The following is a 72,089-nucleotide window of genomic DNA, read 5'->3' on the forward strand; positions in this document are numbered from 1 at the left end:
TCACTTGAAGGGAACTATCTGGTTTCCATGAGATAATTTCTCTGGTTTTAGGGTGCACTTAGAGTGTCACAGTAATTATCCCCATTTAGGGGTCATCTGTCTTACCAGGTTCTGCTGTTCCTGTTTAGTCCTTTGTCATAAAGATGTTATCCATCAGTCCTGCTTCCCTGTAATCCAAGGTGACTGCTGAGAATGGTGTCGAGATGCCAGGCTTTTTCTCCTGCTTTTAGTTTAATTAGAGGCAGCAAAACAGTTTACCTGTTATGGACACACTTTCAATACTGAAAGTAGGTTGTCTCTATGGTGAATACAGCATTAGACACTGGGGTTTAAGAACTTATTAAGAGTGCCTATGAAAAAGTTCCCATTCCTCTGTTCATGGCACAGGGCTGAGATTTCCTGTGAGTCATGAAGCTTCATTACAATACTTTCCCTGAGACCTTGTGATCTCTTCTCCATTTTAGGTGCCCTTTTGCATTTCCTTATCACTCATGGCTAGCTGTTCAGATGTTGTAAAAATATAAGGCTCCCTGTTAGTTAAGTGTAAAAGAATAGGCTACATTTGTCTATTTGACATTCCCCTATTAAGCCTACTGTATTAGTCAGGAATTTCCAAATGGGAAGAACCAATAGGGTTGCTCCTTCATTTGTATGCTGCTAATCTACTCACTAGCCATCCTGACTGGTATAATTCTGAGTCCGTCACGTCCCAAGATCTTCAGAGTGGCTTGGCATGCTGGAGACACAGGTGAGTTGATTGTGTGGTTCCAGTTTGCAGCTGGAAAAGAACCATGTTTCACTCCTGTGTCTGATGGCAGGAACACAGATGTGTTCTAGTTCAAAGGCAGCCAGGAAGGAGAAATTCTCTGTTACTCCTTGGGACAATCAGTCTCTACTATTTCTAGGCCTTCCATCGAAGGGATGAGGGTTACCCACTATGAGGGACTGTTTACTCAGTTTACCTTTTCTAATGCTTATAGCACCTCAAAATTCCACCACAGAAAAACTTAGAATAACATTTAATAAAAAAAAAAGTCTGAGAACGCTGTATCCTGTCAGGCTGACTCATAAATTTTATATAACATGTAACAGATGTATGGAGAGTGAGGAGAATTCAACACAGGGGATGGGTATAGACAAAGACCATGTGGTGCATTTCTGAATGGCCTGAGGTAGATGTGTAGCAGCAGTGGTAAACTGCAAATCATAGCTTTACGTCATGCAAAAGGTTGGAGTAACCTGGGCACTGGTAGCTAATACCTAGAATCCTGACTGATACTAAGAGATATTGAGTTCTTTTCTTCCACCAAATTTCTTCAGCAAAAGAATTTTGAGGTAGGAAAAATGGTAGCAGAAACTAAATGTATTTGAAAATAAGAGTAAAATGTCAGGGAAATTGTCTACTGGCAGGTTAATATAGGACTCTTATCTAGTAGGTCCATCTATGTCATATGAGGTCTTAGCCACCCGTTTCCTTGGTAAGGTGGAGGAAGAGGAAGAGAGTATATATTTCTTAGTGAAAGAGAGTGAGCGTGAGTCCCCCAAATCAGTAAACTTATATAGCACTTATAGGATCTCCCATTTATCTCCCTTTCTGGCAAATCTCAGATGTTTTGGAATCTCGTTAGGTCACTGCCCACCTTACCCCAAGAGGAGAAGCACCTGCCCCCTGCATGGGTCTGTGCTAAGGTCATCAAGGGCCTTATCTGTTCAAGAAAAGGAAGGGGTGTCATCTCCACTATGCTGTCTCTCCCTATCTAACCGTCCTTCCGCTGTTTGCCTCTCCCTTGTAGCCACTCAGGAGGCTGAGATCTAAGGACTTAGGTTTGAAGTCAGCCACATCTGAGACTCTTACCTTCCATTAATGAGCAAATTGCTGGAAAGGAGCCCAAATGGTAGGCCCTAACCTTGAGTAGAAAATGCCAAGTGAGAGCATGGAGGCCCTGAATTTAAGACCCAGTGCTGTGGCATGAAAGCAATGTCGTCATGAAAACGTGTAATGGTCAACCCTAGGTCCACTGGACAGAACAGAGGGAAACATGTATGTGAGATATAAACCTATTGGCTTTTACTTACTCAACTCTAGGAAAAGTCAAGAGTTTTGGAGCTCAGGCATTGGCAAGACAAGAAGAAACATTTTCTGACATCTCATACATTTTTGGGGGGGGGCAGTGGCTTACACTTTCACTTGGCTTTTTTGCTCAAGGATACAACTTGATCCATCCCCCTACTTCTGGCTTTTTGTTGGTTAATTGGAGATGAGTCTCAGAGTTTTCTGCCTAGGCTGGCTTCGGACCTTGATCCTCAGGTCTCAGCATCCTGAATAGCTAGGAGTATAGAAGTGAGCCACCAGTGTCTGGCTGAACTTTGGGTTCTAACTTTGGAAAAACAAGACTGCAAAAGGCTCCATTATTTATGCAAGTTTCCATATTCATAGGCCCAGTGCTGCACAACAGGTCTCTGGACATTATTCATCCTGTATAGCAGTTTCATTAGAGATTAGCACCTGCAGAATCCCATTTTTTGATCACCTACCTGCTCAGGCTTGGGGCAGTAATGGAAGTGCCCTCTAGGGACCATAGGTGATGTCAGGTAACCCAAACTGCTGGGACTGAAGGGGAAAGCGTGAATTTTGTACTTGTTCTCCCTTTTTGTTCTTTGGTTTTCCCCCTTGATTATTTTCCCCAGACTTTTAATTTTTTAATAGAGAAGTAAGCATTGGCTTATGTATTCACCTTGAAACATGAGCACAACAGTCAAGAGAGTGAAGCATGACTGTACATGCCAATAATCACAGTTACTAAGAGATTAGGAGGATCACAGTCCATAGCCATACAAGAAGAAGAGTTAGAGAGAGAGCATTCTAAAAATCTCAGAGGCCAGCTCCAACCAAAAGTACGGCCTTATCTGAAAAGTAACAAAAGCATAAAGATCTGTAGATTTAGTTTAAGTAGTAGAGTACCCACCTGGAAAACATGAGATCCCAGTATCTTCTCCCTCAAAAATGTTAATACCATGTAATGTATATACGTATTTGTTATACTGTATACTGTGTTTTGGGAGTAGTGACAAGAAAAAAAATATTGGGATGCTACATAGGGATGTAATTTCTTTTCAAGTATTTCTAATCTCTGTTGGTTGAATCTGTGAATGGATACAAAAGGTTGACTGTATTCTGTATTTTGCCCTATCTATGGTTTGTCTTTAGAAATGTTTTATTATCTTAAAGCACAAAGAGGTTACCACTCAACATGTCAGTTTATGAATATAATGCATCTTGATCAATGTCATCCCTCTCATTATGTCCCCTCATCCTAACCCCATCAATACCTTTAAATTTCCTAGTTTTATAGGCTATGCATTTAATATTACCACTGCATTTATTTTCTTTCTTTTAAAGAAGACCCAGATCAGTGTCTTGATAGGCTTCTGTTTAATGGGGAGAAGGAAGATGAGTGAGCAGTGGTTTCCTCCCACTGCTTTATATGTGACACTTCTCTGCAAGGTGATCCATCACCTCTGACTGGTGCTGGAAAAGCAGAGAACTGGAAATCTTGGCAATGCACTGTGTTGGAGGATGGCAAATTCCACCAAATCTCCATCCTGTTTCTCCAGCACTGTGTTTTCCTCTAGTCAAAAATCTCTCCCTTTCTTAGGATGTCTTCAACCATATTTCTTATGTTCAACTATTATAAAGACAAGTAAGTTCATTTCAGAAAAAAAAAACAAACATAGGGTCATCTTCAAATGTCAAATGCCCAAATATTTACATCAAAACAGATTTGAATGTAGAAATCATCTGATATTTTAGAGGGAAATTATCCCCACCCAAGAGAATAATAAACAACGGAAGCACTTCTTTTAGAGCTCTCAGAATCTGTCCTTGTGGAGATTTCTGGTAAACATTAATTGGTCTCTTTGGTGCTCTTTGTGTTTTAAGAAAAGGGGTCAGCAGTCTATTCCCCTGTGTAATACACTCTAATCCACTCCACAGCACCTGGTGTGTGTGCTGCTAGCACCCTCTAGGACTCCAGCCTTCAGAAGCTGGTTTGTAGATAGGGCATGAATCATGTAAAATGTGTGTGCTCAGCCTAAAATAGAAGCAAATTTGTGCCCAGATGTATTAAGTCTCATAGAAAATTCTAGAAGAATATGGGCTGAACGAATGCTTTTCTGAAGGAGGTGTGCATAAAGGGGACATTCTTTTTCTTTTTTTGTGCCTCATACTTCAAAAAGAGGAAGGTTTAGCTGGGTGCTGGTGGATTTCACGGTATATAGCTACTCAGGATGCTAAGGTGGAGCATTGTAGTTCAAGGCCAGCTAGGCAGAAAGTCTGAGTATCTTATCTCCAATTAATAGACAAAAAGCTAGGAGTGGAGCTGTGGCTCAAATGGTAGAGTGCTGCCATAAAAGAAAAAGCTAACGAATAGCATCCAGATGGTAAGTTTAAGCCCCAGTGTTGACAAAGAAAAGGAAAAATTTCAAAATGTAAAGGCTGAGATTTTTGACATTGTTTTTAAATTGAAAACATTTTAGGAAATAAATTGTGTAACTTGACTGGCAATTCTAAAAAAATAAAAGGATAATACATGTATGGCGCTTTGGTGGGATAAAACAGCGTTGTTTTACGCATACTCTGTCTCCCTAATTCTTTCCCCCAACTCATGTGCTCTTGTTCCTCCATCCTAGTCCGCCTCTCTTTCTCTCATCCTGGGGCTTGAACTCAGTTTCTGAGTGCTGTCTCTGAGCTTTCTTTCTTTCTTCATCCCCCCCTTTTTTTTTCTCAAGACTAAAGATCTACTTCCAGCCTTTTGGTAGTTAATTGGAAATAAGAGTCTCACAGGCTTCGGCTTAGGCTGGTTTTAAATCACAATCCTCAGATATCAGCTTCCTGAGTAGCTAGGATTACAAGAGTGAGCCATTGGTGCCCTGGTTACACTGACATATTTCTTGTTTTTCCTGAAGTAGATCGTTGTAAGCTCCCCCAAGGGAAGTTAGAAAATAATTGTTATTGGACAATTTTACTGTTTACATTTGTGAGCTAACATTATCTGGATGAGCACAGTTCTGGTCCTGATTATGAGCTGAGGAGTTCTGTTTCTTGGATTATTTATGTATTTATCTATCTGTGTGTGTGTGTGTGTGTGTGTGTGTGTGTGTGTGTGTGTGTGTGTGTGTGTGTGTGTGTGTGTGTTTACTGGTATGGTACCGTGGCTTGACTCAGGGCCTCTCACTCACATTTGGCTTTTTTGTTCAAGGCTAGTACTGTACCACTTAAGCCACAACTCTACTTCCAATATTTTTTTTTCTGGTTAATTGGAAATGAGAATCTCTAGGATTTATCTGCCCTAGTTGGCTTTGATCTGGGATCCTCAGATCTCACCTAAGTGTGTAATGTTATAAGTGTGAGCCACTGGTGCTCAGCGTTTCTTGGATGTTTACGAAAGCCCTTCCAGATGCTAACATTCCATTCCTCTGAGAACTCCTCTTCCCCTTTCTTTTTCATTCTCTTCATCCTCTCCCTCTTCTTCCTTCTGTCTTGTTTTCTTACCTCTCCTTCTCTGAATTCCTGTGTTCCCTCATTCCTTCTTCCTTTCCCCTTCCTCCTGTCCATGTATCAGATACTTTGAGATCTACTGTGCGAGGATCTGTGCTGGCTGTTTGCATTCCAGTCATCATTTCTTTAGGATTTTCCCACTCAAGCATACCTCCTGATGTGCCTGGATACAGTGGGGGCATTTCTAGAATGTAAAGCCTTGGCTACCTATGGGAGAAGACCATGTGCACCACTGGTTCCTGTGTGCTCATTGTCTAAGGAAGCAGGTGCTGTCAGGGAAGTCCAAGTGGAGGAATCTAGTTGGGAAATTGATCAACAGAGTCAAGTTCATTCCTGTTTTTATATTCCTCAAAGGAGAGTAAAAGTTTTTGTTGGCATGGGGCCCCTTTGCAAAACTCTCTTCAAAATACTGACAGAGAGAGAGAGAGAGAGAGAGAGAGAGAGAGAGAGAGAGAGAGAGAGAGAGAGAGAGAGAGAGAGAGAGAGAGAGAGAGAGCATAAGAGCACCATTCACTGGTGACCCATGCCTATAAGCCTAGCTACTCAGGAGGCTGAGATCTGAGGATGGCAATTTAAAGTCAGCCTGAGTAGGAAAAGCCATGAGACTCTAATCTCCAATTAACTATAAAAAAAAAATATCTGGAGATGCAACTGTAGCTCAAATGGTAGAGCATTAGTCTTGAGCTGAAAAATTTAAGGGACAGTGCAGAGGTCGTCAATTTAAAACCACTATACACATACACATTCAGTATAAGCGAGGTGCTGGTGGTTTATGCCTGTAATTCTAGCTACATAGGAGGCTGAGATCTGAAGATCCCAGTTCAATGGCAGCCCAGGCAGAAAAACCTATGAGACTCTTATCTCCAATTAACTAACAAAAAGCTGGAAATGGAGCTGTGGGTCAAGTGGTTGAGCACTAGCCTTGAGCACATGGCACATGAGCTCAGAGACAGTACTCAGGCCTGGAGTTCAAACCAGGACTGGCTCACACACACACACACACACACACACACACACACACACACACACACATCAGTGCAAGAAACTCCTCTTTCCTTCTCTGGAGACCTCAATTGTTGTACATTAGACTTCATCCTTGTGTTTTTCTGGGACCATCTAAGTCCCAATCCTATAAAACAAAAAGAAGTTAATGTGCCTTAGCGAATGAAAAGCCTAATAAATATTTGAGGAAGGTGCTAAATTCTAGTGGGAAACTCTAAGTTTGGAAATTTGATGAGCCAGAGTTGGATTTATGGGTCTGACATTATTAACTATGCATGTGGGACAAGTTATAGACCTCCTATATTCAATCTCTCACCTGTAAACTGAATCTTATTCTCTTTCTGGTGTAACAACATCCACACACTTGAAGAACTCATGAACTCAAGAGTCAAGGGCTAGCGTGGGCAGACCCTGGGCCAAGAAGAAGCAGGGATGGGGATGGGCATGTGACGTGGCCTGAACAATGAGAACATGGAACCACTTTAGGCAGATGAATACATAGATCAATCACAGCCAAGGGCACTCTAGGAGCCAGCTCTATGGAGCACTGGTAGAGAAGGCTGCTGAGTGTTGAAGGTCTGTATGGTCATCATGGGTAGCTGCAGCCTCCTCTACCAGAGGGTGTGGCTAGAAGCAAAGTCAAGAATGAGAAAGACAAGGAGGTGGTGTAGAAAGGAAAGAGAGATTGAAACAAAACCCCCAAGAATGTGTGTTTTTCCTCCTTTTTAAAACTAGACCGCCCCAGAATTTTACATCATGAGAGCTCAGAACACTCTTCGTATTGAACTTAGAGATGCATCACTTGTGAGCAACAACAGCAAAGTGGTTCATGTCTGTAATCCTAACTACATAGGAAGCTGAGATCTAAGAATCATGGGTCAAGACCAGCCTGGATATAAAGTTTGTGAAACTCTATCTCCAAGTAACTAGCAAAAAGCCTGAAGTGGTGGTGTGGTTCAACTGTAGAGCACTAGCCTTAAACAAAAAAGCTAAAGGATAGTGCCCAGGCCTTTAAGACCCAGTACTGGCACACACATAAATACACACACACATACACACATACACATACACACACACACACACACATGCACGCACACATGCTGATGTAACTGCTTCTGAGGGCCCACCTGACCTTACACCTAATTTTCCAGGTGTACCTGACGAGCTAAAGTAACTCCATTTTGAGATTAACCCCCACCATCTTGTGCTGGGATGCCCTCAGAGTAACCCCAAGAGAGAGAAGACAACAATTCTCAGTTGCCATCAAACCTGTCCACGCTTAAGAAACAGAACAATTGCCAAAGTGTTCCAGGAACAGAACATAACGAACCGTCAAACGTGGACCAATAGTTCAGAAAAAGGCAGTGTGGCTAGGGTGGACTCAAACCTCGGTACATGGGCCAATGAAAAATGACTATGCAAGCTTTATAAATGTTAACCAATCATGTAACTGCTTGTGTGGAAATCCCCTAAACTTGTTTGTTAAATGCTATAAAAAGCTGTGCTGATTTTGTGCTCGGGGCCTCTTAGCATCACCAGTTACCAAGTGCGCAGAGGACCAAGCTCAAGCTTGCAAATAAGCGGCTCTTTTGCTGTTTGCATTGGTCTCTGGTGTCTTTCGGGGGTTCTGAGTCCATACAACATACCTAATTGCCAATTAAACTTTCAGAGGTGGTAGTAGAGGTGTCATTTGTTTTTGCTTTGGGTTTTTCTTTGTGCATTTGTTATTGTTGTTGCTTTTTATCATTTGAGGGGGTGAGAGAGTGTAGAAATGGAGGGAGGAACGGTGAACAAACACAGTCATGGTAGTCAGTAGACACTATGTGGTAAATAAACACTCGTGAACCTGGATGGGTGGGGAACAGGGGTAAAGTGAAGGGAGGGGCGGCATTGTGCAAAAAGAAATTAATTCATTACCAGAATTATAAAACAGTATCACCTCTGTACAATACCTTAATGATAAAATAGAATTGCACTAAAATTATTTAAGTTGAGTTGTACACAATGACTTAGATCTATAACCCTTGCTCCTTGGTAGGTAGAGATGGGCTTCAAGGCCAGCCTGGGCAAATAGAAGGTTGGGCAAGTCCATCTCAACCAACAACTGGGCACAGTGTCATGCTGCTCTCATGCAAAGAGGGGCTGATAGCTCACAACTGTAATTCCAGGTATTCAGGAGGCTGATATCTGAGGATTGAGACTTGAAGCCTGCCTGGGAGGGAATAAAAATGTCTATGAGACTGGGGATGTGACTCAATGTTAAAACACCAGCCAAGAACAAATAAGCAAGCCAAGCTAGAGGCACAAGGCTGTGATCGTCAATGAGTTCAAGTGCCCGTGGAGCCAAAAGAAAAAGAAAAAAATCTACCATCGGAGTCCTGTTGTTCCCTTTTCCTGTAACCACGATCATGGTCTAATCTACTTTATGCCTTCTCAGCTTGTTGTCTATAATGCTTCATTCACAAGAATGTAAGCTCTTATTTTCTGTTATTCCAAAAGTTTAGGCAAGTGTGCAAGCCAAAGCCTGCTCCATAGGCAGTGAATATTAAATATAACTTTCTTTGAGTTTTACTTTCCCTATCATTTTTTTCCAGGTGTAGCCAGTGGCTTTAATAGTCAGTTGGATATGCTGATATGTTTTCCTGATTTGTTTGTTTTGCAAATGAGGCGAACTTGCTGTAAGCAGTCTAAAAATTTGCCATGTTGGGTAAAGATGATCCTCAGCACACAAATGAGCTCTCAACTTTATACATGCATGGAAACAGAACAACAGAACCTATTAATGTTGTTTCAGGATATGCAGAGAGAATGGAGGGGTGAGTCTGAACTGAGTACATCGTATTTATATGTGGATAGATCATAATTGAACCCCTTTATATAACTGCTATGTGCTAATAAAAGATAAGAAAAAGTGTCCTCAATCCCCCAGAGCCTTCCAACTACCATATTATTTTTCTAATCCTGTTTATAATAGAATGATCAAAATATTGATGTATCTTCACTCTCTTGTCTGTATTCACTAATCAGGTCACTGAAACTTTCTTGCCATTTCTATTGGTCATGTCTAACCAGTGAGGACTCCTCTTTCTGTGCTTTTCCCTGGCCCCAGCACTGCCTCCTGACAAGGCTCTCCAATCTTGGTTCCCATGTGTCATGATCCTGGGAACTTCCTTGCCTATTCACAGACTGCTTCTCCTGTATCCACAGTTTCCTCTCCCTGACTTCTTAATATGGGGGCCTCTGACAAATGTGATTTGGGATCCTCTAATGCTTTCTCTATACTCGATTCCCTTGGTAATTTCCATGGATATGAATAGCAACCTTGATTGCTGACTTTAAAGTAGTTACCAAGAGCTCTGAGTTCTCCAATAGAAACCATATGTCAGCATGCTTTGCAATGCCAATGGGTTTTGATGTATTGCTCAGTTTTAAAATATCAAGTGAAAAAAAAAGTGAAAAAAATAAAATAAATAAAATAAAATATCAAGTGCTCATGTATTCCCCTGTTTTCACTGTATTTGATGTTGGTGCCCTGCATCTTGTATATATACTTCTCTAGCTTAGGGAGAGGAAGGGAAAAAAACAAAATGCTTAAATAGGGATACAGGTTGACCCATTGTAACAATGAGATGTACAAGATACTATATTGAAAAACGAACTTTAGAATTTAAGCTAGGTGGGGAGTGTAGTTGTGGAGGTGGGAGGGAAGGGATGGTAGGGGAAAAACAAAGGAGGAGGTAGCAATGCTTGATAGGAAATGTACTCATTACTTTGTTCAGGTCACTGTAGTCCCTCTGTACAGTATTTTTACAATAAAAAAGAGATTAAAAAAATAAAATATCAAGTAGAGAGCCATTTAGCTCTGCTCCTGATATTATTGTCCATTCTTCTTTATATCAATTAAGAAATTACCGGTTCTTGAGACAACAGCGGGGCATTCACGCCACTTCTTAATGCATGTTTAATGAGCCAGGACCATATTTCAGTGGGTGTTTGAATCTGCAAAGATTCCGGGCCCCACAACTTCTGCCTATTGCAGCTATGACATCATCAGCCTTCCTCATTGGTGCCTTTCCGAAGCAGGCTTCATCCAGCCACAAAAGAGACGCTTTTACGTTAAGATTCCACTACTTATTCATTTGCTTAAAAAAAAACTTATGAACGCTTCCCAGGAAACCTGGAATAAAGTTTACTCTTTATGGTATGATCTGCCTTGATGCTCCTATGCTCCTGACTCATCACTATCCAATACTTCTGTTTGGTTCCTTCACCAGTCCAAGTCCATTGCTTGACTTGAGATTCCGCACCTGCTCCCGCATTTTGTTGGGTGTCTTCCCATTTTCTTTGCATGTCCAGCTTCTTTCATTGCTTTAGGCAAATGTTGATGCCCCTCTGCCCTCATTTGGGCTCGCCTGGTTGTGTCGGCACCAAATATACTGTGCGATCTTCTTTCTATATCAGCCTGCCTTGTTGCTTCCATTTACTACACCTTTGATCACCTACAATTAACACATGAGTTTACTGTTGTTTCATTGCTGGTCTTTGCCTCTGTAGCACTTGTGAACTTTGAAAGCCAGGTCAACATGCCTGCCCCTTTCTCTGTCCCAGCATCTCAGAACTGTTCCAGATAAGGCATTTGCTTATTATTTGTGACATGAATAGCATCCCCAAACAAAGTCACTCAGAGGAAACATAACCAAAGCTTCCCATTGAAGTTCACATTTTAGAAACTGTCAGGAATAATTTCAATTGATTTACATCTTTTAGGAGACAGCTGCAGCAGAGCACCAGCAATTATAATGTTCTTTATATGCAGAGGTTACTGACGTTTGAGATGCGGAGGAACACTGAGTAGAACTTGAGGTTAGAAAGGAAGAAAACAGGGAGGCAACCCAGCAAAACAAGTTGTGAATTGCATTCAATTATTTGTGAGTGGAGATGAGGTAATTCTATTTGAAACTATGGGTATTGATAGCATGTTTCCTAATTAGTAAAATTTATGTAAACATGGATATTGAAGTATGTAAAGCAAAAGAGATATGAATACAAATGCAAAACAGATGGGAATTAAATCTCCAGCACATTCCTATGAAGTAATAGGTTCCTGGCACATACTCTAATATGAATGAACCTTAAATACTGTGCCTAGTAAAATAAACTAGTTACAAAAGGATAGATGATATGGGTTCTTGAGTGAGATTTCTAGAACACTCACAGGCACAAGGGAGAAGATTGTTGCTAAGGACTAGAGGATGAGGGAATTGGGAGTTGGTATTTAATGGGTAGAGAATTCAGCTTTGTAAGAAGAGAGGAGAGCTGGAGATGGAGGGGGTATTGACTGCTATAAAGGGAAAGGCTCTTTATGCCATTAAATTGAACTAAAACTAGTTCAGCAAATTAGTGTTATGCAAATTTTACAATAATTAAAAAAATAATTAAGCCAGGAAGGCATCAGTGGATCACCTCTGTAATTCTGGCTACACAGAAGGCTGAAATATAGAGGGTCAAGGTTTGAGGCAAGCCTAGACAAAAAAGTTTGCTCAATTCAATCTCTCAAAATAACCAAAAAAAAAAAAAAAAACCAGGGCTGGAGGTACAGCAAAAATGGTAGAATGCCAACATACTAAGTACAAGGCCCTGAGTTGAAACAGTGTTGCCAAAAAGAAAAGAAAAAATTTCCCTATTCCCCAAAAGATTCTAGCCTCATGAAAGTTTCACTCTTCATTCTATTTTTGTTGTCTAATTGCATTGCATATTCGGCGTAATTCAGATCAAGCCTTTTCTGCATATTATTATTTTAATTTTTGAATTATTATTTGTTTGTTTATTCATTCATTCATTCATTTTGCCGGTCCTGGGGCTTGAATTCTAGGCCTGGGCACTGTCCCTGAGCTCAAGGGATAGCACTCTACCACTTGAGCCATAGCACCACTTCTGGCCTTTTGTGATTATTTTATTGGCCATAAGACTATCACAGACTTTGCTGCCGGGTCTGGCTTCAAACTGCATTCCTCAGATCTTAGCCTCCTGAGCAGTTAGGATTACAGGTGTGAGCTACCAGCACCCAGCATATTATTATTTTTTTAATTGTAAGGAGCAAATCTCAGATCTGGTATCGGAGAGATGGCAAATACTCACTTGTGGGTAAAACTTAGCTACTGACTCCACAAAGAGAAGCATTTACATATAGAACCCTTGTTTCTGTGATGCAGGAATATTTCACAGAAGTTCTCTATTCCTTTTACAAAATGATAAGCCAACACTGTACATGAAGCAGAAGCTCCTGTGGCTGAGGATTGGAACCGAGGCCAGGCTTGAAACTTGTAGTCCAGTAAAGCTGATTGCCTTCATGCCCACCCCTGGCACTAAGAACACTGTCTCCCACTTTTCTTTCTCTCACCTTCAGAGCATATCATTCTTATTTGCTCAGAGTAGATTTCAATAAAAGCTGGCCAACTGATCAATAGATAGGGGTATCTCAGAGGCGTGGGTGCTGATTTGCAGCAGTGGCTTATTAGAATTGCAGGTAATCAACTAAAACAGTTGATATCAATTGGAATTATCACCCACCTGCTATTGTTTGAATCTAGAATGTCTTCAAAGGGTCCATTCATTAAAGGCTTGGTCTCCACAGGGTGCTATCCGGAGATGGTGGAGCCTTTAAGAGGGGGAGTCTCGTAAGAGGCCTTAGGTCAAGGAGGGAAAGGGCCCTGATAAGAGACTGTAGGACCCAGCTGCTCCACCTTTCTCTCTGTTGTTCCTGGTCATGACTGAATGGCTTTACCTCATTATCTGCTCCCATCACGATGTGCTGTCTTACCACAGGACCCAAAGCAACAGGGCCAGGGGACCATTCAACTATCAGCCCAACCAAATCTTCTTGATTTATGAACTGGTCATTTTGGGGGTTTGATAACAGTAATGAAAGACTAAGACACCATTCTTGGCAAGTATATTCAGATGGGATTTAGGTACAAGGGGATGTGGCTTCCATGAGGAAGGAAGCTTTCAGTTGTGATAATAATGATGCCCAGGGAACCACAGACTCCCTGCTCCACCAGGATGCCCTGCTGAGCCTCCTTCTCAGCCCCAGCCCCAGCAGAAAACCCACCGACCACTGCCAAGGTCCATCTGGCTCCAATCTTGTGCTGCAGGACTCTTAGAACTCAGCATCCTCACACTAGTGTATGCAGGTGAGACTAAGCATGGTGACTTAATCTCCCCCGTTTCCTCTGAAAATATCTTGAAAATACCTGAAAATACTTTTGTCCTGTTGATTGAACAACTTTTACTTGGTGAGAACAAGATTTATGCATGGGATCATCCTCTGTTTTTTTAAAAACCAATTCAAAGCAATGAATCTTCTCTTTGCATTACTTACATCAAAGTGCAGTTATTAACTGGGCACTGGCCTTGCACTGGGCCTATAACTTTTGTAGCCTGAGAGGCAACAGTAAAGCTAGCACACATTTATTTTTCCTTAAAAGTCCATGGAGGGAAGGCTAGTTCTTACCATAGATCTTAGCAATCTCAGCCTATGCTTTGTTTTCATTCCTTTCTATGGAAAGAACTTCCAGTAAGTCAGGAACTTTCACCTTTTCAACTGAAGTGGTTTCAACAAGCCACCGAAGGAAGCACTTTGTGGTTTGTCTTGGGCATCACTACCCTTCAGCTTTGGGGGTTATTAGTAAGTAAAGTGGGGATGTCTTGGACATTTATATTGTGACCTTGCAACAGCCAATCTGCTGACCAGGGCAGCTGCCCAGTGTCTAAGGAGCAGGCAGTGCGCAAAATCCTGATTCCATCAGCAGAGCAACAGTTCAAGCCCTGAAGCAAAATGGAGATGGAAGGTTGGAAGTCTCATGATGCACATAAAAATAACAGCACACAACCCAAACTTACCAATGGTTTATTTCTAGATTTTTTTAAATTCTTTGTTATTGTTATTGTAAAGGTGATATACAGAGGGGTTACAGTTCTATGTCAGGTAAAGAGTACATTTCTTTTTGGACAATGTCACCCTTTCCCTTGTTCTCTTCCAGATTTTCCCTTCTGTCCATACTCACAAGTTATATAGTTCATTTTCAGCATATGTAGTGTCTAGTGAATATCACTGCTACATGCATTCACCCTTTATCCCTCCATTTTGTGCCCCCTTGCCCTCCCAAAGACAGATAAACAAACAAGACACAAAGAAAAGAAAATCAACAAGGAAAAAAAATCCTGTGTTTCCATTTATTTCTAGATTTTTTTCCAATGAATATTTCTAGGCTGAGGTCTACTAGAGGTAAGTCAAATCTCAAAAAGCAAAATTCCCTATAAAGATAAACACCACATTCCTATTTTGTGGTTGCAACTGAAAGAATCAAATACTTTGTCTGGATCTAGTTCGGGAACAGTGGGGTTGAACTCTGCCCTGACCAATCATTGACCACTCTGGGTCACCTGCTATCAACCTAATAGAAAGAAGATGCCTCTCTTATGAGCACCTTGGTCTTCCCAGGATATCTCCTGGTGGATGGTAACAGGCTCTGGTCCATGTGCTTTCATTGCTTCTCAGGCAGATTGGCAAAGACTTCGGTGCAACAAAAACCAGACACAATGCTTCAGGAAGGCAGCCAGAAGAGGCATCTAGCCTTGTCTCTTGAATCTGCCGGGTCAGTCATGGGGTTTGAACTCAGGGCCTAGGCACTGCCCCTGAGCTCTTTTGCTCAAGGCTAGCACTCTACCACTTTAAGATATAGCTCTACTTCTGGCTTTCTGGTGGTTAATTGGAGATGAGAGTCTCATGGACTTTCCTGCCTAGGCTACCTTTGAACCTCGAGCCTCAGATCTCAGCCTCCTGGGTATAGCTAGAATTATAGGTGTGAGCCACTGGTGCCCGGCTCTGGGAGAACTTTTAAACAGTGAGATGTCAATTACTCCTGAAAATTTGAAAGACCTCCTGGTTCATTTGAGTAAGCAGGGAAGCTGACTGAGCAGGAAAGGGCTGCCTTCCTACTACCCTGGCAACTCTTCTTAGAAGGGGCCTTCTGGAATAATCACACAGCACACTGGAGATTTGCCAGACAGTTGCTGCCTCTTTCTAAAGGGCTAGAGAGACTGAGCCTGTCTCCTTTGCCAAGGCCCTTTTATATCACAATAGCAGAGTAGAGAGAGAAGAGTGACCAGGGCGCCAGCCCCAGGGGGCTAAAGTTTCTTCCTGCAGATGGGGCTGGAGGCTTCCAAGAACTGCATCTCTCCTTTACCAGCCAGCAACTCGGCCCTGACCCCCAGCATACCCACATGGCCCTGTGACTGGAGAGTATGTGGAGGAACCATCTTTGCTGCTGGCCCTCTGTCTTCCTGTCTTGGGAATACTGCATCCTGTAAGAGGAAGCCAGCCATCATTGAGAGGGAGTCAGCGTCTCTCCATCTGCTCACTTCCACAAGCCTAGAAGGGGCTTTCCAAGGACCAGTAGGAGAGGTTAGGTACTGGGCAGCTACTCATTCTCTCTGCTGATTCAGTGTATAGTCAACTGGGCCTCCTCTTCTATAAGCTGTGAGTAATCCACTACCCAAGCAGGGGGAGGGTAAGGCAGATGGTAGAGACCACTTTGCTTGAGAGAGGCAGTCCTCAGTGGGTTATGGTGACAGACCTAGCTGTTCTTGGATTAGCTGTGGCCAGAGTAGGTCCCATCATTAGTCAAAAGGTCGTGAGGCTGGGTGCTGGTGGCTTACCTGTAATCCTAGCTACTCTGGAGGCTGTAAAATGAGGATTGAGATTTTAAGCCAGCCAAAGTAGACAAATTCCAAAGACTCTTATCTCCAATTAACTTGCAAAAAGCCAGAAGTAGAGGTGTGGCTCGAATGGTAGATCAGCAGCCTTGAGTGAATAACCCAAAGCTCAAGGCCCTGAGTTCAAGCCTCTGTACTGGTATTAAAAAAAAGGAACAAACATATTGTATAATTTTAAAATATATCATTTCAACTGTCAATCATACAGCCATAATCAGGAACTGACTGCTTTTTATTTTTTGAAGATCTTCATTTGCCTATGAGGAGAATCCAGTTATAGAAATGATCTAATTTTCACTTTCATCAGATTATCTTGGTTAGTACAAAAATGGTCCATTTTAGTGGGAGTTTGGGGACTGATAAAAACAACAGCCCCGGTTTGGTTTATGACAGAAACTCAGGTTTTCTTAATATTCCAGACTTACCTTTTTTTTTTTTTTTTTTTTTTGACTTAGAACATAAAAAGGAGAACTTTGGCAGGCTACAGACTGAAACAGTTCTATGGTCTGCTTTCCCTGCAGTGGTAGTTTTAAACCTGAGATTGGGTCTCTTAATTCCTACCTAGACTCATTATGCATAACATATGAATAATTCTACCTACTGCATTCTTTTTTTTCTCATGGTACTAGGGGTTCGAACTCTGGGCCCTCATGCCTGCTAGGCTGGTGTGATTCCACCAAGCCATGCCTCCAACCCTGTTTTTTTTTTATTGGTCATTTAAAAAATATGTTCTCTCTTCCTGCCCCAGTGTGAACCTGAGCTGAGATACGTCTACTTTTAGGCTTTGAATCATCACTGGGGTCACAGACATGATACCAATGCATCCAACTTCTGTTCCTTGGAGACAAGAGTCTCATGGACTTTTCTTCCTGGGCTGGCTAGATACTGCTTTTCTCCCCAACTCAGCCTCCCATGTACCTCAGGAAAACAAGCTCATGCCACCATGCTTAATTAAAAGGTTATAAACGGTGTCTCTCAGATATTTCTATCTGAATTGGCCTCGAACAGAGATCCTCCCATTCTTTGCCTCCCAAATAGTTAGAATTACAGTGTCACTGGTGCCTGGCTCATAGAGAAGCTTGAGGGTGCTCTGTACTCCTCAGTAGAACAGGATTGTTTCTGTTCCTGTCCAGAAGACCAGCTAGCTACACAGAAGTGCTGGTGATATAGCCATAAGAAAGAGTTGTTGTCTCCACCCTGGACTTTAACAGCACCCATTTGTTAAACTGTGACCTTTCACATCAAGTGACATTTCATTTCCTAAAGTAAACATGGTTCTATTTCCTAGCTGCCCAATCTGCTTTGCATAGGTAAGGGACCCAAATCTTTAAATGTTAGAAACATTCAAATATAACTTATGGTTTGTGTAGGAGACTTGTTCTCTTAAAGTAAAAAAAAAAGAAACCAGCTAATGTACAGAAATAGCTTATGTTTCACACAGGTGAATGTGCATTTCTTTTGAAACCTGTGTATGGGGGAAGTAGTTCTAACAAGAGCCATGGAAATGAAGAGGATTGCTACAATTTCCTAGATACTTCTAGAGCCTCTTCTTAATCTCACAAAGTTCCCTTATGACCCTCAATTCTGCCCTTAGATTTTTTTAGCTGCACACATTCCCCCACTTCTGTTTGCCAGCCAGGAAGCTCAGTTGGAGTTGGGGGGTGCAGGATTAGAGAAACATGCTTTGAATTCCAATGGTGCCAAAGCCAGATCAAATGGATGCTCTGCTAAAAATTATTGTTTTAATTTAAAAAGGAGTCAGAGGAGTTATTATCCAGCATGTCAGTTTATAAGGACAATGCATCTTGATCACCCCTTTTTATCCCTTTCCCTTTTCCCTCCCAAACCCATCCTTCCCAGATCAAACATGTGTTTAGCACAGTGATTCACCTCGACAGCTTTTGAGCTGTGTGGCTTTGGGCAAAATTTCTTAACCTGTCTGTGCATGGTTTCTTCCTCAGAAAATGAGATGCTCTCCTCTCAGAGTGGTGAGATTCAATCAAGCTCAAACAAACTCTCAGAACAATGCTCATGCCAGCAGGAGTTGCTAAGATGAGGGTTTTCTGAGACAGGCACAATTATTGGGAGCCTAGCTCTCCGTCTGGGTCCTCATTAATTTCCCACATTTCCTGAATGGATGTCCAAAGCTTCTATAGGAATCAAAAGCTCCTCAAATCTCTGTTGCCTGAATTCTGGTCAGAGACATCATCAAGACCAATAGACTTTTTATGTATTTATTTTATTTTGCCAGTCCTGGGACTGGAACTCAGGGCCTGAGCACTGCCCTTGATCTTCTTGATCTTCTTTTTCTTCAAGGTTAGTGCTCTACCACTTGAGCCACAGCTCCACTTCTGGTTGTTGTTTTTTTCTTGGTAATTTATTGGAGTTCAGAGTTTCATGGACTTTCCTGCCCAGGTTGGCTTCAAACTTAGATCCTCAGATCTCAGTCTCGAGGGTAGCTAGGATTGCAGGCATGAGCCACCAGCATCCAGCTAGGGCCTGCAGACTTTTACAGACAACTTCCTGCCTCCAGGCCTCTCAGGGTCACCTAGAAAAAGGAAAAGCACCCAAACAAATGTGCTCATATTTGTAAGTATATCAGGTAGCATGTAAATTTGAAAGAATGTTGGCTTTGGGCCATCTGTGTAGGGCCTACAACTACTCGCAGCAGGGTGAGTTTGGGGCTGTGGGGTGGTGTTAAACACCCAGGGACAGGCTTCCTGCTAAGCCAGCCACACCCCCACCTGTCACCACCACACACCTCTGTCATGGGCAAAGCACACAGATGTCTATTGGATTCTGTGATTCAAATCATTTCCCTTGATATGGATTTTGAAGGCTAATCAGCTTTAAACAAAAATTCTGTTTCAAATCAGAGTTTTTAAAAAGATGTGTTGGGTGTGGGCTACTATTAAGATGGCCACAGATAACACTTTCAAGGAGAAGAAAAGAGAGGACAAGCATAACTGGGTGAGGCCAGAGGGCAGCTACGTTTATGGGTTTATGAGTGGTAAGGGTCCGTTTAAGACAGCCTCAAGGAGTCAGCAGCTCAAATAATCAGTGGTGCCAGGAAGATCTGCCCCTGCAAGCCAAGGAGCTGTGAGGTGAGCAGCTTTCTTTGTTTTCGGCAACAGGCTATTTATTTATTGATTTATATTTCCGTCATTAAGGTTTGATCTTAGGACCTTGTATTCTCATTTGTCTGGTTGGTGCTCTACCCCTTGAGCCATGCCTCCAGTTTGGCATTTTCCGGAGATGGAATCTTGAAGACTTCTGCTGAGGCTGACTTCAACTCATGATCCTCCAAATCTCAGACTCCTCCATAGTTTAGGATTATAGATATAAGCTACAGACACCCAGCAAGGCTTCAGATCTTGGATCTTACCCCAGTAGCAGATTTCTATAATTGCTATCATCGAGAAGCATTTTCTTATGACTATGGTGCACAAGATAATACTTAAATTTATTTCAGCTGTTCTGTGGAAATTGCTGTATAATTGCAAGGTGGCTTGATTGGCCCGTGAAGCATCAAAATGGCTGTGTATTCTCTTGAAAGAAACCGAAGAAAATGGGTCTGGGTGTCAGACTATTAATAACGAAATGAAGCAAAAGCAGTCTCCCGAGCACATTATAGCAACCGCAAGAGTGGAGTGTGTGTGTGTGTGTGTGTGTGTGTGTGTGTGTGTGTGTGTGTGTGTCCCTGCCTTTGTGCTCTTACACAAGCGAGTTCTGCCTGTCATTCCTTGTAGACATGGGTTCCAGCAGCTGCTCCAATATAATAATGCAGGAGGGACTTGGGAGAGGTGGTTTCCTCTTCCCGGATGTCACTTTTGTCATTTGTGTTGCAAATGACAGGACTCCTCCTGGTGTCTCTGGGGGTGAGTGTCACAGAGCTGGCCTTCTTTCCCACCATCACTGAGAGCAGCAATCTCTATGTCAGATCCAGTCATGAGGGACTTCCTGGTCACAGTCTTAGCTTTGATTCATCTCCTCTTAGCTAATGCATCCTACTCCATATGGAAACTGCACTAAGCAAATTATTCCATAAGCAAAGCTTCCCTTCCCCCCCCCCCCCCCCGCCCCGTACTGGGACTTGAACTTAGAGCCTCACATTCTCACTTGTTTTTTTCCCAATGAAGGATGATGTTCTATCACTTGAGTTACAGCTCCACTTCTGGCTTTTTGATGGTTAATCGGAGATGAAGATCTTGTAGACTGTTCTACCTGGCTGGCTTTAAACTGTGATCCTCAGATCTCAGCCTCCTCTATAGCTAAGATTATAGACATGAGCCATTAATGCCTAACCCATAGCATATTCTTTTTAAAGTTGTTATTATAAAGGTGATATACAAGGGGGTTACAATTATAGAGTCAGGTAATGAGTACATTTCCTTTTGGACAATGTCACCCCTTCCTCATTCTTCCTAGTTTTCCCCTCCCATCTCCACAAGTTGTATAGTTCATTTTCCTTCCTTCCTTTTTCTTCCTTCCTTCCTTTCTTTCTTCCTTTCTTTTTTTAATTAATAAGATTTTTATTGTGAAAATACTGTACAGAGGGGTTGCAATTACATGAGCATTATCAAGCATTGTTGCTTACTCCTTTGTTTCCCCTTACCATCCCTGCCCTCCCATCTCCCCCATTTCTTTCTTTTTTCTTTTTCCTTCCTTCCTTCCTTCCTTCCCTCCTTCCTTCGTTCCCCCTTCTTCCCTTTCTTTCTTTCTTCCTTTCTTTCTCTCTTTCTCTCTCTCTTTCTTTCTTTCTTTCTTTCTTTCTTTCTTTCTTTCTTTCTTTCTTTCTTTCTTTCTTTCTTTCTTTCTTTCTTTCTTTCTTTCCTTCTGTCAATTGTATGGCTTAAACTTGGGGTCTGGGCACTGCCCCTGAGTTCTTTTGCTCAAGGCTAACACTAGCACTTGGAACTACAGTGCCACTTCTGGTTTTTTGGTGGTTAGTCAAAGATAAGAGTCTCACAGACTTTCCTGCCCCAGCTGACTTTGAACTACAATCCTCAGATCTCAGCCTCCTGAGTAGCTAGGATTACAGGCATGAGCCACCAGTGCCTGGCATAAGTTCATTTTCAACATGGTATCTAGTGAGTATCACTGCTGCATTAGTTCACCTTTTATTCCTCTGTTTCTGTGCTCCTCCTTACCCTTCCAAAGACATATAAATGAACACACAAAACAAAAAGAAAAGGAAATCAAATACCTCTTGTTTCCATTTCCTGAAGTTTATTTCCATAAATATTGTTTTATATGATCAAATGCACATAGGCATTGTACCTTTGTGCTCCTCCCTTGGTGTATCCCCCTTTGGTCTCACTGGGTGTGGCTGTCAAGAGTCCTGTATCATTTACCATGTTCCAGTGGATAGTAGATCTAGCTTCTGCATATGAGAGGAAACATGCACCATTTTTTTCTCTTTGAACAAAGTTTTAATATGGAGCTCCGATAATGAAATGTTTAATATGGCAAATACATAACATAAATGGCAGATTTGGGGTCAGAGGCTGGCCTTGCCTGCCCTTGACTACATCCATTTCCTGCAGCATGGGAAGCTGTGCAAAGCACCTGTTTTCACCACCTGATCTGTGAAGATGGAAGGGGAAAACTGGGAAGAATGAGGGAAGGGGTGACATTGTCCGAAAGGAAATGTACTCATTACCTGACTTCTATAACAGTAACTCCCTTGAATATCACCTTTATAATAACAACTGACAAACATAGGCATCAGAGAAAACCGCTGGTTAAGGCTGTCTTAATGAACATATGTCAATGATGTGGGATTCAACTGGACCTGACTACAGCCCCTTGGAGTCATTATGCTTGTGACTACCTCTGAACCACCTTGATCCATTCTTCCTGTATATTTTTCTCAGCATACTACAAGTAAACAAGGTCTGTGATTGGATTCAGGTAGCATCAGCACCAGGAAAGGCTTCTGAGGGCATTCAGCCAGGATGTTTGGAGGAAGTCATTTTAACTTTGACTTCTCTATAAGCCCCTCCCCCTGACCCAAATAATAGAAAGCTTCCAGTCTTACTGCCACCCAGAACCACAGTTCACCAAAAGTTCTCTATAAATGATTTCAGAGCCATGTACTTCTTTGTTGATCTTTTGGCTTCTTGGGTCCAGTTTTCATATCCAGGAACCAGGTTGCACAAACTATTATCTCAATGAATGGTTGGCTTTGCCAGCTACATGTCTGGCAAGGGTCTAATAACAAGAATATAGAAAGAGGTAAAAAAAATGAAACCAAGCCCCCAATATGTAATAACCTAATTAACAAATGGTCAAAGGAGCTAAATAGATGCTTATCAGAAAAAAGTAAAGAGAGCCAATAGATACACGAAGAACACTCATCCCTGGGTATAAAGGAAATGCAAATCAAAACAACGTTTTGTGTAGGTGGTTCTTGCCTGTAATCCTGTCTGCTCAGGAGGTTCAGATCTAAAGATTGTGGTTTGAAGCCAGACTGGGCAGTAATGATTCTTATTTCCAATGAACTCCCAAAAAGCTGGAAGTGGAACTGTGGCTGCAGTGGTAGAGCACTAGCCTTGAGCAAAAAAGCAAAACGACAAAGCCGAGGCTCTGACTAGCACAATGACAACAACAAAACCACTGAGATTTCATCTCACTCCATCATCAAGAATATGAAGAAAAAAGTTAACAGCAATTCATGGGAAAAGAATCATAAAGAAGAGGGGCCAGGTAGGAAACTTGGTTTTACCTGGTGCTACTTCCCATCTTTTTCATTCTTCAGAGCAGGCAACTGTGTGAGAGGCCGAGGAAACTTCCCCTTATAAGTAATGCAGCTAGAGAAGATCTAAGGAGGGGGACACGCCAGGATGTGGAAGAAAGAGATGCTTCCAAAGAAGAGGAGAAACTGACCTAGCACTGAGGGACATAGTTGTGTGACAAAGGCAGGACAAAAGGAGGGAGAGCAGATGGCTGTTGGGAAGTAGCAATAAAGGGTAGTGAAAAGCCCCCCCCCCCCGGGGGAATGGAGATCCTGGACAGAAGAGGACAAATGTGGGGGCAATTCAGCTGACACTGAATCCAGGTTGTGAGAAAGACCACAGGATGCAAGATAGGTAGACAATGTCCCACTGGAAGAGGAGGGTGATGCAGTCCAAAAGGAAGCAGGCTTTCACTGTCTGGAATGGAAAAGATGGCCCAGATGATGTCCTTCAGATGGGAGAGATCTCAGATGGAGATGCCTCAGGACAGGTAGAGACTGAGAGAAAAGGCAGCTTCTGATGATGGTACAAGTGAGGAAAACCTTTCAGTAAAGGGCTGAAACTCAAAAAGGGATTTGGATGTAGAGAAAGACCGGGGAGGGGCCCCGAGGAGGTGGCATGGGTTGGATGCAGGCGCCCACAAATCACTGAGCGTGGAGTCCCATGGATAGAATCATGGTTATGTATTTGCTGATAATTTGAGTGGACCTGGAAAACTAGGTCAACCTTACATAAGGCAGGGTTGAGAAAGTCTGAGATTACAGAGAACAGATGTCAGTTTTAGCATCTGTGCAGCTGGGGTAAGCAGAAAAGATTAAGAATGGACAGGCAGCATGATGCCTCCTCCTTAATGGGCTACACATGGTATCAAAGACAAAGAGGCAGAAGAGAGCCAAAACCCTCATTAGACATAAAAGCATGCAGTACAGTTGGCTAGAGCCTGGAAGGCTGATTAAAAATACAGAATGAGGATTAAAGCCAGTGGAAGAACACATCCCCTTTTATTCTCTGCACAGAGACCTAGCTCTGAGATTTTTTTTTCATTTGCAATAAATGAATGCTGTATTCTACAAATCATTCTTGAATTTTGGAGTGGATGCCCACCATTCAGGCTGAGGTGTGTGTGTGTGTGTGTGTGTGTGTGTGTGTGTATGGGTGTGTGTGTGTGTGTGTGTGTGTGTGTGTGTACTGGGTCTTTTGGGGGGGGGGTCCGGTCGTGGGGCCTGAACTCTGGGCCTGAGCACTGTCCCTCAGCTCTTCAGCTCAAGGCTAGCGCTCTACCACTTGAGCCACAGCGCCACTTCCGGCTTTTTTCTTTTTTGCTTATGTGGTGCTGAGGAATGGAACCCAGGGCCTCATGCATGCAAGGCAAGCGCTCTACCACTGAGCTACCTTCCCAGCCCTGTACTGGGTCTTGAACTCAAGGCCTGGGTATTGTCCCTGAGGTTTTTTTGCTCAAGGCTAGTACTCTACCACATGAGCCACATATCCACTTCTAGCTTTTTGGTAGACATTTCTGGATTTTTGGAGGTAAGAGAATAACAGACTTTCCTGCGTAGGCTGGTTTTGAACCTCATATACAAACCTCAGCCTCCTGAAGTAGCTAGGATTACAGGAATGTGCCACTGGTGCCAGGCTGAGGTTGGGCTCTTTATTGCCTGATGGTGGGAGTATCTCTGTAGAAAGCTCCCAGCTAACTCCTTTGGCAATTGCCCTCTGCCAAGGAAAACCACGTTGCCACTTCACACATACGCATATACAACAGCCAGCTCAGGGGGACTATGTTCCTCAATGGGGGTTATCTCTGAAGGCCAACCCAACTTTGGAGCTCTTGTTTTGGGAGCCAGTGAGCTCATGATGGAACTTGGAAGAAAAGGTTTTATCTGGCATGGGTAGGAGAGGGGAGGGGAGCCTTCGTGTTTTGTGGGTTGGGCTTCCTTTCTCCAAGATCTGAAGAGATTTTTGCTATTCAGGGTTGAGCTATTAGCTTGAAGGATGTGGCTCCTCTTGGGATTAGGCTGGAATGAGCTCCTGGAAAGGAACCTGGGAACCTGGGAACTTGAACCCAAGGAAGATTAGTGCCAGCCCTCGAAAGGACTGTTCAGACTCTGACAGGATTGCTGGGCAGTGGGAAACCTACAACCCATTGGTGGAAAGGCTGCAGTTACAGGTGCCAGTTATTACGATTGGGTTGGGTGGGGGAAGGTCCTGTGGAGGCACCAGGGATGGTACTTACTCCCGTGTGTGCATCGCTTTTTCTCAAAATAGCATCTATTCCGCAATGCTCATATGCATTTGTTAAAAACAACTCAAAAGAGGCAAATTTTTGTGCAGATTTTTACTAGGCTTCAGAATGGTCAGATTGTTTTCTAAAACAATAGATCCAGGCTAAAGCTGCTGTGAACAATTCCAATACCTTCCCTAAGATTCTGATGCTACTGTCCGTGCCCCTCCCCCGCCGCCCAACAGACACTATCTTAGAGAAAATCTCACACACACACACACACACACACACACACACAGAGTCTTCAAAGAACACAGTCCAGTGGAGTTTGTTCTTTTCAGTTACTATGTGTTTGCTTGCTCAGCAGCCAACAAATGAGTGGAGTTCTCACCTCCATCTGCAATGAATATATAGCTCTGATGCTAGAATGTCATCCTGCCTCCTCTCTGGTAATGACTGGCGCTCTGTGGACCCAGATCATCAATGGAGCTGTCTTGTCTGTCCTCAGTGGCAGGAAAGTGGGGTTGATTTCGGTAGTTTTGAGTTGCAGTCTGTGCAGTGCACAAACATGACCAGAAGAGGGCGAGAGTGGGCCTGGGATTAGGCTAAAGTGCACATACTCAAGTGGAGTACACCTAAGAAGATTATTGCATAAAGCTTCCTCTGTTCCTAGAGCCATCCACTGTCTGGGTGTGGGGATGAGTTATGTCCTTCCAAAGAGAGGTCTTCAAATGTGTGAAAGGCTGAGAGTAAGCTTGCACGATACTAAATGATTGATGTGGCAATCTGGCTGAGGAGATTTTTTTTTTTTTAATGCTTATTTCTCAAAGACCACCCAAAGGCTCTATGAGGAAGGAGAGACTTCTGAGTGCCACTGGATTGGATGGCTGAATCCAGGTCCATTTACCTTAGAATATGGAGAAGTTGTATTTCTTCTACCTGAGTCCATAACAACATGTCACTCACCTGGGGTAGAGGGTAGGCTAGCAGCTCATCTAGACACCATTCTAAGCAACACCAGCATTACCAGAGACCCTACCCCAGACCTACCAAGTCAGATAATCTGGTCCTACCACCCAGTTGGCCACATTTTAACAAGCTCTCTCCAGCTCAGGTGATGCTGACATATGACAACATTCGCAAGACTCAGGAACCTCTCACAGACCTAGAAGCTTTCTAGGGTCTTTATTAAAGTCAGACGCTGAAATCGAAATTTAAGGTTGGGGGGGGGTTGGAGAGTCTTAACTCAATGAGTTTCTAGGGAATGTAGATACTGCAGAAACATTGATTCTCTCTCTGAGTAGTAGTGAGGGTCCAGATTAGAGTACATGTGCACAGATTCTGCCCCTTGATTTCCATCTTACTCCAGTCTACCCATAGATGGAGTAGCAGGAGTTCTTGCTTGAAGTTCTGGGGACTGGGAAATTGAAGACACAGAAGGTACCAGAGATCCAGTATCTGGTGAAAGGCCATTTGCTGGCTAATAGATGCTGAGGAAAAGAGAGAAAAGATACTCTCTGGTCTCTGTTATTCTATTCTATTTATTTAGTGCTACTATTGTGGCTTGATCTCAGGGCCTGGACACTACACCTTAGTTTTTTTTTGTCACTCAAAGCTCGCATTCTATCTTGAGCTACAGCTCCACTTCCAGCTTTCAGTGGTTAACTGGAGATGAGTCTCACTGACTTTCCCACTTGAACTAGCTTCAAACTGCAATTCTCAGATCTCAGGTTCCTTAGTAGCTAGGATTATAAGCTTGAACCACTGGCACCCAACTACTATATACATATACACCCACATATATATACATACACATGCATATGTATGTACACACATGTATATATGTATATACCCTCCACTGTTTAGTTCTCTAATTTTTGTTTCACAATTTCACTGGTGAACCTACATTTTGGTTGTCATGGCAAAGCACATTCTGACTTATTAACTCGGATGCAATTTCAGACTAAAGGATCACCAGCAGAGGTACCCAGAACCAGTCAGTAATCCAGACACTCCTCTGGGTGCTCCTCCTATGCCTTACAGCTCTTCTAACCAGGGGCTACACTTCTGCAGCCATCTGGCTGCAGGTGAAATAGGAGGAGACTTAATGGCAGCTTTCATGACTTTGCTTAAACACAGTACATTAAAAATTAGTTTCTAATAGTAGCAGGACTAGAATTAGAAAATAGAAGTGTACAAAATGTATCTGCTTGATAGGAAGTTAAGAGCATAGATATTGTATATATTATACAGTGAAATAAGACTACTGGGTCTAGCTGGCAGCATTATGGCCACATGGTGGATAACAGGAAATTGGGTTTAACTGGTGCCATCTTCTCTTCCTGTTGGAGGAAGGTGAAGTCCTACCTCCTAGCTAATGGGCATGCCTGAATTCCTAGAGGCAGGGGTGGGGACTTGGACAATAGGTTACTGGACCTGCCGGTCTTGGGTCATGTACTTTCAAACTCCCTGTGACCCAGCCCCCTGACCAAGACCTTATTAGGCCTGGACGGGCTCAGGTGCCTCTAAGCCATGCCTCATGTCTCCAGGCTCTCCTCTGGTCACCATGGCCTCCCACTTCAGCTCTCATTGGAGTTGATTTGGTTTGTTGGTATTGTTCTCCTGCTCTTTCTTTGCTTTACAACTGTCATGGCTCAGTTTTCTAACAAGTGTTAAGTGTATTTGAGGGGCTGCAGGTGTCTGGGATAGAAGTCCAAGTGCAGTATCCAGCTTCTAATAAAGACTCCCAATTCGACCTCTCAAATGTGGCTTCTCTGTTTCTTGTGACTGAGTTTCCTTACGCACATAGGCTATGTGTGTGCTGGCCCTAGAGCTTCAATTCTGGAACTAGGTGCTTTCCCTTGAGTTTTTTTACTCAAGGCTGGTACGCTACCATTTCATCAACAGTTCCACAGCTCCACTTCTGGCTTTTTGGTGGTTAATTAGAGATGAGAGTCTCATGGATTCTTTTTTTTCTCCTCTGGCTAGGTTGGAGCTGTGATTTCAGATCCCAGCCTCCTTAGTAGCTAGGTGTGAGCCTCAATTGCTGGGTCAAAAGCATAATGTTAAAAAGCTTACTGTCTGTGAGTGACAGGGCAGAGACTTATGTGGGAAATAAACTTCAGAGTTTTTGGAAGTCATACAGAAAGTGAAAACAGTATCAGAAGAGGTAAGGGAGTTTCTCTGAGCCAGGGCACGCTGAGAGCAAGAGCAAACGCTGTTGTACTTAGTTCTTAGCACATTGGAAACAAGCAAAGGCTGAGCAGTATAATCAGGAGAGGAAATCTGCCTCATCATTGTAGCTAATTTAATGTGGATCGATGGTATTGTGAAACATACTGCAAATGTCTGTACAAAACCGTTTGCTTTCTTCCGATTCACCAGTTTTCTAGCAATTCCTCCAGTGAAAATTATTTATTATCCCCAGCAAAACAAACGTCCTCAATTCCTCGAAAAACGCCAGTAAAAAACACTCAGCCAAGGAACAATTGTAACCTATGATTGCCAATGGCGATTTTTGTCATAGGATCTATTAAATGAGAGTCTACTAATCTGTCCTGTGTGCTTGGTGCTGGGGTGTGGCGTTTTCCTAGCTACCTTCTAAGTGAGTAGGTTTTTAGATTCGCGTCTGAACACTCAAAGCAAGGGTTAAAAGGGATGATGACAAGTTACTTAGGCAAACACATTCCAAACAAACAATTTCAAGCAGAAAGGATCCGTTCTCCTTTCAATGAAATTCTTCGCATTCGTTGAATTTCCAGAACATTTCCGTTCTCCCCATCGATCCCTGAAGCATGCAGTAGGTGGCACCTCGACGCTCTTTTTGGAGACGAACCAGGCGGCCATTGAAGCCGGAGCCACTGCCGCTGCAGCACCGGCAAACTCCGAAAGTCAGGGATTGAGGAGGCAGAAGGAGGCAGGGAGGCCCTGGAGGCGGAGGAGGAGGAGGAGGAAGAAGGGGAGGAGGACGCTGGGCGGGGTCCGGCCGGGCCCTCGGGGCCAGCGCCGCGTCGCGGGAGACGCGCGGGGCGCAGGACTGTGCGCGCAGGGGCGCGGGGCGCAGGGCGCAGGGCGGCCGAGCAGCTGACAGCAGCGTCACCGTCACCGCGGCGGGAGGAGCGCGCCGCTCCCGTGTCGCCAGCAGCCGCAGCTGCACTCAGTCCCCACGCCACCCGTCCAGAGCGAGCTGCTCCCCGAGACGCACGCGCAGCGGAGCTGGGCTCTCAGGTAACACATCCTCTCCACCTCGGTGGCGGTGGCAGCGTTTTATCCGAGCTGGGGATCGGGGCTGCTTGGCCGGGATTATTTGCATCCCTGAAAGGGGTTTAGCCTGGGGAGAGGGATGGGGGGGGGGGGGAGGAGGGCGAGTCAGCATTTAAATACCGGAGTTGGCTTGGGGTGGGGGGTAAAGTGTCAGGGAGGTTGAGCAACGAGCTATCTTACAAGCTCTTCGGATGATGATGATGATGATGGTGATGATGATGATGATGATGATGATGATGATGATGATGATGATGATGATGATCTCTTCTAGCCAGGAGTTACCCTTTTGGAAAAGCCTAGGCTTCTAGGTATTTGCATGCATGGGTAAGTTGATTAAAACGATTTAGGGAAAGTCATCCAAAAATGTGATCAAAGTGAGACAATGAACCCGCAGCGGGCTGCTTTACCCGTGGGGCTTTGGGGAGCCCGCCTGACTTCTTCGCGGACAGGGCTGAACCCCTCTACCTGTTTTCGCTCTCTAACAATGTGCCTCGTGGTGCTCACGCGGTGCCCGTCCACCTCCCTGTGGTCAGCGCCGCGCTTGGGCACCCCGCGGCCACATCCTGTTGTGAGATCTGTAGGTCCTTAGGGGATGGATGGCAGGGACTGATGGCAGTCCCAGCCTGGCGGTGGCAGCGCATGGAAGACCGGCTCTACCCTCCCTGCTCTCCACCAGAGAGGCTTTTTCTTCTTCCATCCCCCCTCCCCTTTTTCAAATTCCAATTTGGATAGAGTGGGATGGGATGCCCCCCCCAACCCCGCCTGGGGAGATTTGCAAATCCGAAGCCCGAAGCCCGAAGCCTCGCACAGCACCAGGCATAATTAGTCACCTCGCCTGAATGGTGGAATCCTGTGTGGAATTCCGTGGTGGAATTCAATTTCCTCCCACCCTGAGGACCAGTGACACGTCTGTCTGGCTGAGCCGTTTCTTTTACACATGGGCACTTGCTATCTTTAAAAAGGAACCCCCCTGTGCCTGTTGGTCTAGCATAGCCCAACTCTCCCGATTTAACTGGAGGAGGGGGTGGTGGTGATTGGATAAACCCCAAACATCAAACTTAAAAAGATATATACAATTTTAAATGACTATTCTAGGTAACAATAAATGGCTGGATGGAATCTTTTTCATTTCAAACCAGTCCACATGTGCCTCAGTGGCATTTGGATTTGAGGAGGTGTGGAGTAGGAGGGAGAGAAAAGAGGAAGGATCAAATTAGAACAGACTGAACAATTTTGTAGGGGACTCATACGAGTTTGTTGTTGTTGTTGCTCTCTGAAACTGCAAAATCTGTACTATGTGCAGGTGTTTAAGAGGCCCCATGATCTCTGGGGGCTCAGGAAGATGCCCCCAGTTCCATCCGAGAGATAGAAGAGTCACAGAAGTCAGCAGCCTTGTTTTTCCAGTGTTCCCTCAGGAACACAGGAAAAGAAGGGCAGGAGGGCCAGGGAGGGTTGGTACTTTCAAGTTTTCCTGGCAGATGGGGATTCTATTTGCATAGTTAATGGAAAAGCCTCCAGATTCCCTCCTTAGTACTCACTGCTTTAGTACAGTCCCTCCCTCTCCTGTGAGACTGAGAAAAATGGAATGCCAAGTTCTGGGAGGATCTTTCAGAACAGAGAGAGCCAGCAACCTTGGCTGGCCATTCAAAGCCATTTCACACCCCCCTCCCCAATCGCAGCCTTTGCATATCTTTGCCTTCCATCTACTCCATTAGGAATTATTTCAGCAGTAAATGACACCCCTCCTACCCAACCTTTGAAAACCTTTGAAAAATCTCAGGAGTTCTCTTATTGGAAAGAAATGTGGCTCATGCCTGTAATCCCAGCTACTAAGGACACTGGTTCAAATCTACCCACAGGAAGGAAACTCTAGGAGAGCTTTATCTCCAAGTAACCAAGCAAAAACAAAACAACACAACACAAAAAACCCACAAAAACCTGAAAGTGGTGGTTATGAGCTCAAGTGGTAGTGTGCCAGCCTTGAGAGAAAAAAAAAAACAGCTAAAGGACAAATAGCCAGGCCCTGAGTTCTAGTCCCAGGATTGGATAGACCAAAAATTGTTCCTTCTAATTTGGGGCCATGACTGATGTAGTGAAGATTAGCCTATTTTTGCCTATTGATGTAAGCAAAAAAAAAACAACAAAAAAACCCAAAAAACCATTTCTCTGAAATGAATACAGTACATCTTTTGCACCAGAGAATTGTGGTGTGTGTGTGTGTGTGTGTGTGTGTGTGTGTGTGTGTGTGTGTGGCAAAAGGAAGCCTTTGATTGTGTGGTGTTGGGAGTGGGGAAGGGGTTGCTGCAGGTAGTGGATCAGATAAGCACAGCTCCCCACCTCTTGTTCACAAGGTGGCTTGGACCTGTGTAGTGATCGTGTTCCTATGAAACAGGAGGACTGACTGTGGACAGATGTCTTTAAGGCTGATTTCTAGGGTATTAATTGATTTTGATAACGATTTTCCCAGGAAAGTAGCTGGTCTTCAAAAGGGAAGATGTTTTACTGACAATAAAGAGTCGACTTAGTTCAACTAGTTACAGTCAAAGAAGGGAGAACCAAACCCAGCGTGGTGGTTCACCTATAATCTTTAGCTACTTGGGAAGAAGAGATACCAGTTTGAGCAAAATGTTTTGGAGACTTTATCTAAACCCAAACAGTCAGGCTTGGTGGCCTGAGACCCTACCAGCCAAAATGAGAACGGTACTGAAATCTCCCTGGGAAATAACTAAAGATAAGAAGGACTGAGGCCAAGATAGACCATCTGCCTAGTAAGCATAAGGCTCTGAGTTCAAACCCCAGTATCGCTCCGTATACCTCCAAAAAGAAAGACCCGTGTCTCAGACCAAGTTAACTCCATTTGTACATTTATTTTTTTTTGATGTTTTCACAATGATGCCTGATGTTTTGGCTTTTAAATCCCAGTATCAGTTGTCTTACTATCAGCTGTGTGGGCTACCACTCTAGGTAGGGTCTTGAGCATTTGAAATACAGCTACATCAAATTGAGATGATTTGTAAGTACAAAACTTATTATGGGAAAACAGAAGGAACTTCTACTGTGCTTTTAATGATTGTATCTTTACATGGTTATTTTTGGTGAGCTGGGTTAAAGAATATGTTAAATTCACGTCACCTGCTTTTAAATTTAACTGACAGCACATTTTAAATGAGGTATGTGACTCATTCATGTTGTTTTTTTGGATGGCATGAAGTTATAGGAAAACTCAGGGCTACATTAAGGAGAGGATCTCATGCAATCTGTTCAGAATTTGCTCGTAGCAAGAGTAAAGATGAGAGTGAGCGAGAAGGCCTTCTTTTCAAGCACTTTCAAGATTTCTAGTCAAGAAACTTGCATCCCAGATAATACAAAATGAGTTCAGGCCTAGCTTTTTGGCTGAGATGAGGTCTCCACAACATTTTGTTGAAACTGAGCTTCGCCCAAACACTGCTTCCCATGTAGCTGAGACTACAGGTATGAACCACCAAGCTGGGCTTGGCGCTTCCTCCTTTGCTGTTAACTAGTTATGCCAAGTTAACTCTTACTTCACTAGCAGTAAAACACAGGACTGGGTCAGATGATTTTCTGTGATCCTATGAGTAATATCCAGTGAATAGACCTGTGGTTGCAATCTGCCTGCGGGCTTCAGGTCTATTGGTACTGACAAAAGGAACAGGCATGCCTGGACATTACCATTCTGCACTTGACACTGAGTTCTGGCCCCAGAATGCAGGCCCAGGCTTGCTTCAACACCAGTCCCTGAGAGCCGAAGTGGGATGGCCACCATAGCCAATGAGTGGCTGGAGGGAGGGAAGATGGATCATAGGCCTCTTGGTGTCAGGAACAAACCTTGGTAGAGGGAGCGTGGCATAGTCTGTGAAAGAATGAGAAATGCTAAGTACTGTCTGGGAAAATAAGAGAATGTATCAGGCCACACACACACACACACACACACAGACCACCACACCACACCACACCACAATATACTTCTCTTCTTTAAGCTCACTTTCTCCCTTGCTCTCCTGTTCTTGCTCTCATTCTGTGTCAGTACTGAGGCTTGAACTCCGGGTCTCCCCCTCTCACTTGAAGCAGCCCCTTGGAAAGGCATTCCTTCTGCGTTCATAGATTTCAGACATGACATGGAAACCTTGGTGACTTCAGACGTTTGTCCACAGATGATACAGAACAAAGCACATGATTAGATCCCTTATCTCTGCATGCAAGGCAAAGCCAGATGAAATTCACTCTGTTCTCTCTTGCACTGAAATCCGACCCTCCTTAAAACTCCATCTTAGAGCTAGATTTTTTTTCTTGTCAGTACTTGAACTTAGGCTCTACGGTTTCATGGGCTTGCTTTCTCACAGCTGGTATTCTACTGCTTGAGCCACACCTCTAGCCCAGTTTTTTGCTGGCTAATTGGAGAAAGACTCTCAGGGATTTTTTTTTTACCCAAACTGAGCTTTGAACCAAGATCCTCTTGATCTCATTCTTCTGAGTAGCTAGGAGGACAGGGGTGAGCCGCTGGCTCCTGACTGAAATTTCATAAACTTATAAATCTCCCCAACCTTGCCATCTAGTTGTAAGCTCAGTCACACATATAGGCAAATAGTGGGTTATCTCCACACCTAAGATGTACATGAGATTTAAAGAACAGTGTCAGAATCATTGCCTGAGTCTTCGAGGATTGGTTGAGTGTTTTGTTTCTTTCGCTTTACCTTTGCACTTATCTCTGAGCATGAACTCTGATAGTGACCTAGGTGCAAAGGTTCACACCTGTAATCCTAGCTGTTTAGGAGACTGAGCTCTGAGAATCACAATTGGAATCCAAGTGGGGCAGAAAAGCCTATGAGACTCTTATCTCCAGTGAATCATGTGAAAGCCAGAAGTGGAGCGGTGGCTCAAGTGGCCGAGAATCAGACATGGGCAAATAATCTAAGAAACAGTGCCCAGGCCTCAGTACTGGCATTAAAAAACCAAAATGGTGGTGAATGGTAGTGGGCTGGGGGTCGAGGGAAGGAGTGTTAGGGAGAAGTTAATCAATCAATACGTAGTTATAATTAGGAGTAAGACAGAGCAACAAGTTCTGGTGTGCTATTGCACACTATAGTGAGTTATTGTTACAAGTGAAAATAATAAACTATGTTTCAAAGAACTAAAAGAAACTATTTTGCAGGTTTTACCCCTAAGAAATTATACATGTTTGAGAGATTTGGTTACCTTGACTTAAATACAAATATATATATATATATATATATATATCATATGAAATATATATAGACTATGTAATATGAATTATTGAAACATCAGTTTATGTATCAGTTACAACTTAATCACAGATAATTTCCAGTTACAAAAGAAAGAATGCTGGACACCTGTGGCTCACTTATGTAATCCTAGCTACTCAGGAAGCTGCGATCTAGAAGATCAAAGCCATCTTGTGCAGAAAAGTCCCCGAGACTCCATCTCCAATTAAACGGCAAAAATCCAGGTTAGAGGTGTGGCTTAAGTGGTAGCATACAAGCCAAGCCAGGATGATTATGTCCAGGAGTTCAAACACTGTGTTAGATTAAAAAAATAGGAATCAAAATGAACAAATAAAAGATGAACACAAAATGTAGGCTTGACTTCCCATTTGGTGGGTTTGTCGGTGGAAATGGAAGAAATGGCTAGGTGACCTAGATTTTGAAAAGATCATAAAGCTCCCAAAATATCATGATAATCAAGTAGTTTTTCTTGCTTTTATTTTCCCAGATTGATTTACAAATGATACTCTGAATCTCTTCTTTGTTCTTGTAGTTTTTCAAATGTTGCTTTAAATTCTACCATATGTATATATAGTGGTTTTGCTAGTATGTACCATATACATTACCACTGTACATCATAGTTTGAAGTGCTGAAATAAATTAGGTAGCTGGAGCTGAGGGCAACACAGGTACAAATTCTAGTTACTTTTAACATATTAAAAGATGCTCAATGTCACCCAAACTAAGAATGTGCAGTTAAGGCAGTAAAGAGAAACAGACATCTTATTCCTTCAGCAAGGATCAAAGAATTTGATAATATGCCACAGTGGGAAAGGTGTGAGGAAGCAGGACCCAGATCCTATGGAAGAAAGGGGAGATGAGCTGGGCGCTGGTGGCTCACGCCTGTAATCCTAGCTACTCAGGAGGCTGAGATCTGAGGATCGAGGTTCAAAGCCAGCCCGGGCAGGAAAGTCTGTGAAACTCTTATCTCCAATAAACCACCAGAAAACCAGAAGTGGTGCTGTAGCTCAAGTGGTAGAGCACTAGCCTTGAGCTGAAGAGCTGAGGGACAGCGTTCAGGCCCAGAGTTCAAGCCCCATGACCGACCAAAAAAAAAAAAAGAAAGGGGAGATGGTGCTAATCTGAAATGTATGTAGCATGTAGCAAATCTGAAATGCATATATTCATTGATCCAGAACTTTTTATGTAGGTGGTTTTATCCTGCGTATTCAAAAATACTTATGCAAAAGGCTATCGAAGCATGTTGAAATCTGGAGGATCATGGGTCAGCCTGGACAGAAAAGTCTGAATGACTCTATTTTTAATTAACCAGCAAAATTATCAGACTGGAAGCATGGCTCAAGTGATAGAGTGCCAGCTGAGCAAACAAGCCAGATGAACACAAAGCCCTGAATTTGGACCTGTGTACCACCAAAAAATGGGGGCGGGGCAGAGGGGGTAGAATTGTTAATTAAGCAGAAGATTTCTACCAGTTGAGTCCTATGCATCTGATTAAAAACACAGTACAGCTGTAAATGATAATGGACAAGTCTACAGGAAAACATTCCAGGTACTGAGTTATAGTTTGTCTCTCTGATTACATAAACATCAACTCATATCTGTCTCTCCCACCCTCTCCCCTCCCTCTTTTTCTCCCTCTCCTCCTTTTTCCTTCCCTTCTTCCACTCCTCCCCTCCCACTGCCCTTCCTTCTCCTCCTCCTTCTCTGCTTTCTCTCTCCCTCCTCCTTTCTTCCCCCTCCTCCTCTCTCTCCTCTCTTTTCCTTCTCTCTCTCTGTCTCTCTGTCTTTCTCTCTCTCTCTCTCTCTCTCTCTCTCTCTCTCTCTCAAAATATGTTACCTCCAGCTTTCCTATTCCTGTCCCATTTATACTCTTGGCAAGACATTGCTTCTGGTAGTTGAAGTAAACATATTAAGTAAGTTGCCATTTTGAAAGAATGTGAACCAATGAGTTTGTTACTTTCATACACTGGGAAATAATTCAATTCTCTCTCTCTCTCTCCTTTTCTTATTTGTTGCAATTCCAAATCTTACGTAGTATTGGTATTTACTTTGTGATATTTACATTCAGAGAATTTCCTCTCCTGAGATTTCTATGTCAGTCCTTCAGTTCAAGACAAGTTGAATTGGAATCCATCCTTTCTGGAAACAGATCTTGCTGCCCCTCCCTGATCCCAGAGAGCCAAGAAGACCAAACCTCTTAACAGACTTGTATTAATAAGGAACTATGAGTCTTCACACACACACACACACACACACACACATCCCTTTCTCCTTTACTTTCTCAGTAGACACTCAACAAAGTTGAAAGGAAAAATATCCCTTGGAGGGCAAAATATTTCTCTTTGCCACCCTCCAGCTGAGAATACCGAAATCATCTTAATCTCTGAGTACTTCCTCTCAGAATGTTATGGGACTGGCACAGCCAAGCTCCTCAGTCCAACCTCCGTCCCTCGTTGGACAGCTTTTACTGGCCAATCTTTTTAGGGCTTTTGCCCTTTATTAGGTTGAAATTACAATAATGATTTAGATACCCCAGGATGTAAGTGTACTCCATGTTTTCTCCCAGACATGTTATCTAGACCATGTGGAGATGTGCACTGTCAACTGTCGACGTGGATCTTTTATGAGGTACCTGTAACGCATTTGATGAGTTAGAAAACACACACAGCCATCTTCATGACTGCATTTTTCAAATGAATAGGAGATACATTTCAGATATACTTCACTTTGGCAATATTATAGTTTAAGTGTGGAAAACCTTCAACCATGAGGAACACTGAGCTCCTTGTTCGGACATTGCTAATTGATGTAGGGGAGGGTGCCTTGTTGGACTTGTCCATCTTACTTGATCTAGGTGGCATTGCTGAAGACTGTGATGTCAATATGTCTGGGGTGTAATGTTCAGAGCTTTCCTTAAATTTTTTTTCTTTGTGCCTATGCAAAGACTTGAACTTTGGTCCTCATGCTCAATTAGCTTGTTTGCTCATAGCTGGTACTCTACCACTTGAGCTACACCTTCAGCCCTACTCTTTGCTGATTAGCTGGGGATGGAATCTCCAGAGCTTTTCTCCTTGGGTTGGGCTTGAACCTTGCTTCTCTGACCTCAGCTTCTAGAGTAGCTAGGATTCCAGGAATGACGCTCAGTTCCTCCACAGCTTACTTTCTTGTCCTGACCAAAACCTGTCTTGTTTCTGGTCCTTGAGGCCTCTGTGAATGTCTTCTCATCTTCCCTGTGTGTTCTGGACTCGGTAAAACTCCTGTGGACGTGTGAATGCTGACACTTCCCAGCTGGGCAACAAGTCACTCTTACTTGAGCTAGCCAGAGTGTCAGATCCCTCATTTGTGAACTGGGCTCTGGATGCTAAACCAGCTTGTTTAGCACCCCTGGCTCTTGCTGGGAAGTGAGGGTTCCTAGGTTACACTGAGGTTGCTCTCTGGTCAGCATTTTCTTGCTTCTCCTTTTCTGTGTCTTAGACTTATTCTTTTCCTTTACAAGCTGGAAGGAAGCCATTGTGTAATAGCTGTACTTTGCTCTTGGCCTTCAGCCACAGCCCTTTGTGACCTGCCCAGCACGTATGCTCTCAGATTAACCCTAATATATTAATTTCTTTTTGTCGAACTAACTTGGACTCTATGGTTAATCCATTCTTCTCTCAACACTCTTTATCATTTTTTAAAAATGACTCTTCCTCCTGATTCTGTAATGGAAGTCATAGTGGTTTCTTTTTTGGCACTATTGGAGTTTGCACTAAGGGCATCTGACTCACCTACCTCCTGTGTTTCTGGATCCATTCCTCCGCCTACTTTTTATGTTCTCACATCCCCTACTCTACTTCTTGTCATCCTTCATCTCTTCTGTGAGTCCATGGGTCACACCCAGTAATGGCATCATCTTAGTTTGTATGATGATGATGTTCACACATCACACACAATCTGCTTTATGGCACATTTTCCAAATGAAGTGATGCAGGACTGCAGAGAGTCTCATTTATCCAGTTCTCCAATGTGGAAACCTCCGCTTTCCTTGGTGTTCCCTTCTTCGTCATTCCACTACTTCTTCTTTTAAAATTGCATCAATTCATTGTATAAGAGGAGTTCCTCTTAACGTGCCCATTTATATGTACCATAAATCTTGATCAGAAGTCACCTGTCCATCACATCATTCTTCCTTTTCCCTCCTCCCCCTTTCCAAAGTTTGTAAAGTATTTTAACTATATTCACCATGCCTCCCCTTTTCCATTTATTTTCCTATCCCCCTCATACTACACCCCAGACAAGCCAGGTTTAGTTCAAAGGGGTCTTACCATGGTATTTCACAAACACACACACACACACACACACACACACATGCCATATATATGTACATAAATACATATACACAGATACATGTATATATTCTAACATAGACATATATATGGTCCTATATGTATATATGAATATATATAAGAACATACACATGCAAACACATATAGGACCATATATATACTACATATAGTATATATGCTATATACTATATACATATATAGCATATATACATATATAGGACCATATATACATATATATATATAGAACATACACACACATATGGTCCTATTTGTGTTTGCATATATATTTATATTTTAGGTATAGCATCCATCCACCGGAGAGAAAATGTGCTTTGCTCTTTTGAACCTGGCTTAATTGGCTTAATATACTGATTTCTAGGTTCATCCAAATGACATGGATGATCTTTGTTTTTGATGAATTCAGCAGTTGTAGGGTGATGCTTCCATAGCTTGACTGTTATAACAGGGCTGTACGGAACATGGATGTGCAGGTGACAGAAGTCATATTCTAACTTGCCTTCCTTTGGATAAATGCTCAAGAATGGTATTGCTGGATTGTTGAGTAGCTTGACTTTTTGCTTTATTTATTTTTCTTGTAAAACCAGCATTGTATTGGGATTCCTTTTTGCTCTGCATCTTCATCCACCATTTGTTGTTTATATTTTTGGAGACGGCCATTCTGATTGGAGTGAGATAGAATGTCAGTGTGGTTTTGATTAGCATTTCTTTTATGGCTAAGGTTGTTGTCAGTCTGCCTTTTAACCTTTCCCTACCAAGCCATTACTGACTGCTGTTCATGTCATAACTGCTTCATATCTTCTTACTTTAGTCTACGCTACTCTTGCATTGGATCTGATTTGACCTCTTTCTGCACAGCAGACGGAACCTCTCTGAGGGCTGTTCATTGTGAGCCCCACATAATGGTAGCCGTCCTTCCCCCCCCCCACATTCTCCTCTTGTGTTGTTTTCCCATGTGACCATGGTACTCACAGCCCCTCCCTCTGGGACCTCAAAGTATCCATGAAGATGTCTCCAAGCAGGGAGCACATAGCCTTAGTCTGAGTTCATCCTTCATCAGAGAGTCATGGGCACAGGAGGAATTTAGTGACTTGGTGTAGTTGTGGTCTAGCCACCACATTGAAGAGCTTGCTCAGCCCATTGGAGCTCCTGGAACTACCACAAGTACATGAAAGATGTCAGGAATATGGGAGAAGCCAGAGCTCTCTTCCCACAGCCCTGTTCCTCTCTTCCCAGGCTGTTTACTAGAAGCAAACTACAGATTTATTCATGCGGTATACAGATTTTTGTGTGTGTGCACACTTCCTAGAGGCCAGGCTATGTTTGTTCATGCCTTGGGGAGAAAGCAGTAGCAATGAGTTGAATGAATAAGAAGCACACACAGAGCTTTTATATAGTAGAAGTAAATGCTTATTTTTAAAGTAAATAATGTAGTATTCCACAAAGGGATATTTGTTGGGAGAAAATAAAGCAGGAGGAGGCTATAGACCATGCAGGTTGTTGTTGAGCGATTGAGGAGGTGCTCAGGGACATTTTCATTGAGAAGGTGGGTATTTGAACACAATCCTTTGGGAGGCCAGGGGCTGAGTCCTGTGGCTGTCTGGGAAAACAAGTACAGGGAGTAACTAGGGCAAAGTTCCTGAGGCAGAAATGTGTCAGGAGGAGAAAAATGTGGCTGGAATAAAGTGAGCCTGGGATAATAAGGTGGTAAATATGGGTGTAAAAGGCAAAGGGCAAAGCCTTTTAGCCGTTAACTCCCAGGAAGACAGGACAGCTAATGGAAGGGTTAGAGCACATAAATCATGTTCTGGAGCTCAGAGGGATAATGGATTTGAATGGCTCGGAGCCTCGAGCAAATAGACCACAAGGGAAGTGACTTCAGGAATCCAGGTAAGAGATACAATCACCTAGATAGTCTGTTGGAAGGCAGTGGACAACTTGGTTGGTTCCTTGGGCCTTTTGAAGATGTTGTTGACAGAAGTGGCTTGCAGAGTAGATTGAGACCTGAGGGAATGTTGAGTTAAAGAGGGCCTCAGGTACTTGGACTGGCTAGCTGGAAAGGGGATGCTGCAAATGGCTATAAAATAAAACTGGGCAGGCTTGGTAAGTGTCGTGGCTCATGCCTGTATTCCTAGCCACTCCGGAGAGTGAGATCTGGGGATCATGGTTCACAGCTAGTCCAGGGCAGGGAAGTCTGTCAGACTTTGACTGCCAACTAACCAACCTAAAGCCAGAAGTGGACCTGAGGTTCATACGGTAGAACTCTAGCCTTGAGTGAAAAAGCTAAGGGTTAACACCCAAGTCTTGACTTCAGGCCATAGTACTGGCAAAAATAAAGCTATATAAATAAAAAGTAAAACAAACAAAATTTTCCAATGCTTGATTTTCCTAGCACTTGCTTGCTTTTGGCTTTGACTTTTTTACTGTAACAATGTACTGAGAAGCAATGGAGTAAATTCTCTCACCTCTTTTTCTGTCATGTTAACATTAACAGTGATCTTATGTAAATGCTTTAATTTTAAATAACTGTCATCCTGTGAGTGATTACTTTTACACTGAACTTTCCAAAAAAAAGTCTTTGTTTTTATTTTGCTTCATTTATTTTCCAGAATACCACTTTGTTAGCGTGCACGCACGCACGCACACACACACACACACACACACACACACACACACAAAATGCATTGTACAACCAATGACTAACATATACTAAGTTTCCTCTGGGTTATTGGAGACAGTGATGGGGTTGATGCCTGACCCAATGGGTCTCTGCTTCATGGCATCTCATCTTAGTAAGGGAGAGAGAGAACACAAACACCTAAGAAAACCTGAGAGAAGAACACCTATCCTAAAGCATCAGATCCTGAGGGCACCATTCCAGTGAATAAGTGAGCTGAGGTTTAAATAAATATTGGTCTTTTTGTTGTTGGTGGTCGTGGGGCCTGAATTCTGGGCCTGGGTGCTGTCCCTCAGCTCTTCAGCTCAAAGCTAGCACCCTACCAGTTAAGCCACAGCAGCACTTCTGTGTTTTTTTTCTGCTTATGTGGTGCTGAGAAGTTGAACCCAAGGCCTCATGCATGCAAAGCAAGCACTCTACCACTGAGCCACCTTCCCAGTCCCAACACTAGTCTTTTTACCAAGCTGTCTGATAAACTTCTCTCTATGTCACTTCTGGTACTGGTTTCTTCTAGTTTCAGGAATTATTTCCTGTTACTTCTTTCTGTAGGATCTTGAAGAAGCAATTTTAGTTTGACCCATACACTCTGACATAGATAGATAGGTAGGTAGGTAGGTAGATAGGTAGATAGATAGATAGATAGATAGATAGATAGATAGATAGATAGATAGATAGATAGAGATAGACAGACTTTTTACTACAACAGGAAAAGAAATGTTTTTCCAATGACTTGTAGGCTTTTGCACTTGAGGGATGTGTGTGTGTCTGTGTGTGTCTGTGTGTGTCTGTGTGTGTCTGTCTGTGTGTGTGTGTGTGTGTGTGTGTGTGTGTTAGTAAGACTTGAACTCAGGGTCTTACACACTTTCTTGCTTTCTCATTCAGGCTGGTGCTCTACCACTTGTATCATACTTCTGCTTCCAGCTTTTTGCTGGTTAATTGAAGATAAGAGTCTCACAGACTTTCCTGCCTGGGCTGACTCTCAACCATAATCTTTAGATCTCAACTTCCTGAGTAGCTGAGATTGTAGGCATGAGCCACCCGGTCATGACTTCTATTATTTTTAAATCATGATTTTTATAATTATTGCTAAGCATGTGGTCACACATAGTTATATATATTCTTAATGTGGTAAAATATTCATAACATAAAAATTCTCACTTTGACAATTTAACATACACGGTTCATTGCATTAGTACATGCATACATTCTTATTAGAACATGTGCAGCCATCACCAATTCACAGCTTCAGGATGGAACTGAAGTCAAAATTCTCCACCCATTATACAACTCACTTTGCCCTCAGCCCCAGGTTCCAGACAACACTACCATCTGTCTGTGTGAATTTGATCATGACCCTAGATACCTCTTATAAGTTGCAGTGATAGAGTATTTATTTTCTTGAAAGTTTTGTCACTTGATAATTCTATCAAGTAACAAGGTTCCTCCATGTTGTGATGTGTCAGAATTACTTTTTTTTGGTCAGGCTAAATGGCATTCCTTTCTGGGTAAATACTGTATTCTGTTTAACTGTCAAAGTGCATTTAGATTGCTCCTATCTATCTCTTGGATATCCTGAATAATGCATCTATGAACAAACAACTGGGTAATGTTTTTGCTTTGGTTCTTTTGAGCATCTACCTGGAAGTGGAATTGTTATATAATATGGTAACTCTTAAGTTTTACCCTACAGGGGCTACCTTTTCGTTTCTGAGTCTGACCAACTATATATATATATATATATATATATATATATATATATATATATATATATATATATATACACACACATATATACACACACACACATATACATATATGTGTATATATACATATATACATATTACATAAAACTGTTTCCATTTTTCCATGTGTTTTACCCTCATTTTTGTTTTCTGTTTACCTGCATAGTAATTGTGAATGTGCATGAAGTACACTTCACTGTATAGTTTTTGAGATGCATTTCTCTAGTGATGAATGATGGTGACTATCTTTCTGTGAGCTTGTTGGTAGTTGATGTATCTTTCTCAGAAATGTCTGCCCAGCTTCTTTGTCCTGGTTTTATTTGGTGGGTTGTTTTGTGTTTTGTTGTCCAGTTGTAAGCATTCTTTGTTCTGGTTACTGGAGCTTTTTGAGATGGAGGTCTAGTTTCTTTCATTCTGTAGATTATTCTTTTTACTTTCTTGATATCTTTTGACAGGAGTGTTAGAACATCACTGTAGGTACACTGACTATAGTGGAACAGCTAACTAGACTCCACATTTTTCCTATAATGAACTCAAAATGAATCAGTGACCTAAATATCATTGACCTAACACTTTTTGCTGGGTGCTAGTGGCTAATGCCTATTATCCTAGCTACTCAGGATGTAGAGGACTATGGTTTGAAGCCAGTTGAGGTAGAAAAGTCTATGAGACGTCATCTCCAATTGTCCAGTGAAAAGTTGAACTGGAGATTGGTTGAAGTGGTATATTGCAAGAAATGTAAGTGGTATATGAGCAAGAAAGCTGAGCAAGAACCTGAGGCTCTGAGTTCAAGCTCTACTATACACACACACACACACACACACACACACACACACACACACACACACACACACACACACACACACACACACACACACACACACACACACACACACACACACCTCTTGAAAGGAACATGGTAAACCTTGGAGTCATAGATAGGAAGCCAAAAATCATGAGCAAGAAAATGATAACTTTTAAAACATCTTTTTATCAGTCATTTGCCAATTTTATAAACTTTTATTTGACTGATGCTAGAATAGACCCAAGCAAATTCACACGCATATGCTCCAATCCTCTGTCCATAAGAGGCTACCTGGCTATAACACAGCACATTCAGCCATCATACACCACACTGTCCCCTTCCCACGTGAAGATAATTCTGTGCTCAGTTGCCTTATACTTTGGCACTAGCTCCCTTTCCACAGGGGCTCACTTACTGTAGCTGATTGCACAGGGTGTGGGTAACTGTTCCTCTGGCTAGAGCATTCATGTCATGTATTGTTTATATGATTGTCTTTTTCATTTCCTTTACTTATGTGGAAAAAGATAAATAGAGCCTACATTGCCTTCCATGCAGCCAAGATCTGGCCAGTCTTAAAGTGCTCTGGCTCCAAGCCATCTTGCTTTCCCTAAATGAGATTGCTTCAAACGTCAGCAGATCTGAGGCTGAGGGCTTATTTGCCTCTTGGCAAATGAGAAACTTGGAAATGAATCTCCTAAAAATAATTTATTCCAGTCCTTCATTTCAAGAAGTGTCCCATTTTTCTCTACTTGCTCCATTCTTGCAGATGTTTGCTCATGTTGTAATGAGCGCCCAAGGCCCTGAAAGTGCCCAGAGATCGCCACCAGAGACGAAAATCTATAAGAGGAGCTTTGCTTTTCTACTTGAGAAACACAAACTGGAGATTTTTTTCTCTTTCTTTCTTTAATTTGATCAGACATGGGTCTTGAACTCAAGGCTTGGGCACTGTGCTCTTTTGCTCAAGGTTAGTTAGTGTTCTATCACGTTGAGGCATAGCACCACTTCTGGTTTTCTGGTGGCTAATTGGAGTTAAGATTCTTGCAGATTTTCTTGCCTGTTCTGGCTTTGAACTGCAATCCCCGGATCTCAGCTTCTTGAGTAGCTAGGATAACAGGTGTTAGCCACCAGTGCCCAGCCAAACCAGAGATGTTATATTCTACCCAAGCATGAACTCAGGGGCCTCATACTCACCTAGCTTGCTTGCTCAGGGCTGATGCTGTACCCCTTGAGTCACTCTTTGAGCCCATTTCTTGCTAGCTAATTGGAGATGGACTCTAATGGGCTTCTCTGCCTGTGCTGGCCTCTAAATCACAATCCTCAAAATCTCAGCCTCCTGAATAGCTAGGATTACAGATGTGAGCCACTAGTGCCTGGATTAACTTTTTTTATTTTAATATTTTTGGCAAGGGGGGGTTCGATATTCTCTCAAGCAAAATTTTTATTTTTTAGGTTCAGCTACAGAAGATAATGAAATAGGCCTTTATTTAAGCTGAGATTTTATATATAAATATGTATTCTGTATGTCTAGATCTGTCTTCTATCTAACTGTCTATATCTACTATTTGTCTATCTATCTGTATATTTATCTAGAAAAATGTATTTTACCTAGAGAACTTACACTTGGTTGAAGTTGTTTCTCAATTTCTTTAAAAGACAGCTATATTCATGTCATTATACAGTCAGACTCTGTCTTTTTTACCTTCCATGGTTCATTCACTTTGTATTAGTAATTGCTGAAATGAGCTCTCCAGTGCGAACTTTATGGAATTCATTTAAAGTTAATATCAATTCTGTTATGAAGAGGAGAAAGCATCCTGAGAAGCCAATGTGGAAACTGCTAGTGAGAATTCTTTATTTGCTTCAGGAAATGCCTGTACCTTTGTGATTGGTGTGTAACTGGGTGCTTCTGTCAGGTTGGTACACAAAATACTAATACAGGCATTCCCAGATGGTCACTCCTAAAGAGCTGACCATCTCTTCTGCTCTTCACTTTTTCTCCAGGGTCAACTGTAGTCAACTCTTGACATCCACAGGAGCCTCATAAACCTTGCTCCCAGAATACTAGAAGCCAGGGATTCTATGAAGCCCTTCATATATGATGCTATAGGACCCACCCAGAACCCTTACATCCTCCCCCATTGACTTCAAATCCCCTTTAAGTGACTTATCATTACTACATGTAGTGCAAATTACATATAAATACTTGTTAGATGGCATTGCTTAGGGAACAACATAAAGCTATATGATCAGTGTTAGCCACCATATTTTCCTATTATTTTTTATTTATGGTTGAATGTATAGTAGTAGAAGCCATAAATATTGAAGGCTAAGTGTATTTATTCTTGTAAGTAGGATTAGTTCTGAGTGTAACACAGATAAAGACTATATTTTATCTTACCTGAGATGATCCTGCTACTTCATTCACAGGGACCTAAGAGCTAAGGCTCTTGCATGGGAACTATCTGTGACCTCCAAATGTCAGAATACTCTCCCACCCCCAGAATCCATTTCCGTAGGCCTGGTATAGCCCTCGCCCACTTTCAGTACTGAAAATGTCTAGTTGGAACTATGTGGACATATAGTTTCATATCATGTGCTGCTTTGTGATAGATGCTCTCTTTATCTGCTCTGTGTGAATTTTTATTAGAGCTTGAACTCAGGGACTGGGCACTGTCCTTTAGATTTTTCAATCAAGGCTAGTGGGCATTTTTAAAGATTGCATTGAGTCTACAGGTTACTCGGGGAATGTGGAGGTCCTGACAGCTAAGTATCTGATATGTGAACGTAGTAGGTGTTCTTATTGTTTTAATTTCTTACTGATTTAGTCATATTTCCTGAGTATAACTTTGGCACCTTTTTGCAAAATTTCTTTCTACGTGCTTTTTTTTCTTTCTGATGTTGTTACAGAGGCAATTACTTCATTTCATTTTCGGATTGTTCCAATTGTAGTTTAAAATTGCAGTGGTGGATTTGTGTTCCAAAAATCTGATGAAATAGTTTATAGTTCAAATAGTTTCTTTTTTAGGGGGTGCCATAGGATTTTCTTCATCAAGTCATTTCTAGATGGGATAGACAGTTTCATTTATTACTTCTAGTGTAGATTAGGTTTATTTCATTTTTCTTGCCTAACTCCTCTTCCTCATATTCAATGGACATTATATTATATGAGTGAGTGAACACTTTTGTCTTTCTCTCATCTTTGGGATCACCTCAGTTGTTCACTATTAAATATAAGTCAAATTGTGGGGTTGAGACATGCCCTTAGGAATTTGGTGTTTTTGTACTTGGTGTGTGTGTGTGTGTGTGTGTGTGTGTGTGTGTGTATGTGTGTGTGTGTGTGTGTGTGTGTGTGTAAGTGACAAATGGACATTACATTTTTGTTTAGTTTAGTTTACAAATTTTATTGATACAGCATATTACAGTATTTTGTAAATGTTAAATCAACTATCCTTTAAATTCCACTTGACTATGATGTACAATTCTTTTATTGCATTGCTGGATTCATGTTGCTAGTATTTTGTTAAGGATATACATATTCTATGAATATACATATATATCCTATATATGTATATGTTCATAAGCATTATTGGTCTACAGTATTTTGCCTGATTTGGGTGTCAGGCATAATTGTGGATTCATAGAGAATGAGAACTGTTACTTTTTATTTAGTTTATCTTTTGTTTGTTTTGAAAAAATTATAAGGAATCAACATTAGTTTTTCTTTAATGGTTTGTGTTAATCCATCATTGAAGTCATCTAGACCTGAGATGATGATGATTAATTCAATCCATTATAGGTCCATCCTTGTTATTTTTAATTTTTAAATTTTTTAACTTTTTTTTCGGTCATGGGGCCTGAACTCTGGACCTGGGCACTGTCCCTCAGCTCTTCAGGTCAAGGTTAGCACATTACCATTTGAGCCACAGCGCCACTTCCAGCTTTTTCTGCTTATCTGATACTGAGGAATTGAACCCAGGGCCTCATGCATGGAAGGCAAGCACTCTACCACTGAGCCACCTTCCCAGCTCAAGTCTATCCTTGTTTTTAAAATTTCTTTTTGCATCAATCTGGGTAACTTGTATTTATTTCATCTAAGCTATCTAATGTCATGTATATAAGGGGTGAAAGCCCTGTGTAATCCTTTTAACCCTTTTATTCCATAGTTAGTCTCCGGTCTCCTGTTTTATTTCTGTTATTAATTTCAGTCTTCTTCCCTTTTTGCTTCATCATCTTAGCTAAAGATTGGCTAATTTTATAGATACTTCAAAAGAATCAACTTTTGGTTCTATTGTTTTTCTCTATGATTTATTCTTCACTTGATTTCCAGTGGAAACCTAAACTTACCTTCTTCTTTGTGTTCCCCTTGGTTAATGGTGCCTGGACTTACTGGTTTCCTCCCACAGAGTAACAGGACTTCAGCTTGCTCCTATAATTTTAGCTATTTAGTAGGCTGAGAGCCAGAGGATCTCAATTAGAAGCCAGACTAGGCAGACAAATTTGTGAGCCTTTACCTCCAAAATAACCAGCACAAAGCAGGGCTGGAGGCATGGCTCAAATGGTTTAACACCAGCAGAACAAACAATCCAAATGAAGATGTGAGGTCCTAAATTCAAACCCCTGCAAAAATTATAAGCTAAAAAATTTTTAAAATACATTTATAACATAAATTAATGGGTCTGTTATGTGAGAATCTCATTTACAGCTTGGGTAAAAACTATGACAGTTGAGGATTGCTATGGAGTTATTTACCCCAATCTAGTTAACCAATTTACCTTGAGCCTTACACAGTCAGTCATCTGCCTGAGTCCTGCTCCTCTTTTATGTCTGGGGTACTTGGTCTTCTCTGTAGGGAGCTGCTCCTGCAGCCCAGGATTGATTAGGTTGCTTCAGACATCCCTTTGTCAGCACTTGCTGTGATGTGATTTATTAAATATTTGTGAACTTATCTTTCTGATTTCTGTCTGTTCCACTTGATTTTGAGTTCCATGGGAAAAGAGACCCTGCCCATGGTCCTCTGCACCACTGTTCCTTGGACTCTTTCCCAGAGCCTGGCCCTTAGCCAAAGCTCAATAGATATTTCTCTGGACAAATGAATAGCAGTAGCTATTTCATGTTTAATGTTTGCTTGCTAGCTTAATTATGAAGACAACTTGACCCAACTGATGACGTACTCTGCAAACTCATAAAGAGCATATGCCATGACCCAGAAGCTCTTTTCCTGATATTGGGATTCCAAACTTGTTTGGACTTGTTCTTTACCCACTGCCTTCTTCCACTTGACTCTAGAGCTAAGTAACCTTAAACTAGGCAAGAAAAACTGAATGAGAAGAATTGCCTTTCAAGCAATGACGGTGCTTTACTTTGAGAGAGCAGAGAGGAGCTTCCAATCAGATTCTTTGTGCTATGGTTGTTTAAAAAACAATTTTAAATTGTAGGGTAATTTGTCATAATGCTGCACCATTAAGATTGATCTTAATTATCTTATGAGCACTTAGTAGATTTAACCAAACTTCCAAAGAGACAATCTTTCGTTGTTAATAAACTTTGGGTATCTATTTGGGTATCTATTTTCTGGTTTAGCACTGATGTTTCTTCAGTGTTTTGGTAGGCATGGGATCCCATAGAACAATGACTCAGTTTTCCATGGAACTAATTTGTAGATAGGAAAATCGGAAGTTGTCTTCTTGGATTTTTATCTGACGTTCTTTCCTTTGGGAAATACATTCATTATTCAAACCCATTACCCTCCATAATTAATTATGTCTGATACATTTTTACTGTACTGGGGAAATGACTTTGCTCAGCAATGCTTATTAGTGTTTCACAGTTACCCTAAGAACAGAAATGTGAAAAATTAGTGCAATGCTTGCCTGCAGAAAAAGATGGAGACCATGTTTCCTTTTATTGTATTGCTTACCTACCATAAGGAAGGCGATGGGAGTGTTGTTTAATTTGAGTAGGTGTCCTTCTTTGCCAAAGAAGTTAGAGGATGATAGATATTTGATAGTTTATAAGTGAAATAAGCACAGCAATAAATCCCTTAGCCTAAGGGTGATATCTGCAATGAACAGAAACTCCATTCTATTCAGTTTTTAATGGCTACGGGTAGGTAACTCACACAGCTATGCTGGTAATCTTCAACTGCTTATAATTGCTAAAAAATAAAGAATATTATAATCATCGTAGATTTGATGAGTAAAACAATGAGCCAAGCTTCTTGATTAACTTTCAACTCTTTTTCATAAATGCTCTCCTACCATCTATATGATGGATGATCTGATATCCAGGACCCTGTGACCTGCCCTTTCTACAGGAAACCTATGGCATGGCCATGGTATTCTTCTCACAGGCTTTGTTCTGAACCCATACTTTTAGTGGTTGTATGACATCAGGGACATAACCTTCCTGTTCTCTTTTTCCCAGTTTTAACATTGAAAGACAGTCCTTCCTGTTCTCTTTTTCCCAGTTTTAACATTGAAAGTCATACTGATTTCTATATGGTGCTAAGGATTTTGTGAGTTAATATAAACAGGAAGTAAATACTGACTTTCCTCTTCCTTCTCATGGTATTTGAAAAGAAAAAAATTGTTACTATGACCAGTACTTCAGGCAAAATAATACAGATATGCTATGATTTTGTGGGAGGGGGAGGTGTTGAGAAAGGTGAGGTAAATTTCTCATATTTCCTATACTTTCTTTTCATCTCTTTTCATTTCCCTGGGCCTATGGCTTGTGTATGAGCAGTATGCTCAGGGTGAATGTTAAATAAGGAGACATAGAGTTATCTTTAAAGTAGATGAAACATGATTGAACAAATTAATTGGATTTCAACCTGTAGAAATTTCTAAATAACGTCTGAATGTTCTTAAGATGGGATAATGAAAGCATACTTTATTGCCTTTTTTCTTTTCTTCTTTCTTTTGCGTGTGTGTGTGTGTGTGTGTGTGTGTGTGTGTGTGTGTGTGTGTGTGTGTGTGTGTGTGTGTGTGCCTATACTGGGGCTTGAACTGAGAGCCTCACACACTCTCTTGGCTTTTCCCTCAAGGCTAGCATTCTACCAATTGAGCTATACCTCCACTTTCTGGCTTGGGGGTAGTTAATTGGAGATAAGAGTCTTAGGGACTTACTTGCCTGGGCTGGATTTTAAGCACAATCCTCAGATCTTACTCAGTGTCCTAGTAGCTAGGATTAGTAGCTAGCTAGCCACTAGCTATTGCCTCATTTTTAAGCTATAGAGAGTAAAGCTAACCTCTGTAAGTTTTTGTTTTCTTTCTTTCTTTTTGTACCATTAAGTAATTATACAAAGAGGGTTTTCAGTTTCAATTTAGCATGTCAGTTTGTGAGCACAATGCATCTTGATAAATGACATCCCTTTCATCATTCTCCCCATCTCTCCCAACCCTACCCATTCTGTCAGTTATATATATATGTATATATATACATATATATATACACACACAGCCTATATATATATATATATATATATATATATATATATAGGCTATATATATACACACAGACTATATATAGGTTTTATATATATATATATATATACACACACAGCCTATATATATATATATATATATATATATATATATATATATATATATATATATATATATATATATATATATATATATATATATATATATATATATATATATATATATATATATATATATATATATATAGGCTGTATTTGCCCACACTTCTTCTCCTCATTTATCTGTGCTCCTCCCCCAACTTCACTTTCCCCCTCGACACCACAAGTAGCAGCTTCCTAGTGTCCATTTTGTTAAACTATAAGTTATTCAAAGGAGTGACAACATTGCAATTCTCCCCTGCATATATCATACTTTAGTTAGTATGTTTGTGTGTGTATGTGTATATCCCTGTATATGTTGAAGTATCTATTTATAAACTTCATCTAACTTCTCCATATGAGAGATAACAGGCATCTTTTTGTCTCTCTGGGCCTGACGTACTTCATGTAACATAATTTTCATCCTGATGGATGAGTAAAATTCCATTTATATATATATATATATATATATAATAAAATGTGAGATAGCACATTTTCTTGATATCATATTTTCTTGATCTATTTGTTCATTTAAATATATGGGTTATTCCCAGTCCTGGCACACACACACACACACACACACACACACACACACACACACACAAATTAACTTTTATTTGTATTTGTATTAATTCTGTCAACATTTGTTTCCTTTGCTAGGTGTCTCCTGACTGATAGCTGTAGTCTTCAAAGCAAAATGCCTGAACAGAGCAATGATTACCGGGTGGCCGTGTTTGGGGCAGGAGGTGTGGGCAAGAGCTCCCTGGTCTTGAGGTTTGTCAAAGGCACATTCCGGGAGAGCTACATCCCAACGGTGGAAGACACCTACCGGCAGGTGATCAGTTGTGACAAGAGCATCTGTACACTGCAGATCACTGACACAACTGGGAGCCACCAGTTTCCTGCCATGCAGCGTCTGTCCATCTCCAAGGGGCATGCCTTCATTCTGGTATATTCCATCACCAGCCGGCAGTCCCTGGAAGAGCTGAAACCCATCTATGAGCAGATCTGCGAGATCAAAGGGGATGTGGAGAGCATCCCTATCATGCTGGTGGGGAACAAGTGTGACGAGAGTCCCAGCCGAGAGGTGCAGAGCAGCGAGGCCGAGGCCTTGGCCCGTACGTGGAAGTGTGCCTTCATGGAGACCTCAGCCAAGCTCAACCACAACGTCAAGGAGCTCTTTCAGGAGCTGCTCAACCTGGAGAAGCGCAGGACTGTGAGCCTCCAGATCGACGGCAAAAAGAGCAAGCAGCAGAAAAGGAAAGAGAAGCTCAAGGGCAAGTGTGTGGTCATGTGAGAGCCCTTTTCTGCAGGAAGAGCAACAAGCTATCATCCGGGCCTCACTCCCCTCCCCGCGTGACACCCCTTTGTCAGGGCAGCATGTACGATGCCCTCCTGTTAAACATTGCATTTGGCTGAGACACGCCCTCGTGTCTTTCAAGAGGCATTCCACACCACCACCAGTAAGCCACCCTCCTTGGAGTTGCTCACACCTGGCATCCCAGGGAACTGAGAGGTGCAGTCATTTCTGAGCAGGTTTTTGCCATCAGGAAGCTGGGGGGGACTCACAGAACAAGCTGAGGGGAACACATGTCACCCACATGTGTGAGAGAGCAAGCTAGTCAAAGCTGATGGTACCATCCCCATACCAGGCCTCGTCTCTGCTCAGTAACATCTTTGGGGGAGGGATGGGTGGAGGCAGAGTGAGAAGATCAATTGGTCCAAACTGGACTACAGTGGTCCCCTTAAATACACTGTAAGCCAAATTAAAGATGAAATGCAGCCTCCCCCAAAGGATGTTTACTTTCCATTCATCTTCACCTGAACTTCCCTGAGGAGTGTATTTAATACCTGTAGACCTAGATAGCAAGTCACCATGATGGGAACCTCTCAGAATGTCTATTTTCTCATACTCACCAGTGGTATGTTGCTGTCTCACAAGTTTTTCAGTTTTTCAGTGAAGAGATGGTGACATGATGAAAACATCATCCTTCTATTCCACGGTGTGATGCTTTAAGGATTTTAGAAATGTGAAATTTCTTTGCTTTAGACCTGGGAGGGCTGTAATTTCTTCCAGCCCTCAGATTTTAAATAAAAGCCAATAAAATAGGTATTTTTAGACTTGCTTTCCTCCTCCCTCCAAGATGGTTTTCTTCTCTTCAATAACTTGATGTGTACCCAGCTGGCAAACAGCCAACAAAGGGCCATCCAATGACCAGAAGCACATCCAATTTTCTAAGTGACCCAACACATCTATAAGCCACACTTTACATCTTTATGAAATCCTTTGAAGCAGAAGTTGTTCACTGTGTCTTTGATGATGTATTGCTCTTGGAAGTGAATTCCTGGAAAATGCATCTTAAAGAATAGTAAATTCTCTTGCAGGATCCATTACCTATGTCCTGTAAGAGCAGTTCAAGGCACAACAATCTCTCTCTCATGGTTGTGTGTGTGTACCCTTAATCCTTCAAACCAAATTACAACCACCACTACTTCCTGCTGGTGTGGGAGGTGATGGAGATTGCAGATAGGCTGGCAGCTCTGTCCTTAGCACCGCCCGCTCAGCTTAACCCATCTGCCATCCAAGAGTCTGGCTAGGCTCTGCCTTCTTGAAAATTCCCACGGACAGAACCTGTGAGTTCTATTTCAGTTGACAGAACAAACACATGCCATCCCTGACTCCTGGCCCATCCTCTTTCCCCCAACAGTCCTTTCCATTGCCTGCTGGGTAAGCAGAAGAAGCTGTAGTTCCTCTTCATGGGCCTGTAGGTAGCTGGGGAGGGTTGTGAGTACTGACTTACCTACTTGTTTCTTTGACCTCTCCTCCCATGCAGATAACAGCCATGTGAACACCACAATCTTCCAAAACACAGTTGTTTGAGATCTCAGGATCTCCTAGCTTTCCTTTCTAGTTCAATTCCCTTGTGTGCTTATGTCCTCTCTACTTTACCTACCACCCACCCTGGTGATGCCATTAGTGTATAGGAAGTGCCTTTGAGAACCATTTGGCTCCTGGTAATTACCATCTCCTTGGTCTTCTAGAACAAAATATTCCTGTCTTTACCTAGGGAAAGAGTCACACTGAGAAAGGAAGGGCATGGTATGGGAGCCGCCAGGGAGTGTAGAGTCTTTGGGGAAATTCCATGACCCCTTTAAGTCCCTCATGTAGGGACTTTTGTTCCAAAAGGCCGTTCTTTCATGCTCAGAGAGAGAGGTGAGTTGTTGGATGTTCTGGAATATATACATATACATATATATATATATATATATATATTGCCCATATATAGTATTTCTATTCTCAATGATGATCAACTTGTCATTTGAGTGTGGGAGAAGTAGAAGAAAGGCCAGAACTTCATGGCCAACTTGGAACATTTACTTTGGGGTGGGTTCTTGGGTAGCAGTGAGGTATGGCCTTTGCCATGTGTTAATAAAGCTTTTATCACAGTACTTTCTGTAAGCCATTCCTACTGATCCTGAGTCAGGATTTCTTTTAGCTTTTTAAAGTCAGACTCCACAGTTTCAAGTGTTGAGGTTAGCATCAGTGCGAAAAGCTTGCAGTTATTGACAATCTGAGCTCATTGAAGATACATTGTCTTCCTTAGTATTTCGCCTGTGAGTTTATAGGAGAGAAAGGTAGGCTGGGGAAACCTCCATCCCAGGGCTTCATTCTCAGATCATCATGTAGACTGAGGATGTCAGCCTCATCTTTAGGAGCTCCTTCCTGACTCAGGGTTTGAGGAGTTAATGCCATTGATGGTTTGTTTCCAGCATTTATGTGGCCCCCATCTCCAAATAAGGAGTCTTGGTTCTTGAGACCACATCCTACATTGCACAAGGGCACAGAAGCTTTTGACCTAGCCCCAGTATCTTATAAAACACAAAATACTGCTTTGAAGATGATGGCACTCTGGGATTCAGCATGGGGCTCCATGAGTTCCCTTTCTGTCCCCACTGGTCCCCTCTCCATCTAGTGACAAGCCATGGGCATGCATACAATGCAGCAAGGCCAACACCAGAGCAATATTGAATTGTTCATTATATCTAAAATTATGTATATTATATAACTTACCTTCCTGCATTTTAAAGTAGTAAATTGTACATATCTGTAAGCTAGTATATTTGCTTCACTGTTTGTAATACTTACAAAATGCCCATTCTTTATAGAACTAAAACATATTAAATATTTTAAAAATTGCTCTGTGATACTTCTCCCTTCCCCCTCCCCCAGATTTCTAATGTGTTGCTTCCACGTAATCTCTTTGAAAATACACATGTAAATCCTTGAAGACACGTCCTGGAATTCAGTAGTCCACAAAGATTGTGTGTATACAAAAGTATTTGCAGAGCATGACTTTTGTATGTGTGAAATCTCAATATGTATATTTATATCTAAGGCGTATTTATTGTTATAATGTCTTTCTCTATTTTATTTACTCTGCAGTTATAAAAATCACCTTGCCTACAAGTTTGTAGTTGTAGTGATGGTCTGAAAATTCTGGAACATATTACAATAAAGCTTAGTTATGACTGGAAGGTGGTGATATTTCTTATCCATCAAGATGTAGTTGGTCTGTGATCATCATAACCTGATTCTCTACCCTTTGGTGTTCTGTAATCATTTTCCCCACTAAAACTTAATGGGAACGAATCAAATGTTCCAGATAGGAACAAGTGAGAGGGAAGAAGTAAGGGTAGGACATATTTGTCCTAGAATAGGAAGGAAAAGAAGATCTTTTCAATTCTACATCCTCCTCCATTCAGGTCACTGAGGTTATTCTAAACAGCCCCGTGCAGCAGTGGCTCCTTGGTACAGTTTCTGTTTGGTTCTTATTTCTCATCCTCTACACTTAGCTTCGAAATTAAGCTTCATTTTTGGTCAAAAGAAAAACAGATCAGAAACCACACCCTCACTCTGCAACTGACTGGTTAAGTAACTGTGAGTAGACTCCTGTGTGTGTGTGTGTGTGTGTGTGTGTGTGTGTGTGTGTGTGTGTGTGTGTGTGTGTGTTAATATTGGGCTCGAACTCAGGGTCCTTGTACTGTACCTTAGCTTTTTCACTTAAAGATGATGCTCTGCCACTTGAGCCATACCTCCACTTACAGCTTTTTGCTTGTTAGTGGGAGATAGGAGTCTCTCAGACTTTTTTCTCATGGCTGGCTTCAAACCTTGATCCTCAAATACCAGTTTCCTGAGTAGCTAGGATTACCGGTATGGGTCACCACTTCCCAGATGTGTCATTGGTACTTAAAAGGTCATAGGTCATGTGGGAATCAAATTTTATTGATTACTGTTAGCCAGGTTTAATTGGTCATGCCTGCTAACCTCCTGAATCTGCTGGGTGGGTATTCACTTGTCAAATCAAGTTTCCCTTCAGTGAATATTTTCCAGTCAGGAAATTGGAGTTGTTGATGTGACAGCATGGACCTCCTCTGCTGTGGTATCAAGATTAGCATTGCCAGGAAATTAGAGTCCAGGCATAGAGCTCACAGCCACCTGCACTCTCTGGGATAATTATATCAGTGCTAGATATGAGGTAACCTCATTGGTCTTGGGTCTGAATCCCAGAAGCTTTCTGGGAGTGCTAGTCCCTTGCCCTAGCCCAGTCCTAGGATGGCACATAGTCCATTCTTGGCAATTCCTCAAGCTCCTTGGATGATTAGAAAAGCTGGTAGTTCTTTTTTTTTTTTTTTTTTTGCTTATGTGGTGCTGGGGAATCGAACCCAGGACCTCAGGCATGCAAGGCAAGCGCTCTACCACTGAGCCACCTTCCCAGCCCCGAAAAGCTGGTAGTTCTGAGTCAAGCCTGCCTTTAGCTTTGTTGACTCTCTCTTGCCTTGGGTACAATGACAATGTGGTTGATGGCCAAAGCCTCTGATCACTCAGCACTCAATGGAAACTGTGTGACTGGGCTTATGGGAGTCCTATGAACCAAGGCCTGTCTCTTCCCAGCCAATGCAACAACCTTGCTCACTTGTCCATACACACTCATACTTCCATATTTGCACCCTTCCAGAATGTTCTCACTCACTTTTCCATATTCATTGACCTTTTCTTACTAAAGGAAGTCTTTACCCATCCTGGTTTGATGACCTCAATGGCAAGCATGTATCTCAAACCTCTGAATTTATCACTTCCATTGTTATAGTGACCATAGTCACATCAGTATCATTATCATTTTTTCCTTTAGTAATTCATCAAAGAGTCTTTGCATCAAACAACATGGTAAAGGAGAGCTGGGGGAGTTAGAAAACAGATGACATTCTTAATAAGCTTTGCTTAGGAAAGTTAAGAAGTTTCTTTGTTAAGGACCACAAGGAGATAGAAAGTAGAAGTGAAACGTCTTGCTAAATTCTTTCCAGAAATCCAGACCATACTGTCGGCAGTGTGTTTTTGAACAAATGCATTAGCTTTTTAGAAGTAGGTCTCAGAGTGTTCATGATCATACATATTCTCCTATGCATGTATGCTAATTCAACAGCAACAAAACAAGCCACAAAGTTGGTATGACACATAGCCCTAATTACTCCCCCTTCAACCTTAGGACACTTATCAGGAACTCAGGCACCTAGGAGCTAGGATTTGTGATTGACATCATTGTTACCATATAATCAGCAACACACACACAACTATATAGATGTGCCAAAATAGTCTGTATTGCCTTTGTTGTTTCCTCTGCTTGGAAGTCCCTTCTTCCTGTCATCTCTGCCCATTAAAATTCCTATACTGAAGTTGTCCTCAAAGGACCTCCTCTAAGAAGCCTCCTCCAAGTTACTTAAATCAAAAACATTCTTTTTTCCTCTTCAAGATCCTTCTGATTATTGTTTAGCTGACCTTTATGGTTTTAATCACATTTCCTTCTGCAGGAATTATTGATTTTCATACTCTAATACTGATTTTTTTTCATACTATTTATCCTAAGTTCACCATTGATTCTTCTCAACAAGCTGAGCCATGTTCTAGGTCTGTTAGAGTTGCATGAACATTTATCTGTTGGGATAGCAGAACCCACCCAACTTCTTCTGATGGAAATCTGTACAGTTCTCTGCTATTCTACTTTTCAGCAAGGAATAAGACTAGGTTTCCTGGCACTCTGCTGTCTGCTGAAGTCTTTTTCTTTCCTGGGAGTTTTCTGTCTAAGGAGCCCTGAAATGAGCAATTCTTCAAACAGGGACAGGTATAGTCCAGAGAAGGGTTGTTCTCTTGGCCTGGTTTGCAGAGCAAGGTCCAAGCTGTAGTGAGAGCAGAGCTTCCTGCTGACCTATGGTGGATATGCAACCAGTTGGGGGGGGGGAGGGATCTTTGCTATTTTAAACCATTGAGACTATTGGGATTGTTTGTTATTGGGCAAAACCCAGCTTAACCTGACTAATAAATTAACTCTGGCTTATGTTCTCAAAGATTGACATTCCTTTTCACCAATCCTGTTTAAAATTCAATAAGTTAATTTTAAAAAAAATGATAGCCTACAGGGTCATGCCTGTTATCCAAGCTACCCTGGAGGCTGAGATCTGATTATTGCAATTTGAAGCCCAGGAAAGAAAGTCTGTGAGACTCTTATCTTCAATTAACCCCTCAAAAACTGGAAGTGGAGCCCGGTGCCAGTGACGCATGCCTATAATCCCAGCTACTCAGGAGGCTGAGATCTGAGGATTGAGGTTCAAAGCCAGCTCGGGCAGGAAAGTCCGTGAGACTCTTACCTCAAATAAACCACCAGAAAACCAGAAGTGGCACTGTGGCTCAAGTGGTAGAGCACTAGCCTTGAGCTGAAGAGCTGAGGGACAGCGCCCAGGCCCAGAGTTCAAGCCCCATGACTGACAAAAACAAAAACAAAATTGGATGTGGAACTCTGGTTCAAAGTGGTAGAGTGTTAGTCTTGAGAAAAAGAGCTCAAAGATAGCACCTAGGCCCTGAGTTAAAGCCCTATGACTGACAAAAAATAAAATACAATCTTTCTGTATGTGGAGGCTTTTACCTATAATCCCAGACTGGTAGAAGAGTCAGAGTTCAAGTCCAGCCTCAAGTACTTAGCAAGAATCCAATTTTTAAAAAAACTCATATGTAATCTTCACTTATGTTTTATTCTTCCAATGCTGGAGATGGAATCCAGAGTCACATCTATGCCAAGCAAGTACACAGTCACTGAGCTTCATCCCTAGCTCCCAACTATATTTGTTCACCCAAAATGAATTGGACTGCAGAAGATATGCAGCAAACTTAGTCAACTGGGTGGAAATTATCCCAGAGTCCTGGAGCTGGTTGTCTTTATCCCAACAGCAGTCTGTTTCAAGAGGTTGGCTAATCCATGAAATGTTTCATAAGGGAATGAAACGTTTTCTCCATAGATTTTTACAAACAAGAAATATAAACCTAAAGCTGGGCACCAGTAGCTCATGCTTAAATCCTAGTGACTCTGAAGCCTGGAATCTGAGGGTCTCAGTTCCATGCCAGCCAAGGCAGAAGACTTACTGAGATGCTTATCTCCAATTAACTACTGAAGAGCTGGAAGTGGAGCTGTAGTTCAAGCGGTAGAGTGCCAGGCTTGAGCTGAAAAAGCCCTCAGAGAGTGTTAGGCCCTGAATTCAAGCCCCAAAAATCAACACCAAAAACAAAAATAAAAGATTTGACTTTCACAGAAGCTCCATGAATTCCTAGTAGTTGAATTCTCAGCAAACATTCCAGAGCTAGTTAGGCTTTTTTGAGTGTGTGCAAGTAGTAGGGCTTGAACTCAGAGCTGGGTGCTATTCCTTAGCATTTTTTGCACAAGGCTGGGACTCTTCCACATGAGCAACAGCTCTACTTCTGGCTTTTTGATGGTTAATTGGAGATAAGAATCTCATGGATTTTTCTGCCAAGACTGGCTTCTTGGTACTGGTGGGATTTTTTTTTTACTCCATTTAACTGCTCTGTTAACACTGTGCCTTTTGCCGTGGCTGGTATAACTTCATGTGTGCTGTATGTACATTCCTGTATATGTTAGATTGCATTTTTCCTTTATATGCTAACTCAGGATTCAAAGATGCATAACGGTAGAACAAAAAGCAGCAGCAGAATGCTAAATTTGCAATATTATGCAACATTGACTTTTGCCATGCAGAGAAGTTAACTATGGCTGTCTGTGCTTGATTTATGGTTCAAAGAAAGAAAGAATTGGTAATATAACCAGACTATGGCTCTCAGCCTCTTGTCAGTCTGCCAGGACTACACAAAAGGGAAGGGATATGACTTCCTAAGCATGAAGCATGCAGACTGTAAAGGGTACTTACCAGGTTTTTGACATTAAAGATGAGTTGAGCTATTTTCTAACTCATACTGGTCATGTGAGTAATGTGATCAAGTGACATATTTTGTGGACACCTTAAGTGTATTGACAGAATCAAACTCAAAATATTGGATGATTCAAACTAAACTAAAATAATTTCTTTTACAGGAAGATTGGAAATTGTGTGGCTGAATACAATAGACAAATCATAGTTGCTTAAAATCAAATTGACTGTCATTCTTTGTGACACGAAAGGAATCCACATCTTTGTGAAACATGAGTTATTCATATTAATTAGGTGATTCAATACCTTCATCCTAGATGGCTGTAGGATGTGGGTAGGGGACGTGTCCTAATGACACATAATGGCTGCCATTACTCAAGCCATTATATTTTCTGCAGACTGACAACAGGGGAAACTTACCCACTCCATAGCACTAGTATCAGTGCCATAAATTTTGAGCAGACCCTGTTCATATAGACACTGCGTATGACCAAGGACACTTAGACTAGGTTGTCTTTATCTAGAGATAACCTGTGTAGAGAGAAGTTGAAGTTGGTTATTAAGAGTGGGAAAATGGCTTGAACACTGTGACTCATGACTGCAATCCTAGCTAACCAGAAGGCTAAGCTCTGAGGATCAAAGTTCAATGCCAGCATGGACCAAATAGTCACAGAAGCTCTTATTTCCAATTACTTAGCAAAAAATTGGAACTAGAGGTTTGCCTCAAGTAGTGGAGCACTAACCATGAATGCAAAGACTGAGTGAGGGTGCAAAGCCTGAGTTCAGCTCCTGGTGCTGCTACTAGTGATGGTTGCAGAGGTAAAGATCCCAGATTCTTAGTGTCTCTACAAAGAACTGAATAAAGATATATGTGTAAGTGTGTGTGTGTGTGTGTGTGTGTGTGTGTGTGTGTGTGTGTGTGTGTGTGTGTGTGCATGTGCACATGCATGTGCGTGTGTATATACATACGCACACAAGAGTAAAGTGGTAAAGCAAGGATTCAAACAGAGAGAGCAAGTGCCCTGTTTAGAAGAATAGAGGGATGGAGCTATGTATTCAAGAACAAAGATGCAGTTAAGCATTGCAGTTTCCTAGGGCTCAGGACTATGGGAGGGACTCATAGTGATGGTAGTGGGCTGATCTTAGGAAAACGAGCAATCCTGACTTGGGCAGAGTTCTTTGAAGGGACCTGTGCCAATGTACAAGGTTCCCATCTTCTGGATTTAATTATACGTATAAGAGCCAATGCATATGCATGAATCTGTAGGTAGGAGTTTGTTGAGGAAAGATCAGGCTAAGGGCTCAAGGGGTTCAATTTTGCAAGGCTCACAGTTTGGTTAGAACTGGCAGGGAGTATTTCTACCCATAGGGAGAAGTCCTAATTGCAAACTGACCACTAATTACCTCCAAAGAGGAGTGGCCATAGGAAGTACCAGGAGGAGAGGCCATAGGAAGTCCCAGGAGGAGATAGAACTCATGGGTGTCTCTTAGGGGGTGCTAGAAAAGGGGGCTGGATTTATCATTCTTTCCCTGTAATTAACCTGCCACATTGGCTGTTTTTTAAAGGTAAGGCTTACTATTATTTATGTGTGGTAAAACCAACAAATCAGGAAAGGCCTACTTTTGAAAAGTTTATTTCCAGTTCCTAGGATGCATAGCAAAACATGCAGGGCCACGCTGGAAAGTGCCAAGTGGGAAAGGAGGCAGAGAAGGGAGGGGGACATAAGCAAGAGTCGTTTTTCAATTATTTTTTAAAAATTAGTATAAAATAATTGTACAAAGAGGTATTCTTGTGATATTTCCATACGTGCATATAACTTAATTGAATGCATCCTTTTATTCCATTTTCTTAATTCACTCTTAACAGCTTTTAGTCAAATTCATTATACTTTCTCCCTTGCCTCTCCTCCTTCTCTCTCCCCCTCCCCCACACACCACCTTCTCCTTTTCCCCTTTCCCTCTTCTGCTAGTTCTCTCTACTAAGCAACATTTCTTGCAATCATATCCTTCCATGTCTTCCTCCTCCTCCACTTCCTCCTCTTCTTCCTCATCCTTCTATTATTATTATTATTATTATCATCATCATCATCATCATCATCATCATCATCACCATCACTCTGGGTCTAGATTTTAGGAGCAAATCAAGAAGACAACACTGGCAGGGTTAGACCTGGGAACTGTCTACATCTACATCTGTCTACTCTTGTATCTGGCCCTGGGATGATTTGAGCAGGAGACAATGGCCTGGTCTAAAGAGAGTGGGTGGAGAAGTGGGAGGTGAGCTGTATATATATAAAAGGTTTGCATATAAAAGGTGGACTTGCTGGGTGCTGGTGGCTCATGTCTATAATCCTAGCTACTCAGGAGGCTGAGAACTGAGGATTGTGGTTAGAAGCCAACCTGGGCAGGAAAGTTCATGAGATTATTATCTCCAATTAATCACCCAAAAGCCAGAAGTAGTGCTTGTGAACCCATCTGGAAATGCAGGTTTCTAGAAAACATAGCTTGCAGTAAAAATATCTCAAGTAGCAACGAGGAGGCAACAATGCTTGATAAGAAATGTACTTGTTATCTTGCCCATGTAATTGTAACTCCTCGGTACGGTATTCTCACAATAAAAAATAGAAAAAAAAAATCTCAAATAGTCAAATCAATCCCGAGTGAAAAGTCAACAATACTGGAGGTAACACAATACCAGACTTCAAATTGTACTATCAAGCCATAATAACAAAAACAAAGAAACCTGAAGACCAATGGAATAGTCTAGAAGGCCCAGAAATAAACGTGCATCTCCAGCCAACTGATTTTTTTGTCAAAGGTGCCAAATAAATACCATTTAACAAATGGTGCTGGAAGAAATGGATGTCTACATAACAAAGGCTAAAGTTAGACCCTTATTTCTCACTCTATCAATATCAATTCAAAGTGGATTAAAGACCTTAACATAAGACCTGAAACTTTAAAACTTCTACTGAACAGAATAAGGAAATACTAGAATTTAATGGTATAGGAAACAACTTTTTTTTATTGTCAAGGTTATGTACAGAAGGGTTTCGGTTACATAGGTAAGGTAATAAATACATTTCTTTTTGAACTTGTTACCCCTTCCCTCATTTTTCTCCTCCTTTCTCTCTCCACACTCCCACCCCCAAGTTGTACAGATAATTTCCAACATATTGTCTTATGTGTATATACAGAGAGAGCTGTTGCATTGGTTCTCTTCTTGTCTTTTGTCTCACCATTCTGTTGTTCCCCTTCTCTTCCCTAATTCAAATAAACATATATACAATACCAGAGTACCAAAATCAAATACAGTGACAACAGGGGATATACCATAGGGGGAAGAACATACAAAAGAAACAAAAAATCACATAGTACATTAAAAACAACAACAACAACAACAACAAAATAAAACCTCTTGTGTCCATGTCTTGGAGTTCATTTTGCTTAGCATTATCTTATATGGTCATATGTACATAACTACTGAACTATTTCGTTCATCTGATAAGATTATCCTAGACATATACTAATTATTTGAGAGCTCTGGTAGCTTAGAAAATAGAAGCAATATTAACAAATAGTACTGCATAAAGTGAAAAAGCTTCTGCACAGTAAAGCATGAAGTCCGTACCAGGCTTAAAAGACAGCCTACAGAAGGGGAGAACATCTTCCCCAGCTATACCTACAATAAGGAACTAATAATCAGTATATACAGTGAGCAAAATAAATAATAATAATAATAGTAAACGAACCAAGGAGCTAACTAGACATTTCTTGGAAGAAGTAAAAAGAATAAATGCAACGAAGAAATGTTCAACATTCTTGGCCATAAAGAAAATGCAAATTCAAACAACATTCAAATTCCCTCTCACTCCAGTCAGGATGGCACTCATCAAGAATACAAACCACAACATATGCTAACAAGGTTGTAGGGGAAAAGACACCCCAATATACTTTAAGCAGGAATGTAATCTAGTATAACCACTATGGCAGTCAGTATGGAGGCTCTACAAGAAATTAAAAATAGAACTACACACATGTTCAGAGCAGCACTATTCACCATGACTCATTATGAAAACTTCCCAGATATTCTTCAACCAATAAATGGACCAAGAAAATACTTTCAGTGAAATGGATGGATCTGACAAAAATTCATTGGATATAATAAACCAGGACCAGAAAAACAAAGGGCATGTTTTCTCTTATATGTGGTTGTTAGCCCTAAAATAAATATAAACACACACAAGCTCATATATATACATATATATATATACATATATATATATACATGTGTGTGTGAAAAAAATATATATATATATTCATGTTGCCTAACACATGGTATATGTTCAAATTCCACTTGAACAATTAACAGTGTAACAAAAGGAGTGTCTGGAAGTGGAAGCAGGTCTTGCATGAGGGGAGGTCTGGGGGCTAATGAAAGGCATGTGAATGAATAGAGAAAGGAACAGTGGAGGAATGTAGTCATAATACTTAATGCACATATGTGAAAATGGAAGATGGAAACTGAATGAGACTGGTGGGGTAAGGAGGAAAGTGTAAGAGGGGGAAAGGAAGAAATAGCTAACTGATCAAGATGTGCCGTACATGTGAATGGATGTGTTAAATTGGAACCCTGAGGTACAACTCTTTGAAGATAATTTTTTTCCACCAACAGCTAGTGTTCTACCACTTGAGCCAGGCCTCTAGTTCCAATTTGTAAATTTTTTGTTTTGTTTTGTTTTTGTTTTGTTTTTTTAAGAAAAAGGGGTTCCCTACAGCTCAGCTGTAGTTTGGTCAAGCCATGTTGTCCCTCTGATCACAGGGCAGTCAGTCCCCAGTACTCTGTTCCGGAGCCTTTAACTCTCCAGGCTGTTGAAGGCCCAGTATGGAGAATGAGTATCCACACCCAAAGATGCTTACCTTCATGGCCTTTCTGGGCATTATACCCTGGTCCTTGGTCAGAAAAAGGTCCTGGAGCCAGTGCCTATGGTTTAAAAGAGCCAATTATGCCTTCATTGATAGTTCTGTAAACACGGCATAGCAGGCTTGCTCCTTCTTCGGTGGAGAGCCATTGTTGAGTAGAAATCAGCTCACCATTGCTTGCCAATAAGCAGAAAGCTGTATTTATTTTCTCCTATTCAATTCTGTCTTCTGCACTTTTCCTCTTCACATTCTTTGTTACTTTCTTGTAGCCTCCTCTCTCACTTGGAACCTTCTTTGCTCCGTTTGTTGTTAAATTCATTAGGCACCACAGTCTAAGAGCTTAACAAAATTATCCAGCCATGAGCCATATAACAACATTTCAAAGCAGACCACCTATGTGACAGTGGTCTCATGAGATTATAATGGAACTGAAGAATACCTACTGCGCAGTGACTTGGTAACCATCATAGCATTACAATTTATGCTGTGATCTGTGTTGCCAATTATATGAAAATACAGTACAGAGAGAGGGGAAAGGGGTGAAATTGTCTAAGAAGAAATGTACTCTTTACCTGACTTACGTAACAGTAACCCCTCTGTATGTCACCTTCATAATCAAAATTATTTAAATTGAAAACTACAGTGAATATGGTTAGGTATAATGCATTTGAGAACAGACAACCTTGTTACTGGCCCAAGTATTTACTAGACTCTTATTTTTTAAATTTAAGCAATGTTCATAGATTATTCCTCTTTGGGTTATTTATAGTGTGCTCTCTCTGCTTATAAGAATAGAGCACATACACTGCTTAATGTAACTTCATGTTGCTTTGATCCTCATGGCCCTAGGACAGATAGGTGATAGGGTTATATGAGTGTTCTCTGATGTCCAGGCAACAATTATGGCGACCAGTTCATCATTTTTGGAGGGTGTCCTACTGCTAAGCAATACACAAACTTAAGTCCTAGAAATGGACTAATGAAAACTCATGTAGCATTTTTGAAACAATTTTGGAAGCACTAACAACAGGTAAAATATTTTATAGCCTGGTTAACCCAACAATGAGCTTTAATCCTATGTGAAACTCATATAAAATATAAAAGAAACAATCTTATGTCTACGGTTGTTCTTTATGAATGTGTGTGTATAAAGGTACTAGGGCTTGAACTCAGGAGTTTTCGCTTCACTTGGCTTTTCTGATCATGGTTGTTGCTCTACCACTTGAACCATGCCTCCAGTTCCAGATTTTTTTTGCTGGTTAATTGCAGACAAGACTGGCAAGGATTTTTCTGCATTGGCTAGCTTTAAATTGCTAGGATTTTTCTTTACAGTCTTATTTAGTAGAAAATTGGCAAAAATATAAAAGTTTCAGGAGATTGGAATTGAATGGTGTGTGCTATTGAAAAGCAGTGACTTTTGGAAAAGTCATCCTGAGGGATTGACAGTGACTTAAAGAGAATTTAAATTGGGATCACAGAAGTCAAGCAAGTATATTTTGAATACTTTAGGACAATGTGTATTAATGAAAAAGTTTTTTTGGCTAGTGTTCAATTAAGCCAGGAAATTAAATTACCTAGAAATATTCCATTAATCAGAGGCTCTTCTTGAGATTTTTTTTCAACTATATTTAAAATGAAGAGCTTTGTCATGGCTTTAGAGAAGAACCTTAATATCGCCGGGAAATATAGCATTTTTCAGGTAGAGAGAAATAGGAAAAGCCAACCAGAGCTGTGATTAGAGAAGGCATAAATGCTGATATCTTCAGCTGTCACAGGGAATTCTGGAAGCAGATCTTAAAATCATTGAGCATGCAAACAGGGAAACAAAGTGGCACTGTGTGGTTATGCAGTATGCTCTCTCTGTGCCTCAGAGGTAGCGGTGGCTCGTACTGGTGTGTGACCAGTGCTTGAGGGAATATATGAGCCAGCCCTTAGCATGTCAGCCATTTTCCAACCCTGGATCTATTTTCTTTTCTGACTGTAAGACCTTTCTACTAACCAATAAGGGTTAATCTAGAGCATGTGATCTGGCTAAAGTCTTTGCTTCTTTCTTTTCTTTTTCTTTTTGGTGTATGTGTGGGGTTTCTTTCTTTCTTTTTTTTTTTTGTAAAGGTGATGTACAAAGGGGTTACAGTTACATAAGTCAGGTACTGCATTTCTTTTCGAACACTGTCACCAGCTCCTCCATTTTCTCCCAGTTTTTCAGCTCCTGACCCCCTTCTCCTCCAAGTTGTATCGTTCATTTCCAACATAGTGTCTAGCGAGCATCACTGATAACTTAGTTCACCCATTTCTGTGGTTCTCCTTACCCTTACCCCAATCAGATAAACTTATGTACAAGACAAAGCATACAGAAGTAACCAACAGCAACAAAAAGGAAAATGCAAAAGGAAAAAAAAAAGAATTGCAAACAGCACAATGAAAAAACCTCTAGTTTCTGGTCTGTATACACAATGAAATTCTATACTTCCATCAGCAAGAATGACATTGCTCCATTTGTAAGGAAATAGAAAGATTTGGAAAAAATTGTAAGTAAGCCAGACCCAAAGAAACACAGGCTGCATTGCTTTCCCGCATTTGTAATCATTAGAATGTGCCTATAAATCTACAAGAAAACCCAATGGATTACTATCTTTTGTCTTTTACTAAAGACAAAAAAAATACACTTGGACATGATTAACTAAACATTCACACAGTGAGACCAAAGGAAGATATTATTAGGAGAGGATCAGAAGGGCTATTGCTATGTGCACAAGATCACATAAAATGATGCTTATCAAAATGAGTGCCAAGCCTTTTTTTCTTATGGTTACATTTCCACTGTTTCTTTCCACACCCTCTCCAAATCTGCGTTTCTTTCATTCACACACAACCCGAAATAGCTGCTCTCAGGAAGTTCTAAATACAGGCAATTCAAAAGAGCCATTTTTACCTTCCCTTAGATCTTGTCTCCTGAGTTCTCTGTGGAGAGCATCTATGAAAGGCTCTGACTCCTGGGCAGTGTAGCCCCTTCTGAAGTCTGGAGGCCTCCTACTCCCACTACCATGTTTCTCAGTGCCGGTGGCCACTTTGCTAGAATTGGGTCTTGGTGAAGGTCTGAATCAGTCTGAACACTAGCTGTGGATGGTGATGGGCAGTGGACATCTCCTCTGGAGGGTCAGTTCGGCTGCTTGTAACAGCAACTCCAAAGACAATAGTGTGGTTAAGACTTTCTTCATAGGTGAGAGGAAGTGTTTGGATGGCAGCCCAGGTGGTTGGGAACTTCCCTGGGCTTTTCTACCTTGGATACTTGCAAAGATGGTCAATGTTGCTCCAACAGCTGAGCATGTTTCAGGAAGGCCTGCAGGAGAAAGGCAGAGGGGAGAAGAGAGGACACTAGCCGGGTCAGCCTTCTTAGACAGAAGCTTTGCAGAAGCCCTATACAGTTACCTACATTTCAATGATTTGAACTCACATGACCATCCTTTCTGCAGAGAAGGGACTGTGCCACTTGTAGACCTGGGCACATTGTCATCTTCCATGTAGCATTCGGTAAGAACAGGATAGAGGGACACAACTGCCCTGCCCTTCATTTTCTGCAACATTCATCCTGCTAAATAAGCCTGTGCAAATAACCCTCCTTGCCCATGGATTCCCCATTTGAAGGCCAAAACTGTTATTGAAAATAAAGACTAATTTTTGTCATTAACGCATCCACAATAGAGTATAATAACTGGTATTATGGATTGAAGCAGGCAATCAGCTTTCAGATTCCTGGTTACCTTTGGGTTAGATCATGGATCTGCCCACAAGATGAACCTGCTGTAGGAAACTTGTCAAGACCTCAAGTTGATCTCTCCTAGAGTGTCATGTAAAAGTGTTAATGAAGAGGCTGATGAAGTTCTTCAAGCTAGACAAGTTGGCAGCAGGTCCTGATAACCATGGGCATCATCTGCCAGGCCTTGTCCCCTTCTGCAGATGCACAGAAAGCAAGAATGGTGACCCTACAATGACATCTTAGCCCCTATAGGGCCCAGGGATCTCAGTTTGAGACCATTCAATTGCTTATAGGGAGCCTACGTTTAGGATCCCAATAAGTCTGAGCATAGACAGAAATACATTTTTTATATTAGCTATACCTACCAGTCAACCTGTCCAACCTGTGCAACCTTCACCAAATGAAGGTTGATCCATATCTCTTCTTGACCCTTAAATTACCAGCTGACAAAAGATTGATGCTCTGTAGCATTTCTTGAGCCAGCTGTTATCTTGCAGTATATGCCACTTTCTCTTTAATGAACTTTTCTACCATTTTCATTATACTTTGTTTCTAGCAAGGCAAAAGAATTGAGAGTAAGCTACATAAATGTCTGGGAAGGTATTGTGAGGTTTACCTGCATGCCTTTCTAGTAATGGTATTATGAATCATCTAGTGATAACTGAATGTATACAGGAGGGCCTGGGTAGGTAACGTGCCAAGATATATAACTTTGTGAAAGTGACATGAGCATACAAGGGGTCCTGGAACCAATTTCTACTGAAATGGAGAAACAGCTATATTTTAATTACCTCTCCAATGTAACAGAGCAGTCTGGGTAACTAGCAAGTTGCACCTTAGAAAATATCCTTACTTCCCAGCCCAGTCTGGCAGTCTTTCAGATCATTTCCATCAATGAAGACGCCTCATAAACTGGGAATAGGTGGCTCATGCTTGTAATCCTAACTACTCAGGAGGATCAGCTCTGAGGATTGTAGTTCAGGGCCAGCTTAAGCAAGAAAGTTTATGAAACTCTTATCTCCAATTAACCAGCAAAAAGCCTGAAGTGGAGTTGTGGTTCAAGTGGTAAAGCACTACCCTTGAGTGAAAGAGCTAAGAGACAGTACAGGCACTTAATTAAAAAGTAAAAGAAAAGGAAAAAGAAACACTCATCCTGACCACAGAAGGAAGCTTGCCTCTAAAGTCTTCTCCCTTCTTATCTTATGGATAAGACTTATCTTTGGATGACTCCTGAGGAGTCATCCAAGCCTCAATTATTTCCTCCCAAACAATTATTTCTCTATCTTTGGTAATAGACTAACTTTGAAAGAAAAGAGATCGTGAGCCTCTGGGTAAAGATCTACCCACACTGTGTCATTTAATGTTACTTAGCAAGTACAAAAGCAAAACTTGCTTGACTTCTAAAGCTCATGGCTTTTCTGCAGTTTAAAAACAAAATTCTACAGGATTTTCAACTCAAGCTATACTGTCAGCTAATATCAAATTAGCATAATAAGCCTAATGGCAAACAGACTTTTTCTTTCTAAGGGTGTTCTCAGTTGACTTGTGATCACAATGGCTCTCATTCTGAAATTGTGCAGCTTCCATGGCAGATCTTGCAACCTACTGGCTCAATTTTATCACATTTTTCCCCCATTGAGTCATTGCAAAAGTCATTATTTCACAATGCACAGATACCATTTGGCCTCCCTTTCATTCTTGCTGACAGTAAGGTAAAATTTCCTTTGGCCAGCATTGATACAAGCAGGGCTTGCAGGTGGGCCAATCTGTCAGATGACTTTCTAGGTGGTGCCACTGTGCTTCACTCTATTTCCCCTCCACGTTCCCACTACATTTTGCTTCTAGATACTTCCTGAAATAAGAAGCCTCCTAAGTACAAGAACATGTAAACACACTTAAAACTTTTGCCTGTATTGATTGGAGTCAAATCTCAATCATGCCTTGTATTTTGCAGAGAATGATGAGGAAAGAGGAGAAAGGAAAGGTGGGTCTTTTCCATATCATATAAATGTTTCTTTCAGGACACTGGTGGCTCTTGTCTAGACTCCTAGGTACTCAGGAGCTGAGATCTGAGTATTGTGGTTCCAACACAGCCTTGGAAGAATAGTCCATGAGACCCTTAGGTTAGGTAAATTAAATTGGCAGCTGAGGAAAGAGAGAGCAGCACATGCT

At 41.7% G+C, this 72,089-nt stretch overlaps 1 protein-coding gene across 1 annotated transcript; it reads left to right on the plus strand.

Moving 5' to 3' along the window:
• Nucleotides 1-29,303: 29,303 nt before the first annotated feature.
• Diras2 (DIRAS family GTPase 2) lies at nt 29,304-56,506 on the plus strand. The gene is made up of 2 exons (XM_070033333.1): nt 29,304-29,524; nt 52,631-56,506. Exon 2 carries the CDS (start codon nt 52,668-52,670, stop codon nt 53,265-53,267), a length of 600 nt encoding a protein of 199 aa, XP_069889434.1. The 5' UTR covers nt 29,304-29,524; nt 52,631-52,667; the 3' UTR covers nt 53,268-56,506.
• The last annotated feature ends 15,583 nt before the right edge of the window (nt 56,507-72,089 follow it).

This window comes from Dipodomys merriami, unplaced genomic scaffold (genome assembly GCF_024711535.1).
Source record: "Dipodomys merriami isolate MVZ:Mamm:240054 unplaced genomic scaffold, mDipMer1.0.p SCAF_22, whole genome shotgun sequence".
Lineage (NCBI taxonomy): Eukaryota > Metazoa > Chordata > Mammalia > Rodentia > Heteromyidae > Dipodomys > Dipodomys merriami.

Bases quoted from the DNA above. Each gene is read 5' to 3' on its own strand.
- Diras2 (XM_070033333.1), top strand. From the start codon at position 52,668: ATGCCTGAACAGAGCAATGATTACCGGGTGGCCGTGTTTGGGGCAGGA.